General features: G+C 56.0%; 1 protein-coding gene across 1 annotated transcript; it reads left to right on the top strand.

Annotated features, from left to right (window-relative positions):
• The first annotated feature begins 40,028 nt into the window (after positions 1-40,028).
• Positions 40,029-64,369, top strand: LOC139243954 (basic leucine zipper transcriptional factor ATF-like). The gene is made up of 3 exons (XM_070870916.1): positions 40,029-40,162; positions 54,238-54,342; positions 63,262-64,369. The coding sequence occupies exons 1-3, from the start codon at positions 40,097-40,099 to the stop codon at positions 63,463-63,465; spliced, it is 375 nt and encodes a 124-aa protein (XP_070727017.1). The 5' UTR covers positions 40,029-40,096; the 3' UTR covers positions 63,466-64,369.
• The last annotated feature ends 7,720 nt before the right edge of the window (positions 64,370-72,089 follow it).

Genomic DNA, 72,089 nt, shown 5'->3' with positions numbered 1-72,089 from the left:
TCCCAGGTATCTGTTATTCTATATATAACCTCCCGCAAACCCCTCGATTAGATCCCAGCCTGCAACTCACTCACGGGTATCTGTTATTCTTTTTATAAACCTCCAAACTCCTCGATTAGATCCCAGCCTGTAACTCACTCCGGGGTATCTGTTATTCTATATATACACCCCCCAACCCCTCGATTAGATACCAGCCTGTAACTCACTCCCGGAACTTGTTATTCTATATATAAACCCCCCACAAACCCCTCGATTAGACCCCAGCCTGTAACTCACTCCCGGGTATCTGTTATTCTTTCTATAAACCCCCCGAACCCCTCGATTAGATTTCAGCCTGTAACTCACTCCCGGGTATCTTTTATTCTGTATATAAACCCCCCGAACCCCTCGATTAGATTCTAGCTTGTAACTCACTCCCGGGTATCTGTTATTCTATATATACACCCCCCGAACCCCTCGATTAGATTCTAGCCTGTAACTCACTCCCGGGTATCTGTTATTCTATATATTATCCCCCCGAACCCCTCGATTAGATTTCAGCCTGTAACTCACTCCCGGGTATCTGTTATTCTACATATAAACCCCCCGAACTCCTCGATTAGATTCCAGCCTGTAACTCACTCCCGGGTATCTGTTATTCTATATACAAACCCCCTGAACCTCTCGATTAGATTCCAGCCGGCAACTCACACCGGTGTATCTGTTATTCTATATATAAACCCCCGAACCCCTCGATTAGATTGCAACCTGTAACCCACTCCCGGGTATCTGTTATTCTATATATAAACCCCCTGAACTTCTCGATTAGATCCCAGCCTGTAACTCACTCCCGGGTATATGTTATTCTATATATAAAACCTCCGAACTCCTCGATTAGATCCCAGCCTGTAACTCGCTCACGGGTATCTGTAATTCTGTATATAAACCCCCGAACCTCTCGATTAGATTCCAGCCTGTCACTCAACTCCCGGGTATCTGTTATTCTATATATAAACCCCCCGAACCCCTCGATTAGATCCCAGTCTGCAACTCACTCCCGGGTATCTGTTATTCTATATATAAACCCCCCGAACCCCTCGATTAGATACCAGAATGTAACCCACTCCCGGGTATCTGTTATTCTATATATAAACTCCCCCAACCTCTCGATTAGATTTCAGCCTGTAACTCACTCCTGGATATCTGTCGTTCGAAATATAAACCCACCAAACCCGTTTATTAAATTCCAGCCTGTAACTCACTCCCGGGTATCTGTTATTCTATATATAAACCCCCGAACCCCTCGATTAGATTCCAGCCTGTAACTCACTCCCGGGTATCTGTTATTCTATATATAAACCCACCGAACCCCTCGATTAGATCCCAGCCTGTAACTCACTCCCGGGTATCTGTTATTATATATATAAACCCCCGAACCCCTCAATTAGATTCCAGCCTGTAACTCACTCCCGGGTATCTATTATTCGATATATAAACCCCCGAACCCCTCGATTAGATCCCAGCCTGTAACTCACTCCCGGGTATCTGTTATTCTATATATAAACCCCCCGAACCCCTCGATTAGATCCCAGCCTGTAACTCACTCCCGGGTATCTGTTATTATATATATAAACCCCCCGAACCCCTCGATTAGATCCCAGCCTGTAACTCACTCCCGGGCATCTGTTATTATATATATAAACCCCCGAACCCCTCGATTAGATTCCAGCCTGTAACTCACTCCCGGGTATCTGTTATTCTATATATAAACCCCCGAATCCCTCGATTAGATTCCAGCCTGTAACTCACTCCCGGGTATCTGTTATTATATATATAAACCCCCAGAACCCCCCGATTGAGAAGCTAGCATCCAAATTAAAAAGCAGAATCTCAAAGGTAATAATCTCTGGATTTCTACCTGAGCCTTGCACCAATTGCATAGGGACAAACAGATTAGAAAGTTAAATGTGTGGCTCAGAGAGTGTTGTGGGAGGGAGGGGATTTGCTCCATGGGGCTCTGGCACCAGTACTGGGGAAAGAGGGAGCTGTTCCTTGGGGCGGGATCCACTTGAACCGGGCTGGGACCAGGGTCCTGGCAAATCAAACAACGAGGGCAGTAGACACGGCTTTAACCTAATGAAGGGGAGGGGGAGGCGGGTGGGAGGGTTCAGGAAAGAGTAAATTTAAAAGCAGCACGAGAAATGTCAAGGCTCCATTGCAGAGTAGAGCTTGGGGCAAAAAGCAGAGTGGGTCAGGCAGAGACAGAGTAACAAAGGTCATAGGGCATCAGTGACTAAGGTGAATCAGGGAGAGATAGAAAAAAGTCAAAGCTAAAGGCACTATATCTGATCGCGCAAAGCACTCCCAACAAAATAGATGAATTAATGGCGCAGTTAGAAAGTAATCGGTTTGATCAATAGCCATTACGGAGACGTGGTTACAAAGTGACCAGGATTGGGAACTAAATATTCCAGGATACTTAACTTTTAGAAGCGATAGGCAAAATGGAAAAGGAGGAGGGGGAGCCCTGATAAAGAATGGGATAAAGACAGAGAGAAAAGGATCTTAGCTCGGAAAATCAAGAAGTAGAATCCGTTTGGGTGGAGCTAAGAAACAGCAAGGGGCAGCAAACATTGGTGGGAGTTGTTTCTAGGCCCCCAAACAGTCGTGGTAATGTAGGGCAGAGTGTAAATTAGAGGCGCATGTAACGAGGGTAATACAGTAATCATAGGGAACTTTAATCTACATATAGACTGCGCAAACCAAACTTGCAGTAATAGGGTGGAGGGCAAATTCATGGAATGTATATATGATAGTTTTCTAGATCAGTATGTTGAGGAACCAACTCGGGAGCAGGCTATTTTAGATCTAGTATTGTGCACTGAGAAAACTTTAGTTATGGGAGCTTTAGAGAAGAGTGACCATATATAATAGAATGTTATATTGAGATTGAAAGTGAATCCGAAACTAGGTCTTAAATCTAAACAAAGGAAACTACGAAGGTATGCGGGGTGAGTTGGCTGAGGTAGATTGGGAATCTACATTAAACGGTATGATGGTAGATGAAATATGGCTCGCATTTAAAGAATTAATGCATAATTTACAACAAATACACATTCCTTTAAGGCACAAAAACCCCACAGGAAAAGTGGTTCAACCGTGGCTAACGAGAGGTCAAAGATAGAATGAGATCAAAGGAAGAGGCTAATAGTGTTGCCAAAAAGAGCAGTAAGCCTGAGGATTGGGAGGATTTTAGAATTCAGCAACGGAAGACCAATAAATTGATAAACATAGAAACATAGAAAATAGGTGCAGGAGTAGGCCATTCGGCCCTTCTAGCCTGCACCACCATTCAATGAGTTCATGTCTGAACATGCAACTTCAGTACCCCATTCCTGCTTTCTCGCCATACCCCTTGATTCCCCGAGTAGTAAGGACTTCATCTAACTCCTTTTTGAATATATTTAGTGAATTGGCCTCAACAACTTTCTGTGGTAGAGAATTCCACAGGTTCACCACTCTCTGGGTGAAGAAGTTCCTCCGCATCTCGGTCCTAAATGGCTTACCCCTTATCCTTAGACTGTGACCCCTGGTTCTGGACTTCCCCAACATTGGGAACATTCTTCTTGCATCTAACCTGTCGAAACCCGTCAGAATTTTAAACGTTTCTATGAGGTCCCCTCTCATTCTTCTGAACTCCAGTGAATACAAGCCCAGTTGATCCAGTCTTTCTTGATAGGTCAGTCCCGCCATCCCGGGAATCAGTCTGGTGAACCTTCGCTGCACTCCCTCAATAGCAAGAATGTCCTTCCTCAGGTTAGGAGTCCAAAACTGTACACAATACTCCAGGTGTGGCCTCACCAAGGCCCTGTACAACTGTAGCAACACCTCCCTGCCCCTGTACTCAAATCCCCTCGCTATGAAGGCCAACATGCCATTTGCTTTCTTAACCGCCTGCTGTACCTACATGCCAAACTTCAATGACAGAAAAGGAAATGACAGAAATAAAGAAAAGGAAAATAGAATATGCGAGTAAACTAGCAAGAAACATAAAAACAGACTGTAAAAGCTTCTATATGTATGTGAAAAGGAAAAGATTAGCGACAGTAAATGTGGGTCCCTTACAGGCTGAGACAGGAGAAACTATAATGGGGAATAAGGAAATTGGAGAGACATTAAACAAATACTTTATGTCTGTCTTCACAGAAGAAGATGCAAAACACTTCCCGGAAATAGTGGGGTCTGGGGAGAATAAGAAACTGAAATATATTGGTATTAGTAAAAAAAATAGTATTAGAGAAATGAATGGGACTGAAAGCCGATAAATCCCGTGGAGCTGATGGCCTATACCCTCAGGTTTTGAAAGAGGTGGCTATAGAGATAGTGGATGCATTGGTTGTCATCTTCCAAAATTCCACAGATTCTAGAAAGGTTCCCGCAGATGGGAAGGTAGCAAATGTAACCTCACTATTTAAGGAAGGAGGGAGAGCGAGAACGGGGAACTACAGACCAGTTAGCCTGACATCAGTCGTAGGGAAAATGCTAGAATCTATTATTAAGGACGTGGTAACAGGGCACTTAGAAAATAATAATAGCATTTGGCAGCGTCAACACGGATTTATGAAAGGGAAATCATGTTTGACAAATCTGTTAGAGTTTTTGAGCCCTGTTACCACTGTGCCCAATTGGTCGAACACAGGAACACTGACAGAGCGGGCAGTGGGGAATGAGAGGGGCCCTTGTGAAGGGGTAAAAGACTGTGGGGAGTGAAGGGTTCAGGGAGGGGATTGGGTCGGGATGGGAACAGTGGGCCTTTGGGCCAATAAGTGGACCCATGTAACTTTCCCGTTGAGCAGTGGAGGGGTTAAAATCCACCCCAAAGTGAGCGAGGATCCTGGGTCAGGGAGGTAAATGGTGGAGTCATTCAAGGGGCTGTTAGTTGCTGCAATGGAGCAATTAGATGTGTGCTGAAGGGTGAGCTCGCTGGGCAAACCACCAACCCTGATCTGCAGTTACCCCTGTCAGCTTTACGCATCAAATGTATCAACAACTAGGCCACCCTCCCTTTCAATCTTCGGGATTGCCCCTGAAGTGAGCGAAGCCGCTATACTGGCTTGGATCTCCCGCCACCATAACCGTGCTGCTCTACAATGGCTGGATGTTATGGGTGTTGAGTCTACGATCACAGCCAGACCTTGCTCTGTGAGACCTTGCATTTAACTCTCTTCAATTTCTGCTGCTCTCGTTCTGCTCACTCGCACCATTGATCTCAATCCTGCTCCAGCAGCTTATTGACCTCTCCAATTCCACACCCTCCCCTCCTTCTCCCCATCTCCCCCGCTGTCCACTTCATGGTCTCAGAAAGGGCACAGTGTCTCTGAATCCAGATTGTTTCTGTATAATAGGTGTAAAGTCCTTACTCAATGGCACAAAACCCACACGAGGCACATTCTATGGACAAGGTCACTCTGTGACCTGAACCTTTATTCACAGGACCAAGAAGTGATGACCCTGCGTGGGACCTCCCTTTATATACCTGGATGACCAGGTAAGGAGTGTCTCCCACAAGTTCACCCCCTGTGGTCACGGTGTACATTGCTTAAGTATATACAGTATTGCAGTGGTGTTACATAAAGGTTACAGACATGACATCACCTCCCCCCCCACCCCCAAAGTCTTATTGGGATCATAGTCTCTCGGGTGGTCTACGCTCCCTCGTGGAGCGCCACAGTTGGGGCTCTGGTTGTTGAGCCTTGGCGTGAGTGTCTGTCACCTGTGGTGATTCCGGCCTGTCCGGGCTGGCCGCAGGGACTGTGCATGCTGCTGAATGTTCTTGTTGCTCATTCACTGGCGGTGGTGTGGGTAACATCTCATGATCTTCCTCAGGTTCCTCAGTGTCCATGCTGAACCTTTTTTTTTACTTGGTCCAGATGCCTACGGCATATCTGCCCATTGTTAAGTTTAACCACTATGACCCTGTTCCCCTCTTTGTTTATTACAGTGCCCTCAAGCCATTTGGGCCCCACGGTGTGATTGAGGACAAACACGGGGTCATTTATTTCTATACATCTCCCCCTTGAGTTACGGTCATGGTACTTGTTTTGGGTCTGGCGCTTGCCCTCAACTATGTCGGTCAGGACTGGGTGAATGAGGGACAACCAAGTTTTGAGTATTCTTTTGAGCGGGCGGGACCCCCGTGAGCGAGTGCGGGCGGGACCTATAGGCCAGCAGGAGGTGCGATAGGCGGCATTGAAGGGAGGGTCCTTGAATCCAGAGCATGCCTTGTTTAATGATTTGGACCGCACGTTCCGCCTGGCCATTGGAGGCCGGCTTGAACGGTGCTGTCCTGATATGGTTGATGCCATTGCCCGACATGAACTCCCAGAATTCATAGCTCGTGAACCATGGGCCATTATCGCTAACAAGGATGTCCGGCAAGCCGTGGGTTGCAAAGTCCGCACGTAGACTCTCCACGGTGGTGGATGTCGTGCACAAATTCAATATGATGCACTCGATCCATTTCGAGTACGCATCAACCACAATGAGAAACATTTTTCCCATGAACGGGCCCACGTAGTCTACGTGAATACGTGACCATGGCTTAGTGGGCCAGGGCCACGGGCTGAGCGGGGCCTCCCTGGGGGCATTACCCAGCTGGGCACACGTCGTGCACCTGCGAACACAGTGTTCCAGGTCTGAGTCAATTCCTGGCCACCATACATGTGACTGGGCAATGGCCTTCATCAGCACAATGCCTGGGTGCTCGCTGTGGAGTTCCCTGATGAATGCTTCCCTGCCCCTCTGGGGCATGACTACCCGGCTGCCCCATAGTAGGCAGTCGGCTTGGATAGAGAGCTCATCCATCCGTCTGTGAAACGGTCTGACCTCCTCAGGGCATGCTCCGTGTGCGGGCGCCCAATCCCCAGTCAGGACACATTTCTTAATCAGGGATAGGAGGGGATCTCTGTTTGTCCATATTTTGATCTGGCGGGCTGTGATGGGGGAGCCTGCGCTGTCAAAGGCATCGACAGCCATGACCATCTCAGCGCTTTGCTCTGCTGCCCCCTCAGTGGTGGCCAGTGGGAGCCTGCTGAGCACGTCAGCGCAATTTTCGGTGCCTGGCCGGTGCCGTATGGTGTAGTCATACGCAGCCAGCGTGAGAGCCCATCGCTGTATGTGAGCTGACGCGTTGGCATTGACAGCCTTGCTGTCGGACAACAGGGATGTTAACGGCTTGTGGTCCGTCTCTAGCTCGAACCGTCTACCGAAGAGGTACTGGTGCATCTTTTTTACACCATAGACACACGCGAGTGCCTCCTTCTCGACCATCCCATATCCCCATTCTGCTTGAGAAAGCGACCTGGAGGCATAAGCCACAGTTGGCCCTCAGCATTGCCCTGCTGCAACACGCACCCAACCCCATAGGACGATGCATCACATGTCAGAACCAATTTCTTACAGGGGTCATACAGGGTCAATAACTTACTTGAACAAAGCAGGTTCCACACCCGATTGAAAGCCTGTTCCTGACAGTCCCCCCAAAACCAATCACAACCCTTACGCAGGAGCACCTGTAGCAGCTCCAACAATGTGCTTAGGTTCGGCAGAAAGTTCCCGAAATAGTTCAACAGTCCCAGAAATGAACGCAACTCCGATGTGTAGCAGGGCCTGGGCGCTCGTCGAATCGCCTCTGTTTTGGATTCGGTGGGCCCAATCCCATCTGCAGCAACCCTCCTGCCCAGAAACTCAACCTCAGGAGCTAAAAACTCACATTTAGACTTCTTGAGTCGCAGGCCTACCCGGTCCAGTCTGCGTAGCACCTCCTCCAGGTTGTGGAGGTGTTCCTCGGTGTCTCGACCCGTGATGAGGATATCGTCCTGAAATACGATTGTTCCAGGGATGGTTTTGAGCAGGCTTTCCATGTTTCTTTGAAAAATCACGGCCGCTGATCGAATGCCAAACAGGCACCTGTTGTAAACAAACAGCCCCTTGTGCGTGGTGATGGTGGTCAGTAGTTTAGATTCGTCGGCCAGTTCCTGGGTCATATAGGCTGAAGTGAGGTCCAACTTGGTGAACAGCTTGCCGCCTGCCAGCGTGGCAAAGAGGTCCCCCGCTCTCGGGAGCGAGTATTGGTCTTGTAGGGACACCCGATTTATAGTGGCCTTGTAGTCGCCACGGATCCTGACAGAACCATCCGCTTTTAGGATGGGAATGATGGGGCTCGCCCAGTCGCTGAATTCAGCGGGCAAGGTGATGCCCTCTCTCAGCAAACGGTCCAACTCGCTCTCAATTTTCTTCCGCATCACATACAGCACCGCTCTGGCTTTGTGGTGCACTGGTCTGGCGTCCGGGGTGATGCGTATCACTACTTTGGTACCTTTGAATGTCCCGATGCCAGGTTGGACCAGTGACTCAAATTGCTGTAGGATTTGTGAGCACGAACTTTGCTCCACAGATGACATGGCGTGCACATCCCCCCATTTCCAGTTCATCTCAGCTAAACAGCTCCTTCCCAACAGTGCGGGACCATTGCCCAGGACAATCCAGAGCGGCAGTCGGTTCACCGATCCATTGTGTGTGACCGCCAACATTGCACTGCCCAGCACTGGATTTGATTTTTTTGGTATACGTTCGTAGTTGTTTCTCAATGCATTCTAGTTTGGGTCTATTGGCTTTGAGTGGCCACAGCTTTTCGAATTGTTGAACACTCATGAGTGACTGGCTGGCCCCCGTGTCCAGCTCCATGTGTACAAGGATGCCGTTTCATAAAACCTTCATCATTATTGGTGGCATTTTGGTATATGAGCTGTGAATGTTTGCCACATGAACCCGCTAAACTTCAGCGTCCATTGACTTGCCCCACAAGTCATCCTGCCTCACAGACCCCTCTTCTGGTCCATCCACCTCGTAAATTAACCTGGTTACAGGCTTCCTGCACATTCGAGCTAAATGGCCACTGGGATTGCAATTTCTGCAGACAAATTGTTGAAGCCTGCAAGTCCTGGCAGAGTGTTTGCCCCCACACCTCCAGCATGAGCTGAGATTCCCAATGTTGTGAACAAAGGAGCTATGACCCGGCATTCCTCACTGACTATCCCTTTGACTGCCCTTGAGTACCCTGTTAGTGGGTGTCAATGGCCCCATCCCGGACCGCATTATCCACTGTGATGGCGTTAATGTCCGTTCAGCTTGCCATTGTCTCTGTTGAAAACCTGCTCTGGGGTCTATTGCTGCCTGGGGTGTGTCGAACTGCCCCTGCCTGCCTGCAGGGCTCTGAGTCGCGTTTGTGATATTGACTCCCTGATCCATCGCCACGTTGGAGGCAGAGTTGCGCGCGTATCTTATTTTGGTTTCCTCCTTCCCCGCCATGAAGGTCTCAGCCATCAACGCCGCCACTTCCAAGGTCAAGTCCTTGGTCTCAATTGACTTTCGGAAAATCCTGGCATGACCGATGCCCTCAATAAAAAAATCCCTTAACATCTCCCCGCTGCAGGCGTCTGTGAACTTACAGAGGCTGGCCAAACGTCGGAGGTCCACAACGAAGTCCGGTATGCTCTGTCCTTCCCGACGTCGGGGTGTATAGAATCGGTGTCGGGCCATGTGTATGCTGCTCGCCGGTTTAAGGTGCTCACCGATCAGTTTGCCGAGCTCTTCAAAGGTTTTGTCCACCGGCTTTTCAGGCACTAGTAGGTCCTTCATGAGCGCGTACGTCTTAGGTCCACAGCTGGTCAGTAGATGCGCCCTTCGCTTGTCGGCCGCTGCGTCTCCCAGCCAGTCCTTCGTGACAAAGCTCTGCTGGAGCCTCTCAATGAAATCATCCCAGTCCTCACCAACACAGTACCATTCCTCTGTGCTACCGGTGGCCATTCTCGTGAGTCGTTGATTCCAGTTTCTCGTCGCCAAATGTAATGTCCTTACACAATACCACAAATCCACACGAGGCACATTCTATGGACAAGGTCACTCTGTGACCTTAACTTTTATTCACAGGACCAAGAAGTGATGACCCTGCGTGGGACCTCCCTTTATATACCTGGATGACCAGGTAAGGAGTGTCTCCAACAAGTTCACCCTCTGTGGTCAAGGTGTGCATTGCTTAAGTATATACAGTATTGTAGTGGTGTTACATAGAGGTTACATACATGACAATAGGGGTGCATGATTAAGTTCAGGCAAACTCACTCAGTACACACCCCAGCCCTGATCCCCGGGACCCTCAGTACATCCCCCGATCCCGCGACACACCCTCCATCCCCAGATCCCCGGGACACTCCGTACATCCCCCGATCCCCGGGACACTCGGTACATCCCCCGATCCCCGGGACACTCGGTACATCCCCCGATCCCCAGGACACTCCGTACATCCCCCGATCCCCGGGACACTCGGTACATCCCCCGATCCCCGGGACACTCCGTACATCTCCCGATCCCCGGGACCCTCTGTACATCCCCCGATCCCCGGGACACTCCCTACATCCCCCGATCCCCGGGACACTCCCTACATCCCCCGATCCCCGGGACCCACCGTACATCCCCCGATCCCCGGGACACTCCGTACATCCCCCGATCCCCGGGACCCTCTGTACATCCCCCGATCCCCGGGACACTCCCTCCATCCCCCGATCCCCGGGACACTCCCTACATCCCCCGATCCCCGGGACACTCCGTACATCCCCCGATCCCCGGGACACTCCCTCCATCCCCCGATCCCCGGGACACTCCGTACATCCCCCGATCCCCGGGACACTCCCTCCATCCCCCGATCCCCGGGACACTCGGTACATCCCCCGATCCCCGGGACACTCCGTACATCTCCCGATCCCCGGGACCCTCTGTACATCCCCCGATCCCCGGGACACTCCCTACAGCCCCTGATCCCCGGGACACTCCGTACATTCACCGATCCCCGGGACACTCCCTACATCCCCCGATCCCCGGGACACTCCCTACATCCCCTGATCCCCGGGACACTCCCTCCATCCCCCGATCCCCGGGACACTCCGTACATCCCCCGATCCCCGGGACACTCCGTACACCCCCCGATCCCCGGGACACTCCCGACATCCCCCGATCCCCGGGACCCTCTGTACATCCCCCGATCCCCGGGACACTCCCTACATCCCCCAATCCCCGGGACACTCCGTACATCCCCCGATCCCCGGGACACTCCGTACATCCCCCGATCCCCGGGACAATCCCTACATCCCCCGATCCCCGGGACCCTCCGTACATCCCCCGATCCCCGGGACACTCCCTACATCCCCCGATCCCCGGGACACTCCCTACATCCCCCGATCCCCGGGACACTCCCTACATCCCCCGATCCCCGGGACACTCGGTACATCCCCCGATCCCCGGGACACTCCCTACATCCCCCGATCCCCGGGACACTCCCTACATCCCCCGATCCCCGGTACACTCCCTACATCCCCCGATCCCCGGGACACTCGGTACATCCCCCGATCCCCGGGACACTCGGTACATCCCCCGATCCCCGGGACACTCAGTACATCCCCCAATCCCCGGGACACTCCGTACATCCCCCGATCCCCGGGATACTCCGTACATCCCCCGATCCCCGGGACACTCAGTACATCCCCTGATCCCCGGGACACTCCCTACATCCACCGATCCCCGGGACACTCCCTACATCCCCCGATCCCCGGGACCCTCCGTACATCCCCCGATCCCCGGGACACTCTGTACATCCCCCGATCCCCGGGACACTCGGTACATCCCCGATCCCCGGGACACTCCCTACATCCCCCGATCCCCGGGACACTCGGTACATCCCCCGATCCCCGGGACACTATCTCCATCCCCCGATCCCCGGGACACTCGGTACATCCCCCGATCCCCGGGACACTCCCTACATCCCCCGATCCCCGGGACACTCCCTACATCCCCCGATCCCCGGGACACTCCGTACATCCCCCGATCCCCGGGACCCTCTGTACATCCCCCGATCCCCGGGACACTCCGTACATCCCCCGATCCCCGGGACACTCGGTACATCCCCCGATCCCCGGGACACTCCCTACATCCCCCGATCCCCGGGACACTCCGTACATCCCCCGATCCCCGGGACAGTCCGTACATGCCCCGATCCCCGGGACCCTCTGTACATCCCCCGATCCCCGGGACACTCCGTACATCCCCCGATCCCCGGGACACTCCCTACATCCCCCGATCCCCGGGACCCTCTGTACATCCCCCGATCCCCGGGACACTCCGTACATCCCCCGATCCCCGGGACACTCCCTCCATCCCCCGATCCCCGGGACACTCAGTACATCCCCCGATCCCCGGGACACTCCGTACATCCCCCGATCCCCGGGACACTCGGTACATCCCCCGATCCCCGGGACACTCCGTACATCCCCCGATCCCCGGGACACTCCCTACATCCCCCGATCCCCGGGACCCTCTGTACATCCCCCGATCCCCGGGACACTCCGTACATCCCCCGATCCCCGGGACACTCCCTACATCCCCCGATCCCCGGGACACTCCCTACATCCCCCGATCCCCGGGACACTCCCTACATCCCCCGATCCCCGGGACACTCCCTACATCCCCCGATCCCTGGGACACTCGGTACATCCCCCGATCCCCGGGACATTCCCTACATCCCCCGATCTCCGGGACACTCCCTCCATCCCCCGATCCCCGGGACACATCCCCCGATCCCCGGGACCCTCCGTACATCCCCCGATCCCCGGGACCCTCCGTACATCCCCCGATCCCCGGGACACTCGGTACAGCCCCCGATCCCCGGGAAACTCCCTACATCCCCCGATCCCCGGGACACTCACTACATCCCCCGATCCCCGGGACACTCCCTACATCCCCCGATCCCCGGGACACTCCCTCCATCCCATGATCCCCGGGACACTCCCTACATCCCCCGATCCCCGGGACCCTCTGTACATCCCCCGATCCCCGGGACCCTCTGTACATCCCCCGATCCCCGGGACACTCCCTCCATCCCATAATCCCCGGGACACTTCCTACATCTCCCGATCCCCGGGACCCTCTGTACATCCCCCGATCCCCGGGACACTCCCTACATCCCCCGATCCCCGGGACACTCCGTACATCCCCCGATCCCCGGGACACTCCGTACATCCCCCGATCCCCGGGACACTCTGTACATCCCCCGATCCCCGGGACACTCGGTACATCCCCGATCCCCGGGACACTCCCTACATCCCCCGATCCCCGGGACACTCGGTACATCCCCCGATCCCCGGGACACTCAGTACATCCCCCAATCCCCGGGACACTCCGTACATCCCCCGATCCCCGGGATACTCAGTACATCCCCTGATCCCCGGGACACTCCCTACATCCCCCGATCCCCGGGACACTCCCTACATCCCCCGATCCCCGGGACACTCCGTACATCCCCCGATCCCCGGGACCCTCCGTACATCCCCCGATCCCCGGGACACTCTGTACATCCCCCGATCCCCGGGACACTCGGTACATCCCCGATCCCCGGGACACTCCCTACATCCCCCGATCCCCGGGACACTCGGTACATCCCCCGATCCCCGGGACACTCCGTACATCCCCCGATCCCCGGGACACTGCTTACATCCCCCGATCCCCGGGACACTCGGTACATCCCCCGATCCCCGGGACACTGCTTACATCCCCCGATCCCCGGGACACTCGGTACATCCCCCGATCCCCGGGACACTCCCTACATCCCCCGATCCCCGGGACACTCCCTACATCCCCCGATCCCCGGGACCCTCTGAACATCCCCCGATCCCCGGGACCCTCTGTACATCCCCCGATCCCCGGGACACTCCCTACATCCCCCGATCCCCGGGACACTCCGTACATCCCCCGATCCCCGGGACACTCGGTACATCCCCCGATCCCCGGGACACTCCGTACATCCCCCGATCCCCGGGACCCTCTGTACATCCCCCGATCCCCGGGACACTCCCTACATCCCCCGATCCCCGGGACACTCCCTACATCCCCCGATCCCCGGGACACTCCCTACATCCCCCGATCCCCGGGACACTCCCTACATCCCCCGATCCCCGGGACACTCCCTACATCCCCCGCTCCCTGGGACACTCGGTACATCCCCCGATCCCCGGGACACTCCCTACATCCCCCGATCCCCGGGACACTCCCTACATCCCCCGATCCCCGGGACACTCCCTCCATCCCCCGATCCCCGGGACACATCCCCCGATCCCCGGGACCCTCCGTACATCCCCCGATCCCCGGGACCCTCCGTACATCCCCCGATCCCCGGGACACTCGGTACATCCCCCGATCCCCGGGACACTCCCTACATCCCCCGATCCCCGGGACACTCCCTCCATCCCATGATCCCCGGGACACTCCCTACATCCCCCGATCCCCGGGACCCTCTGTACATCCCCCGATCCCCGGGACCCTCTGTACATCCCCCGATCCCCGGGACACTCCCTCCATCCCATAATCCCCGGGACACTTCCTACATCTCCCGATCCCCGGGACCCTCTGTACATCCCCCGATCCCCGGGACACTCCCTACATCCCCCGATCCCCGGGACACTCCGTACATCCCCCGATCCCCGGAACACTCGGTACATTCCCCGATCCCCGGGACACTCCCTCCATCCCCCGATCCCCGGGACACTCTGTACATCCCCCGATCCCCGGGACACTCCATTCATCCCCCGATCCCCGGGACACTCCATTCATCCCCCGATCCCCGGGACACTCCCTCCATCCCCCGATCCCCGGGACACTCTGTACATCCCCCGATCCCCGGGACACTCCCTACATCCCCCGATCCCCGGGACACTCCCTTCATCCCCCGATCCCCGGGACACTCCCTTCATCCCCCGATCCCCGGAACACTCGGTACATCTCCTGATCCCCGGGACACTCCTTTCATCCCCCGATCTCCGGGACACTCCTTTCATCCCCCGATCCCCGGGACACTCCCTACATCCCCCGATCCCCGGGACACTCCCTACATCCCCCGATCCCCGGGACCCTCTGTACATCCCCCAATCCCCGGGACACTCCATACATCCCCCGATCCCCGGGACACTCCGTACATCTCCCGATCCCCGGGACCCTCTGTACATCCCCCGATCCCCGGGACACTCCCTACATCCCCCGATCCCCGGGACACTCCCTACATCCCCCGATCCCCGGGACACTCCCTACATCCCCCGATCCCCGGGACACTCCCTACATCCCCCGATCCCCGGGACACTCCGTACATCCCCCAATCCCCGGGACACTCCGTACATCCCCCGATCCGCGGGACCCTCTGTACATCCCCCAATCCCCGGGACACTCCCTCCATCCCCCGATCCCCGGGACCCTCCGTACATCCCCCGATCCCCGGGACACTCCCTCCATCCCCCGATCCCCGGGACACTCCCTACATCCCCCGATCCCCGGGACACTCGGTACATCCCCCGATCCCCGGGACACTCCCTACATCCCCCGATCCCCGGGACACTCCGTACATCCCCCGATCCCCGGGACACTCCGTACATCCCCCGATCCCCGGGACACTCCGTACATCCCCCGATCCCCGGGACACTCCCTACAGCCCCTGATCCCCGGGACACTCCGTACATTCACCGATCCCCGGGACACTCCCTACATCCCCCGATCCCCGGGACACTCCCTACATCCCCTGATCCCCGGGACACTCCCGACATCCCCCGATCCCCGGGACCCTCTGTACATCCCCCGATCCCCGGGACACTCCCTACATCCCCCAATCCCCGGGACACTCCGTACATCCCCCGATCCCCGGGACACTCCGTACATCCCCCGATCCCCGGGACAATCCCTACATCCCCCGATCCCCGGGACCCTCCGTACATCCCCCGATCCCCGGGACACTCCCTACATCCCCCGATCCCCGGGACACTCCCTACATCCCCCGATCCCCGGTACACTCCCTACATCCCCCGATCCCCGGGACACTCCCTACATCCCCCGATCCCCGGGACACTCCCTACATCCCCCGATCCCGAGGACACTCCGTACATCCCCCGATCCCCGGGACACTCGGTACATCCCCCGATCCCCGGGACACTCGGTACATCCCCCGATCCCCGGGACACTCAGTACATCCCCCAATCCCCGGGACACTCCGTACATCCCCCGATCCCCGGGATACTCCGTACATCCCCCGATCCCCGGGACACTCCCTACATCCCCCGATCCCCGGGACCCTCCGTACATCCCCCGATCCCCGGGACACTCTGTACATCCCCCGATCCCCGGGACACTCGGTACATCCCCGATCCCCGGGACACTCCCTACATCCCCCGATCCCCGGGACACTCGGTACATCCCCCGATCCCCGGGACACTATCTCCATCCCCCGATCCCCGGGACACTCGGTACATCCCCCGATCCCCGGGACACTCGCTACATCCCCCGATCCCCGGGACACTCCCTACATCCCCCGATCCCCGGGACACTCCGTACATCCCCCGATCCCCGGGACAGTCCGTACATCCCCCGATCCCCGGGACCCTCTGTACATCCCCCGATCCCCGGGACCCTCTGTACATCCCCCGATCCCCGGGACACTCCCTACATCCCCCGATCCCCGGGACATTCCGTACATCCCCCGATCCCCGGGACACTCGGTACATCCCCCGATCCCCGGGACACTCCGTACATCCCCCGATCCCCGGGACCCTCTGTACATCCCCCGATCCCCGGGACACTCCCTCCATCCCATGATCCCCGGGACACTCCCTACATCCCCCGATCCCCGGGACACTCCCTACATCCCCCGATCCCCGGGACACTCCCTACATCCCCCGATCCCCGGAACACTCCCTACATCCCCCGATCCCCGGGACACTCCCTATATCCCCCGATCCCTGGGACACTCGGTACATCCCCCGATCCCCGGGACATTCCCTACATCCCCCGATCTCCGGGACACTCCCTCCATCCCCCGATCCCCGGGACACATCCCCCGATCCCCGGGACCCTCCGTACATCCCCCGATCCCCGGGACCCTCCGTACATCCCCCGATCCCCGGGACACTCGGGACATCCCCCGATCCCCGGGACACTCGGTACATCCCCCGATCCCCGGGACACTCCCTACATCCCCCGATCCCCGGGACACTCGGTACATCCCCGATCCCCGGGACACTCCCTACATCCCCCGATCCCCGGGACACTCGGTACATCCCCCGATCCCCGGGACACTCAGTCCATCCCCCAATCCCCGGGACACTCCGTACATCCCCCGATCCCCGGGATACTCCGTACATCCCCCGATCCCCGGGACACTCAGTACATCCCCTGATCCCCGGGACACTCCCTACATCCACCGATCCCCGGGACACTCCCTACATCCCCCGATCCCCGGGACCCTCCGTACATCCCCCGATCCCCGGGACACTCTGTACATCCCCCGATCCCCGGGACACTCGGTACATCCCTCGATCCCCGGGACACTCGGTACATCCCCCGATCCCCGGGACACTATCTCCATCCCCCGATCCCCGGGACACTCCCTACATCCCCCGATCCCCGGGACACTCTGTACATCCCCCGATCCCCGGGACACTCGGTACATCCCTCGATCCCCGGGACACTCGGTACATCCCCCGATCCCCGGGACACTATCTCCATCCCCCGATCCCCGGGACACTCCCTACATCCCCCGATCCCCGGGACACTCGGTACATCCCCCGATCCCCGGGACACTATCTCCATCCCCCGATCCCCGGGACACTCGGTACATCCCCCGATCCCCGGGACACTGCTTACATCCCCCGATCCCCGGGACACTCCCTACATCCCCCGATCCCCGGGACACTCCGTACATCCCCCGATCCCCGGGACAGTCCGTACATCCCCCGATCCCCGGGACCCTCTGTACATCCCCCGATCCCCGGGACCCTCTGTACATCCCCCGATCCCCGGGACACTCCCTACATCCCCCGATCCCCGGGACACTCCGTACATCCCCCGATCCCCGGGACACTCGGTACATCCCCCGATCCCCGGGACACTCCGTACATCCCCCGATCCCCGGGACACTCCCTACATCCCCCGATCCCCGGGACACTCCCTCCATCCCCCGATCCCCGGGACACTCCCTACATCCCCCGATCCCCGGGACACTCCCTACATCCCCCGATCCCCGGGACACTCCCTACATCCCCCGATCCCTGGGACACTCGGTACATCCCCCGATCCCCGGGACATTCCCTACATCCCCCGATCTCCGGGACACTCCCTCCATCCCCCGATCCCCGGGACACATCCCCCGATCCCCGGGACCCTCCGTACATCCCCCGATCCCCGGGACCCTCCGTACATCCCCCGATCCCCGGGACACTCGGTACATCCCCCAATCCCCGGGACACTCCCTACATCCCCCGATCCCCGGGACACTCACTACATCCCCCGATCCCCGGGACACTCCCTCCATCCCATGATCCCCGGGACACTCCCTACATCCCCCGATCCCCGGGACCCTCTGTACATCCCCCGATCCCCGGGACCCTCTGTACATCCCCCGATCCCCGGGACACTCCCTCCATCCCATAATCCCCGGGACACTTCCTACATCTCCCGATCCCCGGGACCCTCTGTACATCCCCCGATCCCCGGGACACTCCCTACATCCCCCGATCCCCAGGACACTCCGTACATCCCCCGATCCCCGGGACACTCGGTACATCCCCCGATCCCCGGGACACTCCGTACATCCCCCGATCCCCGGGACACTCCCTACATCCCTCGATCCCCGGGACACTCCCTTCATCCCCCGATCCCCGGAACACTCGGTACATCTCCTGATCCCCGGGACACTCCTTTCATCCCCCGATCCCCGGGACACTCCCTACATCCCCCGATCCCCGGGACACTCCGTACATCCCCCGATCCCCGGGACACTCCCTCCATCCCAAGATCCCCGGGACACTCGGTACATCCCTCGATCCCCGGGACACTCCCTCCATCCCACGATCCCCGGGACACTCCGTACATCCCCCGATCCCCGGGACACTCCATACATCCCCCGATCCCCGGGACACTCCGTACATCCCCCGATCCCCGGGACACTCCCTACATCCCCTGATCCCCGGGACACTCCCTCCATCCTCCGATCCCCGGGACCCACCGTACATCCCCCGATCCCCGGGACACTCTGTACATCCCCCGATCCCCGGGACCCACCGTACATCCCCCGATCCCCGGGACATTCCGTACATCCCCCGATCCCCGGGACACTCCCTACATTCCCCGATCCCCGGGACACTCCCTACATCCCCCGATCACCGGGACACTCCCTACATCCCCCGATCCCCGGGACACCCGGTACATCCCCCGATCCCCGGGACCCTCCGTACATCCCCCGATCCCCGGGACACTCGGTACATCCCCGATCCCCGGGACACTCCCTACATCCCCCGATCCCCGGGACACTCGGTACATCCCCCGATCCCCGGGACACTATCTCCATCCCCCGATCCCCGGGACACTCGGTACATCCCCCGATCCCCGGGACACTCCCGACATCCCCCGATCCCCGGGACACTCCGTACATCCCCCGATCCCCGGGACAGTCCGTACATCCCCCGATCCCCGGGACCCTCTGTACATCCCCCGATCCCCGGGACCCTCTGTACATCCCCCGATCCCCGGGACACTCCCTACATCCCCCGATCCCCGGGACACTCCGTACATCCCCCGATCCCCGGGACACTCGGTACATCCCCCGATCCCCGGGACACTCCGTACATCCCCCGATCCCCGGGACCCTCTGTACATCCCCCGATCCCCGGGACACTCCCTACATCCCCCGATCCCCGGGACACTCCCTACATCCCCCGATCCCCGGGACACTCGGTACATCCCCCGATCCCCGGGACACTCCCTACATCCCCCGATCCCCGGGACACTCCCTACATCCCCCGATCCCTGGGACACTCGGTACATCCCCCGATCCCCGGGACACTCCCTACATCCCCCGATCCCCGGGACCCTCTGTACATCCCCCGATCCCCGGGACACTCCCTACATCCCCCGATCCCCGGGACACTCCGTACATCCCCCGATCCCCGGGACACTCTGTACATCCCCCGATCCCCGGGACACTCGGTACATCCCCGATCCCCGGGACACTCCCTACATCCCCCGATCCCCGGGACACTCGGTACATCCCCCGATCCCCGGGACACTCAGTACATCCCCCAATCCCCGGGACACTCCGTACATCCCCCGATCCCCGGGATACTCCGTACATCCCCCGATCCCCGGGACAATCAGTGCATCCCCTGATCCCCGGGACACTCCCTACATCCACCGATCCCCGGGACACTCCCTACATCCCCCGATCCCCGGGACCCTCCGTACATCCCCCGATCCCCGGGACCCTCCGTACATCCCCCGATCCCCGGGACACTCTGTACATCCCCCGATCCCCGGGACACTCGGTACATCCCCGATCCCCGGGACACTCCGTACATCCCCCGATCCCCGGGACACTCCCTACATCCTCCGATCCCCGGGACACTCGGTACTTCCCCCGATCCCCGGGACACTATCTCCATCCCCCGATCCCCGGGACACTCGGTACATCCCCCGATCCCCGGGACACTGCTTACATCCCCCGATCCCCGGGACACTCGGTACATCCCCCGATCCCCGGGACACTCCCTACATCCCCCGATCCCCGGGACACTCCGTACATCCCCCGATCCCCGGGACAGTCCGTACATCCCCCGATCCCCGGGACCCTCTGTACATCCCCCGATCCCCGGGACCCTCTGTACATCCCCCGATCCCCGGGACACTCCCTACATCCCCCGATCCCCGGGACACTCCGTACATCCCCCGATCCCCGGGACACTCGGTACATCCCCCGATCCCCGGGACACTCCGTACATCCCCCGATCCCCGGGACCCTCTGTACATCCCCCGATCCCCGGGACACTCCCTACATCCCCCGATCCCCGGGACACTCCCTACATCCCCCGATCCCCGGGACACTCCCTACATCCCCCGATCCCCGGGACACTCCCTACATCCCCCGATCCCCGGGACACTCCCTACATCCCCCGATCCCTGGGACACTCGGTACATGCCCCGATCCCCGGGACATTCCCTACATCCCCCGATCTCCGGGACACTCCCTCCATCCCCCGATCCCCGGGACACATCCCCCGATCCCCGGGACCCTCCGTACATCCCCCGATCCCCGGGACCCTCCGTACATCCCCCGATCCCCGGGACACTCGGTACATCCCCCAATCCCCGGGACACTCCCTACATCCCCCGATCCCCGGGACACTCACTACATCCCCCGATCCCCGGGACACTCCCTCCATCCCATGATCCCCGGGACACTCCCTACATCCCCCGATCCCCGGGACCCTCTGTACATCCCCCGATCCCCGGGACCCTCTGTACATCCCCCGATCCCCGGGACACTCCCTCCATCCCATAATCCCCGGGACACTTCCTACATCCCCCGATCCCCGGGACACTCCCTACATCCCCCGATCCCCGGGACACTCCGTACATCCCCCGATCCCCGGGACACTCGGTACATCCCCCGATCCCCGGGACACTCTGTACATCCCCCGATCCCCGGGACACTCCATTCATCCCCCGATCCCCGGGACACTCGGTACATCCCCCGATCCCCGGGACACTCCCTTCATCCCCCGATCCCCGGGACACTCCCTTCATCCCCCGATCCCCGGAACACTCGGTACATCTCCTGATCCCCGGGACACTCCTTTCATCCCCCGATCCCCGGGACACTCCCTACATCCCCCGATCCCCGGGACACTCCCTCCATCCCACGATCCCCGGGACACTCGGTACATCCCTCGATCCCCGGGACACTCCCTCCATCCCACGATCCCCGGGACACTCCGTACATCCCCCGATCCCCGGGACACTCCGTACATCCCCCGATCCCCGGGACACTCCGTACATCCCCCGATCCCCGGGACACTCCCTACATCCCCCGATCCCCGGGACACTCCCTCCATCCTCCGATCCCCGGGACCCACCGTACATCCCCCGATCCCCGGGACACTCTGTACATCCCCCGATCCCCGGGACCCACCGTACATCCCCCGATCCCCGGGACATTCCGTACATCCCCCGATCACCGGGACACTCCCTACATCCCCCGATCCCCGGGACACCCGGTACATCCCCCGATCCCCGGGACACTCCCTACATCCCCCGATCCCCGGGACACTCCCTACATCCCCCGATCCCCGGGACACTCCCTACATCCCCAGATCCCCGGGACACTCCGTACATCCCCCGATCCCCGGGACACACCCTACATCCCCCGATCCCCGGGACACTCCGTACATCCCCCAATCCCCGGGACACTCCCTACATCCCCCGATCCCCGGGACAATCCCTACATCACCCGATCCCCGGGACACTCCCTCCATCCCATAATCCCCGGGACACTTCCTACATCTCCCGATCCCCGGGATCCTCTGTACATCCCCCGATCCCCGGGACACTCCCTACATCCCCCGATCCCCGGGACACTCCGTACATCCCCCGATCCCCGGGACACTCTGTACATCCCCCGATCACCGGGACACTCCATTCATCCCCCGATCCCCGGGACACTCGGTACATCCCCCGATCCCCGGGACACTCCCTTCATCCCCCGATCCCCGGGACACTCCCTTCATCCCCCGATCCCCGGAACACTCGGTACATCTCCTGATCCCCGGGACACTCCTTTCATCCCCCGATCCCCGGGACACTCCCTACATCCCCCGATCCCCGGGACACTCCGTACATCCCCCGATCCCCGGGACACTCCCTCCATCCCACGATCCCCGGGACACTCGGTACATCCCTCGATCCCCGGGACACTCCCTCCATCCCACGATCCCCGGGACACTCCGTACATCCCCCGATCCCCGGGACACTCCATACATCCCCCGATCCCCGGGACACTCCGTACATCCCCCGATCCCCGGGACACTCCCTACATCCCCCGATCCCCGGGACACCCGGTACATCCCCCGATCCCCGGGACACACCCTACATCCCCCGATCCCCGGGACACTCCCTACATCCCCCGATCCCCGGGACACTCCCTACATCCCCAGATCCCCGGGACACTCCGTACATCCCCCGATCCCCGGGACACACCCTACATCCCCCGATCCCCGGGACACTCCGTACATCCCCCAATCCCCGGGACACTCCCTACATCCCCCGATCCCCGGGACAATCCCTACATCACCCGATCCCCGGGACACTCCCTACATCCCTCGATCCCCGGGACCCTCTGTACATCCCCCGATTCCCGGGACACTCCGTACATCCCCCGATCCCCGGGACACTCCCTACATCCCCCGATCCCCGGGACAATCCCTACATCACCCGATCCCCGGGACACTCCCTACATCCCCCGATCCCCGGGACACTCCCTACATCCCCAGATCCCCGGGACACTCCGTACATCCCCCGATCCCCGGGACACTCCCTACATCCCCCAATCCCTGGGACACTCGGTACATCCCCCGATCCCCGGGATACTCCCTACATCCCCCGATCCCCGGGACACTCCGTACATCCCCCGATCCCCGGGACACTCTGTACATCCCCCGTTCCACGGGACACTCCCTACATCCCCCGATCCCTGGGACACTCCCAACATCCCCCGATCCCTGGGACACTCGGTACATCCCCCGATCCCCGGGATACTCCCTACATCCCCCGATCCCCGGGACACTCGGTACATCCCCCGATCCCCGGGACACTCCCTACATCCCCCGATCTCCGGGACACTCCGTACATCCCCCGATCCCCGGGACACTCCCTACATCCCCCGATCCCCGGGACCCTCCGTACATCCCCCGATCCCCGGGACACTCGGTACATCCCCCGATCCCCGGGACACTCCCTACATCTCCCGATCCCCGGGACCCTCCGTACATCCCCCGATCCCCGGGACACTCGGTACATCCCCCGATCCCCGGGACACTCCGTACATCCCCCGATCCCCGGGACACTCCCTACATCCCCCGATCCCCGGGACACTCCGTACATCCCCCGATCCCCGGGACACTCGGTACATCCCCCGATCCCCGGGACACTCCGTACATCCCCCGATCCCCGGGACACTCCCTGCATCCCCCGATACCCGGGACCCTCTGTACATCCCCCGATCCCCGGGACACTCCCTCCATCCCCCGATCCCCGGGACACTCGGTACATCCCCCGATCCCCGGGACACTCGGTACAGCCCCCGATCCCCGGGACCCTCTGTACATCCCCCGATCCCCGGGACACATCCCCCGATCCCCGGGACACTCCCTACATCCCCCGATCCCCGGGACACTCGGTACATCCCCCGATCCCCGGGACACTCCCTACATCCCCCGATCCCCGGGACACTCGGTACATCCCCCGATCCCCGGGACCCTCTGTACATCCCCCGATCCCCGGGACACTCCCTACATCTCCCGATCCCCGGGACCCTCTGTACATCCCCCGATCCCTGGGACACTCCCTACATCTCCCGATCCCCGGACCCTCTGTACATCCCCCGATCCCCGGGACACTCCCTACATCCCCCGATCCCCGGGATACTCCGTACATCCCCCGATCCCCGGGACACTCGGTACATCCCCGATCCCCGGGACACTCCCTACATCCCCCGATCCCCGGGACACTCGGTACATCCCCCGATCCCCGGGACACTCAGTACATCCCCCAATCCCCGGGACACTCCGTACATCCCCCGATCCCCGGGATACTCCGTACATCCCCCGATCCCCGGGACACTCAGTACATCCCCTGATCCCCGGGACACTCCCTACATCCACCGATCCCCGGGACACTCCCTACATCCCACGATCCCCGGGACCCTCCGTACATCCCCCGATCCCCGGGACACTCGGTACATCCCCGATCCCCGGGACACTCCCTACATCCCCCGATCCCCGGGACACTCGGTACATCCCCCGATCCCCGGGACACTATCTCCATCCCCCGATCCCCGGGACACTCGGTACATCCCCCGATCCCCGGGACACTGCTTACATCCCCCGATCCCCGGGACACTCGGTACATCCCCCGATCCCCGGGACACTCCGTACATCCCCCGATCCCCGGGACCCTCTGTACATCTCCCGATCCCCGGGACCCTCTGTACATCCCCCGATCCCCGGGACACTCCCTACATCCCCCGATCCCCGGGACACTCCGTACATCCCCCGATCCCCGGGACACTCGGTACATCCCCCGATCCCCGGGACACTCCGTACATCCCCCGATCCCCGGGACCCTCTGTACATCCCCCGATCCCCGGGACACTCCCTACATCCCCCGATCCCCGGGACACTCCCTACATCCCCCGATCCCCGGGACACTCCCTACATCCCCCGATCCCCGGGACACTCCCTACATCCCCCGATCCCTGGGACACTCGGTACATCCCCCGATCCCCGGGACACTCGGTACATCCCCCGATCCCCGGGACACTCGGTACAGCCCCCGATCCCCGGGACCCTCTCTACATCCCCCGATCCCCGGGACACATCCCCCGATCCCCGGGACACTCCCTACATCCCCCGATCCCCGGGACACTCGGTACATCCCCCGATCCCCGGGACACTCCCTACATCCCCCGATCCCCGGGACACTCGGTACATCCCCCGATCCCCGGGACACTCCCTACATCCCCCGATCCCCGGGACACTCCCTACATCCCCCGATCCCCGGGACACTCCGTACATCCCCCGATCCCCGGGACACTCGGTACATCCCCCGATCCCCGGGACACTCCGTACATCCCCCGATCCCCGGGACCCTCTGTACATCCCCCGATCCCCGGGACACTCCCTACATCCCCCGATCCCCGGGACACTCGCTACATCCCCCGATCCCCGGGACACTCCCTACATCCCCCGATCCCCGGGACACTCCCTACATCCCCCGATCCCCGGGACACTCCCTACATCCCCCGATCCCCGGGACACTCCCTACATCCCCCGATCCCTGGGACACTCGGTACATCCCCCGATCCCCGGGACACTCGGTACATCCCCCGATCCCCGGGACACTCGGTACAGCCCCCGATCCCCGGGACCCTCTGTACATCCCCCGATCCCCGGGACACATCCCCCGATCCCCGGGACACTCCCTACATCCCCCGATCCCCGGGACACTCGGTACATCCCCCGATCCCCGGGACACTCCCTACATCCCCCGATCCCCGGGACACTCGGTACATCCCCCGATCCCCGGGACCCTCTGTACATCCCCCGATCCCCGGGACACTCCCTACATCTCCCGATCCCCGGGACCCTCTGTACATCCCCCGATCCCTGGGACACTCCCTACATCTCCCGATCCCCGGACCCTCTGTACATCCCCCGATCCCCGGGACACTCCCTACATCCCCCGATCCCCGGGATACTCCGTACATCCCCCGATCCCCGGGACACTCGGTACATCCCCGATCCCCGGGACACTCCCTACATCCCCCGATCCCCGGGACACTCAGTACATCCCCCAATCCCCGGGACACTCCGTACATCCCCCGATCCCCGGGATACTCCGTACATCCCCCGATCCCCGGGACACTCAGTACATCCCCTGATCCCCGGGACACTCCCTACATCCACCGATCCCCGGGACACTCCCGACATCCCCCGATCCCCGGGACCCTCCGTACATCCCCCGATCCCCGGGACACTCGGTACATCCCCGATCCCCGGGACACTCCCTACATCCCCCGATCCCCGGGACACTCGGTACATCCCCCGATCCCCGGGACACTATCTCCATCCCCCGATCCCCGGGACACTCGGTACATCCCCCGATCCCCGGGACACTCCCTACATCCCCCGATCCCCGGGACACTCCGTACATCCCCCGATCCCCGGGACCCTCTGTACATCTCCCGATCCCCGGGACCCTCTGTACATCCCCCGATCCCCGGGACACTCCCTACATCCCCCGATCCCCGGGACACTCCGTACATCCCCCGATCCCCGGGACACTCGGTACATCCCCCGATCCCCGGGACACTCCGTACATCCCCCGATCCCCGGGACCCTCTGTACATCCCCCGATCCCCGGGACACTCCCTACATCCCCCGATCCCCGGGACACTCGCTACATCCCCCGATCCCCGGGACACTCCCTACATCCCCCGATCCCCGGGACACTCCCTACATCCCCCGATCCCCGGGACACTCCCTACATCCCCCGATCCCCGGGACACTCCCTACATCCCCCGATCCCTGGGACACTCGGTACATCCCCCGATCCCCGGGACATTCCCTACATCCCCCGATCTCCGGGACACTCCCTCCATCCCCCGATCCCCGGGACACATCCCCCGATCCCCAGGACCCTCCGTACATCCCCCGATCCCCGGGACCCTCCGTACATCCCCCGATCCCCGGGACACTCGGTACATCCCCCGATCCCCGGGACACTCCCTACATCCCCCGATCCCCGGGACACTCACTACATCCCCCGATCCCCGGGACACTCCCTCCATCCCATGATCCCCGGGACACTCCCTACATCCCCCGATCCCCGGGACCCTCTGTACATCCCCCGATCCCCGGGACCCTCTGTACATCCCCCGATCCCCGGGACACTCCCTCCATCCCATAATCCCCGGGACACTTCCTACATCTCCCGATCCCCGGGACCCTCTGTACATCCCCCGATCCCCGGGACACTCCCTACATCCCCCGATCCCCGGGACACTCCGTACATCCCCCGATCCCCGGGACACTCCGTACATCCCCCGATCCCCGGGACACTCTGTACATCCCCCGATCCCCGGGACACTCGGTACATCCCCGATCCCCGGGACACTCCCTACATCCCCCGATCCCCGGGACACTCGGTACATCCCCCGATCCCCGGGACACTCAGTACATCCCCCAATCCCCGGGACACTCCGTACATCCCCCGATCCCCGGGATACTCCGTACATCCCCCGATCCCCGGGACACTCGGTACATCCCCCGATCCCCGGGACACTGCTTACATCCCCCGATCCCCGGGACACTCGGTACATCCCCCGATCCCCGGGACACTCCCTACATCCCCCGATCCCCGGGACACTCCGTACATCCCCCGATCCCCGGGACAGTCCGTACATCCCCCGATCCCCGGGACCCTCTGTACATCCCCCGATCCCCGGGACCCTCTGTACATCCCCCGATCCCCGGGACACTCCCTACATCCCCCGATCCCCGGGACACTCCGTACATCCCCCGATCCCCGGGACACTCGGTACATCCCCCGATCCCCGGGACACTCCGTACATCCCCCGATCCCCGGGACACTCCCTACATCCCCCGATCCCCGGGACACTCCCTACATCCCTCGATCCCCGGGACACTCCCTACATCCCCCGATCCCCGGGACACTCCCTACATCCCCCGATCCCCGGGACACTCCCTACATCCCCCGATCCCCGGGACACTCCCTACATCCCCCGATCCCTGGGACACTCGGTACATCCCCCGATCCCCGGGACATTCCCTACATCCCCCGATCTCCGGGACACTCCCTCCATCCCCCGATCCCCGGGACACATCCCCCGATCCCCGGGACCCTCCGTACATCCCCCGATCCCCGGGACCCTCCGTACATCCCCCGATCCCCGGGACACTCCCTACATCCCCCGATCCCCGGGACACTCACTACATCCCCCGATCCCCGGGACACTCCCTCCATCCCATGATCCCCGGGACACTCCCTACATCCCCCGATCCCCGGGACCCTTGTACATCCCCCGATCCCCGGGACACTCCCTCCATCCCATAATCCCCGGGACACTTCCTACATCTCCCGATCCCCGGGACCCTCTGTACATCCCCCGATCCCCGGGACACTCCCTACATCCCCCGATCCCCGGGACACTCCGTACATCCCCCGATCCCCGGGACACTCGGTACATTCCCCGATCCCCGGGACACTCCCTCCATCCCCTGATCCCCGGGACACTCTGTACATCCCCCGATCCCCGGGACACTCCATTCATCCCCCGATCCCCGGGACACTCGGTACATCCCCCGATCCCCGGGACACTCCCTTCATCCCCCGATCCCCGGGACACTCCCTTCATCCCCCGATCCCCGGAACACTCGGTACATCTCCTGATCCCCGGGACACTCCTTTCATCCCCCGATCCCCGGGACACTCCCTACATCCCCCGATCCCCGGGACACTCCGTACATCCCCCGATCCCCGGGACACTCCCTCCATCCCACGATCCCCGGGACACTCGGTACATCCCTCGATCCCCGGGACACTCCCTCCATCCCACGATCCCCGGGACACTCCGTACATCCCCCGATCCCCGGGACACTCCGTACATCCCCCGATCCCCGGGACACTCCCTACATCCCCTGATCCCCGGGACACTCCCTCCATCCTCCGATCCCCGGGACCCACCGTACATCCCCCGATCCCCGGGACACTCTGTACATCCCCCGATCCCCGGGACCCACCGTACATCCCCCGATCCCCGGGACATTCCGTACATCCCCCGATCCCCGGGACACTCCCTACATCCCCCGATCCCCGGGACACTCCCTACATCCCCCGATCACCGGGACACTCCCTACATCCCCCGATCCCCGGGACACTCGGTACATCCCCCGATCCCCGGGACATTCCCTACATCCCCCGATCCCCGGGACACTCCCTACAACCCCCGATCCCCGGGACACTCCCTACATCCCCCGATCCCCGGGACACTCCCTACATCCCCAGATCCCCGGGACAATCCCTACATCCCCCGATCCCCGGGACACTCCCTCCATCCCATAATCCTCGGGACACTTCCTACATCTCCCGATCCCCGGGATCCTCTGTACATCCCCCGATCCCCGGGACACTCCCTACATCCCCCGATCCCCGGGACACTCCGTACATCCCCCGATCCCCGGGACACTCTGTACATCCCCCGATCACCGGGACACTCCATTCATCCCCCGATCCCCGGGACACTCCCTACATCCCCCGATCCCCGGGACACTCCCTACATCCCCCGATCCCCGGGACACTCCCTACATCCCCCGATCCCCGGGACACTCCATTCATCCCCCGATCCCCGGGACACTCCCTTCATCCCCCGATCCCCGGAACACTCGGTACATCTCCTGATCCCCGGGACACTCCTTTCATCCCCCGATCCCCGGGACACTCCCTACATCCCCCGATCCCCGGGACACTCCGTACATCCCCCGATCCCCGGGACACTCCCTCCATCCCACGATCCCCGGGACACTCGGTACATCCCTCGATCCCCGGGACACTCCCTCCATCCCACGATCCCCGGGACACTCCGTACATCCCCCGATCCCCGGGACACTCCATACATCCCCCGATTCCCGGGACACTCCGTACATCCCCCGATCCCCGGGACACTCCCTACATCCCCTGATCCCCGGGACACTCCCTCCATACTCCGATCCCCGGGACCCACCGTACATCCCCCGATCCCCGGGACACTCTGTACATCCCCCAATCCCCGGGACCCACCGTACATCCCCCGATCCCCGGGACACTCCGTACATCCCCCGATCCCCGGGACACTCCCTACATCCCCCGATCCCCGGGACACTCCCTACATCCCCCGATCCCCGGGACACTCCCTACATCCCCCGATCCCCGGGACACCCGGTACATCCCCCGATCCCCGGGACACTCCCTACATCCCCCGATCCCCGGGACACTCCCTACATCCCCCGATCCCCGGGACACTCCCTACATCCCCAGATCCCCGGGACACTCCGTACATCCCCCGATCCCCGGGACACACCCTACATCCCCCGATCCCCGGGACACTCCGTACATCCCCCAATCCCCGGGACACTCCCTACATCCCCCGATCCCCGGGACAATCCCTACATCACCCGATCCCCGGGACACTCCCTACATCCCCAGATCCCCGGGACACTCCGTACATCCCCCGATCCCCGGGACACACCCTACATCCCCCGATCCCCGGGACACTCCGTACATCCCCCGATCCCCGGGACAATCCCTACATCCCTCGATCCCCGGGACCCTCTGTACATCCCCCGTTCCACGGGACACTCCCTACATCCCCCAATCCCTGGGACACTCGGTACATCCCCCGATCCCCGGGATACTCCCTACATCCCCCGATCCCCGGGACACTCCGTACATCCCCCGATCCCCGGGACACTCTGTACATCCCCCGATCCCCGGGACACTCGGTACATCCCCCGATTCCCGGGACACTCTGTACATCCCCCGATCCCCGGGACACTCAGTACATCCCCCGATCCCCGGGACACTCCCTACATCCCCCGATCCCCGGGACACTCCCTACATCCCCCGATCCCCGGGACACATCCCTACATCCCCCGATCCCCGGGACACTCTCTCCATCCCATGATCCCCGGGACACTCCCTACATCCCCCGATCCCCGGGACACTCCCTACATCCCCCGATCCCCGGGACACTCCCTCCATCCTTCGATCCCCGGGACACTCCGTACATCCCCCAATCCCCGGGACACTCCCTACATCCCCCGATCCCCGGGACAATCCCTACATCCCCCGATCCCCGGGACACTCCCTACACCCCTTGATCCCCGGGACCCTCTGTACATCCCCCATTCCACGGGACACTCCCTACATCCCCCGATCCCCGGGACAATCCCTACATCACCCGATCCCCGGGACACTCCCTACATCCCCCGATCCCCGGGACACTCCGTACATCCCCCGATCCCCGGGACCCTCCGTACATCCCCCGATCCCCGGGACACTCCGTACATCCCCCGATCCCCGGGACACTCCCTCCATCCCACGATCCCCGGGACACTCGGTACATCCCTTGATCCCCGGGACACTCCCTCCATCCCACGATCCCCGGGACACTCCGTACATCCCCCGATCCCCGGGACACTCCATACATCCCCCGATCCCCGGGACACTCCGTACATCCCCCGATCCCCGGGACACTCCCTACATCCCCTGATCCCCGGGACACTCCCTCCATCCTCCGATCCCCGGGACCCACCGTACATCCCCCGATCCCCGGGACACTCTGTACATCCCCCAATCCCCGGGACCCACCGTACATCCCCCGATCCCCGGGACACTCCGTACATCCCCCGATCCCCGGGACACTCCCTACATCCCCCGATCCCCGGGACACTCCCTACATCCCCCGATCCCCGGGACACTCCCTACATCCCCCGATCCCCGGGACACCCGGTACATCCCCCGATCCCCGGGACACTCCCTACATCCCCCGATCCCCGGGACACTCCCTACATCCCCCGATCCCCGGGACACTCCCTACATCCCCAGATCCCCGGGACACTCCGTACATCCCCCGATCCCCGGGACACACCCTACATCCCCCGATCTCCGGGACACTCCGTACATCCCCCAATCCCCGGGACACTCCCTACATCCCCCGATCCCCGGGACAATCCCTACATCACCCGATCCCCGGGACACTCCCTACATCCCCAGATCCCCGGGACACTCCGTACATCCCCCGATCCCCGGGACACACCCTACATCCCCCGATCCCCGGGACACTCCGTACATCCCCCAATCCCCGGGACACTCCCTACATCCCCCGATCCCCGGGACACCCGGTACATCCCCCGATCCCCGGGACAATCCCTACATCCCTCGATCCCCGGGACCCTCTGTACATCCCCCGTTCCACGGGACACTCCCTACATCCCCCAATCCCTGGGACACTCGGTACATCCCCCGATCCCCGGGATACTCCCTACATCCCCCGATCCCCGGGACACTCCGTACATCCCCCGATCCCCGGGACACTCTGTACATCCCCCGATCCCCGGGACACTCGGTACATCCCCCGATTCCCGGGACACTCTGTACATCCCCCGATCCCCGGGACACTCAGTACATCCCCCGATCCCCGGGACACTCCCTACATCCCCCGATCCCCGGGACACTCCCTACATCCCCCGATCCCCGGGACACATCCCTACATCCCCCGATCCCCGGGACACTCTCTCCATCCCATGATCCCCGGGACACTCCCTACATCCCCCGATCCCCGGGACACTCCCTACATCCCCCGATCCCCGGGACACTCCCTCCATCCTTCGATCCCCGGGACACTCCGTACATCCCCCAATCCCCGGGACACTCCCTACATCCCCCGATCCCCGGGACACTCCCTCCATCCTTCGATCCCCGGGACCCTCTGTACATCCCCCATTCCACGGGACAATCCCTACATCACCCGATCCCCGGGACACTCCCTACATCCCCCGATCCCCGGGACACTCCGTACATCCCCCGATCCCCGGGACCCTCCGTACATCCCCCGATCCCCGGGACACTCTGTACATCCCCCGATCCCCGGGACACTCGGTACATCCCCCGATTCCCGGGACACTCTGTACATCCCCCGATCCCCGGGACACTCAGTACATCCCCCGATCCCCGGGACACTCCCTACATCCCCCGATCCCCGGGACACTCCCTACATCCCCCGATCCCCGGGACACATCCCTACATCCCCCGATCCCCGGGACACTCCCTACATCCCTTGATCCCCGGGACCCTCTGTACATCCCCCGTTCCACGGGACACTCCCTACATCCCCCGATCCCTGGGACACTCCCAACATCCCCCGATCCCTGGGACACTCGGTACATCCCCCGATCCCCGGGATACTCCCTACATCCCCCAATCCCCGGGACACTCGGTACATCCCCCGATCCCCGGGACACTCCCTACATCCCCCGATCTCCGGGACACTCCGTACATCCCCCGATCCCCGGGACACTCCCTACATCCCCCGATCCCCGGGACACTCCGTACATCCCCCGATCCCCGGGACACTCTGTACATCCCCCGCTCCCCGGGACACTCCCTACATCCCCCGATCCCCGGGACCCTCCGTACATCCCCCGATCCCCGGGACACTCGGTACATCCCCCGATCCCCGGGACACTCCCTACATCTCCCGATCCCCGGGACCCTCCGTACATCCCCCGATCCCCGGGACACTCGGTACATCCCCCGATCCCCGGGACACTCCGTACATCCCCCGATCCCCGGGACACTCCCTACATCCCCCGATCCCCGGGACACTCCGTACATCCCCCGATCCCCGGGACACTCAGTACATCCCCCGATCCCCGGGACACTCCCTACATCCCCCGATCCCCGGGACACTCGGTACATCCCCCGATCCCCGGGACACTCCGTACATCCCCCGATCCCCGGGACACTCCCTACATCCCCCGATCCCCGGGACCCTCTGTACATCCCCCGATCCCCGGGACACTCCCTCCATCCCCCGATCCCCGGGACACTCGGTACATCCCCCGATCCCCGGGACACTCCCTACATCCCCCGATCCCCGGGACCCTCTGTACATCCCCCGATCCCCGGGACACATCCCCCGATCCCCGGGACACTCCCTACATCCCCCGATCCCCGGGACACTCGGTACATCCCCCGATCCCCGGGACACTCCCTACATCCCCCGATCCCCGGGACACTCGGTACATCCCCCGATCCCCGGGACCCTCTGTACATCCCCCGATCCCCGGGACACTCCCTACATCTCCCGATCCCCGGGACCCTCTGTACATCCCCCGATCCCTGGGACACTCCCTACATCTCCCGATCCCCGGACCCTCTGTACATCCCCCGATCCCCGGGACACTCCCTACATCCCCCGATCCCCGGGACACTCCGTACATCCCCCGATCCCCGGGACACTCGGTACATTCCCCGATCCCCGGGACACTCCCTCCATCCCCCGATCTCCGGGACACTCTGTACATCCCCCGATCCCCGGGTCACTCCATTCATCCCCCGATCCACGGGACACTCCCTTCATCCCCCGATCCCCAGGACACTCCCTTCATCCCCCGATCCCCGGGACACTCGGTACATCTCCTGATCCCCGGGACACTCCCTTCATCCCCCGATCCCCGGGACACTCCCTACATCCCCCGATCCCCGCGACACTCCGTACATCCCCCGATCCCCGGGACACTCGGTACATCCCCCGATCCCCGGGACACTCCCTCCATCCCACGATCCCCGGGACACTCCGTACATCCCCCGATCCCCGGGACACTCGGTACATCCCCCGATCCCCGGGACACTCTGTACATCCCCCGATCCCCGGGCTGGGGAGTCTAGAACCAGTCTCTGGATAAGGGGTCGGCCATTTAGGACTGAGATGAGGAGGAATTTCTTGACTCAGAGGGTGTTGAATCTTTGGAATTCACTGCACCAAAGGGCTGTGGAGGCTCAGTCATTGAGTATATTCAAGTCAGAGATCGATATATTTGTCTAATCCCGGGGAATCGAGGGATGTAGGGATCGGACGGAAAGTGGAGTTGAGGTCGGGGATCAGCTGTGATCTTATTGAATGACGGAGCAGGCTGGAGGGGCCGAATGGCCAACTGCTGCTCCATATTCTTCTGTTCTTGCGTGCTTATGGAATCCTCCAGTCCTCATATCCAAGGAGGATTGGAAGATTGTGGCCAGAGCCTCCACAATTTCCACCCTTGCTTCCCTCAGCGATCTACGATGCATCCCATCCAGATCGGAGACTTCGCTACTTTAAGAAAATTAATAACCTTTATATCGGAAGGGAAGAGTCTGTTGTTATTTTGATTGAATAACTAACTAATTTGGCCCATTCCGGGTTAGTTTGCAATGACCCCATCAGGACTTGATTGTCTATCAACGAGCGACCAGACTTGCTGCTCTAATATCGTGTCCTCGTTTCTCATCACAACGAGCTCATTATTATGAGCAGGATGATGATCTGCGTTTACTGTCACTAACTGTTCGTGAATTGGAAACTCCGGCCCATGGCCCTGTGCACAGCACCCACACCTGATGAGACTTTCGCAACTCCACACCCTCACAGCAACTTTTGTTTTGACAGCTGTTGAAAAAGTCCATTTACATATTCAAAAAAAATAAAAAGCTGGAGGAGGGTGCGTTACTCTGTATCTAAGCCCCTACATCTGTCCTGGGAGTGTTTGATGGGACAGTGTTGAGGGAGATTTACTCTGTATCTAACCCCGTGCTGTACCTGCCCTGGGAGTGTTTGATGGGACAGTGCAGAGGGAGCTTTACTCTGTATCTAACCCCGTGCTGTACCTGCCCTGGGAGTGTTTGATGGGACAGTGTAGAGGGAGCTTTATTCTGTATCTAACCCTCTATACCTGCCCTTGGAGTGTTTGATGGGACAATGTAGAGGGAGCTTTACTCTGTATCTACCCCCGTGCTGTCCCTGCCCTGGGAGTGTTTGATGGGACAGTGTAGAGGGAGCTTTACTCTGTATCTAACCCCGTGCTGTACCTGCCCTGGGAGTGTTTGATGGGACAGTGTAGAGGGAGCTTTACTCTGTATCTAACCCCGTGCTGTACCTGCCCTGGGAGTGTTTGAGGGGACAGTGTAAAGGGAGCTTTACTCTGTATCTAACCCCCTGTACCTGCCCTGGGAGTGTTTGATGGGACAGTGTAGAGGGAGCTTTACTCTGTATCTAACCCCCTGTACCTGCCCTGGGAGTGTTTGATGGGACAGTGTAGAGGGAGCTTTACTCTGTATCTAACCCCCTGTACCTGCCCTGGGAGTGTTTGATGGGACAGTGTAGAGGGAGCTTTACTCTGTATCTAACCTGTCATTTCAGGAGTTAACACTACTGGAATATCTCCCAGCACACCACTCGTACGTTACACAGTATTTACAGCACAGAAACAGGCCACTTGGCCCAATCAGTCCGTGCTCCACACCAGTCTCCCCACACCCTCTCCATCTCACCCCATCACATAACCCTCCATTCCCTTCTCCCCCATGTGTTCATCCAGCCTCCCCTTAAACCCATCGATACTATTCACCTCCACCCCTCCCTGTGGCAGCGAGTTCCACATTCTCACCGCTCTCTGGGGAAAGAAGTTTCTCCTGAATTTCCTCTTGGATTTATTACTGACTGTTTTATATTGATGGCCCCGAGTTCTGGTCTCCCCCCACAAGTGGAAATACCTTCTCTACGTCTACCCTCTCAAACCCACATTTTAACCATTCTTTGGGTAAAAACATCGCTCCAAAAATTCCCTATTGGAGTTATGGTGTCATATTTGACCCTGAAATGAGCCTGTGACCATATAGCCACAGTACAACTAAGACCGCCCATTTCCACCTCCATAACATCGCCCGTCTCCACCCTTGCCTCAGCTCATCTGCTGAAACCCTCATCCGTGCCTTTGTTACCTCCAGACTTGACTATTCCAATGCACTCCTGGCCGGCCTCCCACATTCTACCAGACATAAACTAGAGGTGATCCAAAACTCAGCTGCCTCCTGTGTCCTAACTCGCAGCGAGTCCCGCTCACCCATCACCCCCTGTGCTCTCTGACCCGTGTCCTAACACGCACCGAGTCCCACTCACCCATCACCCCCTGTGCTCACTGCCCTGTGTCCTAACTCGCACCCAGTCCCGCTCACCCATCACCCCCTGTGCTCACTGCCCCGTGTCCTAACTCGCACCCAGTCCCACTCACCCATCACCCCCTGTGCTCACTGCCCTGTGTTCTAACTTGCACCCAGTCCCGCTCACCCATCACCCCCTGTGCCCCATGTCCTAACTCGCACCCAGTCCCGCTCACCCATCACCCCCTGTGCTCACTGACCTGTGTCCTAACTCACACCCAATCCCGCTCATCCATCACCCCCTGTGCTCACTGACCCGTGTCCTAACTCACACCCAGTCCCACTCACCCATCACCCCCTGTGCCCCATGTCCTAACTCGCACCCAGTCCCGCTCATCCATCACCCCCTGTGCTCACTGCCCTGTGTTCTAACTTGCACCCAGTCCCGCTCACCCATCACCCCCTGTGCCCCATGTCCTAACTCGCACCCAGTCCCGCTCACCCATCACCCCCTGTGCTCACTGACCTGTGTCCTAACTCACACCCAATCCCGCTCATCCATCACCCCCTGTGCTCACTGACCCGTGTCCTAACTCACACCCAGTCCCACTCACCCATCACCCCCTGTGCCCCATGTCCTAACTCACACCCAGTCCCACTCACCCATCACCCCCTGTGCCCCATGTCCTAACTCACACCCAATCCCGCTCATCCATCACCCCCTGTGCTCACTGACCCGTGTCCTAACTCACACCCAGTCCCGCTCACCCATCACCCCCTGTGCTCACTGACCCATGTCCTAACTCGCACCCAGTCCCGCTCACCCATCACCCCCTGTGCTCGTTGAGCTACATTGGCTCCCGGTTAAGCAACGTCTCGACTTCAAAATTCTCATCCTTGCTTACAAATCCCTCCATGGCCCTCGCCCCTCCCTATCTCTGTAATCTCCTCCAGCCCTACAATCCCTCGAGATGTCTGCGCTCCTCTAATTCTGGCCTCTTGAGCATACCTGATTATAATCGCTCCACCATCGGTGGCCGTGCCTTCTGTTGCCTGGGCCCCAAGCTCTGGAACTCCCTCCCTAAACCTCTCCACCTCTCTTTCCTCCTTTAAAACACTCCTTAAAACTGACCTCTGTGACCTAGCTTTTGGTCACCTGCCCTGATGTTTCCTGAAATGGCTCGGTGTCAAATGTTGTTTTCTAACACACCTGTGAAGCACCTTGGGATGTAAAGACGCGATATAAATATACGTTGTTGTTTTTGTAGTTTGATCATTTTAAGTTGATAAGTGTATCTCCCATTACCTGACTGGTGTGCAGTGTGCAGTGTGAGGTGTGGCAGGGGGAGAGGGGGAATGTCAAGGGCCCTGTCAATCACGGTGGAGATAAAAGGAGGGTTTTCGGAGGGCCTGGTTTGGGAGGTGGCATTGTGGGAACAGGTGCAGAAAGCAAACACAACTGCCCCATCCCCCCCAGCAGCTCCCCCCCCCCCCCTCTGCGATTCTGCTGTAACCCCCCCAGACCCATCCTTTCTTTACTTGCCCCATTACCATCTCCTTTTGCCTCACACCATCATCTCTTTTGTCTCTCTAATCTCTCCTGCCCCCCCCCCCCCCACCCTATCACAGGCCTTCCCCTTTGGTCTTTCCCCTCCCCCCTTTCCCAGCCTCTGCATTTGCTTAAAACCGGTTACATCTCGAAGCTTTTCCAATTCTGACGTAGGGTCAGCACCCCGAGATGTTAACTGTTTCTCTCCCCGCAGCCGCTGTCTGGCCCACTGAGTATTTCCAACAGTCTCTGGTTACAATTGTTGATGAGCGAATCCAGATAAACTGGAAGTGGAAGCTGATCGGTGTGAGACAGTCCCACACATCACTCACTGAACGACCCATCGACGACACAGATCTGCTGCTGAAGTCAGTGGTTCTGATCTACACACATGTTCTCATGTACAGTGGGCCCCTCGATACAACTGACCCCACCTCATGGACTTTCTGTCGTACAGCTTATACAGACAGTGCTGATAACCATAAACCCCATCCTGCTGTACACTTGGGAGTTACTGTAGCACAAAACGCAGCCGAACTGTGAGAATAGGAAATGCTTCCTGTTCCTGGTGAGGAATCAGGGTTTATAACTTCCAAACATTCAGCTCACTTTTTCTGCAAGTTGTGACATTAGTGAATACACAGGACTCCTTCCTGTGATTTCCGCATTCACTTTCACATTACACTCTCTTTTCCTTACAAACATTTAAACATTAATCGTTCTTTTAATTTTCGGAATGATTAATTATGTCAATTCTGAAACTGTAAGGGTTTGAAAGCCCCTGGTCTTTTGAAGTCTGAGCCTCTCTCTGTGCCCGTGTAATGAGCGGGTTTGGTGCCAACTTTGCCCTGTGACCCATGGCGTGCCTCTGGCTCTTTGCCGACTCTGCTCTGCCGGTGTGTGCTGCTCCCACTCACTGAGACAGGCCTTGGGTTTTTTGCTGGGTTTTTGCTGCTTCTATTCCCAGATGTGTGTGACAGAGTTTCCGCCACAACCACGTGACTTCCAGCTTAGCAGGGCACGCTGCTTACCAGAAGTGGTTGCTTGGAGACTTTAGAAAAGTGAGATGGGAGGTGCGAGCACTGAGAGGCAGAGAGAGCGTGTGACAAACAGGCTGCTCGGACAGGGATGGCTCAGGACTCTGACAGCAGTGACAGCAGCTACAACACGTACCAGCCGACCACTGGCAAACAGGTACACTTCATCTGGGGAGGGGACAGAGCAGGCATTGTGTCTAAACTGGGCAAGGCAGAGATAGTCTTCCAGGCACAGTAACTGAATGCACGCTCAGTCTGTCTAACTTAGTGTGTGAGTGGGACTATCCGAAATCTTTCAACAGTTAATGTGCAAGTCTTCTGTTTCAAACTTCTTTAAAAAATTACCATCTCGTTAAATGTAAATGCTTTTCCCTGTGAGCGACGCATTTTGCCCTCAGTCAAAGCATGCGCCTATTTTCTTGCCTTTTTCCCCCAATTCTCTGCTGCCCTTCCCTGAAGCTGTGAGCTGTCGCTGGGCTGCAGGGCAAAGTTTCTCAGCCCTCGCTCCCACAACGTGTTCTACATGTTGCGAAGTCAGTCTCGGCTGTACTGGACCACTCAACGGTGACACAGATCACCTATATAGTGCCCCGCCGGCCACTGTGGGTGTCTGTGGGGAGAGCGGGGGGCACAAGTCCCCCCTGGGTTAGCCCCAATCACTCAGCACAGACCCTGCCTGCTCACTCAGGCCCAGCCCAGCCACTGGGGGGAGCTTCTGGCTTGTCACAGTTACACAAGATCGATTGCAAATGTTCCAAAAGGAAGTGGCCACTGTGGTACAGGAGCCAGATACCATTTCCTCACTGGTGGAATTCGAACAGCAAACCACAGGGTTGGATTGCAGGCATTCTCTGGGGAAGGCCACACTTGGCATTCTCTTCAGCAAAAGAGTTGAGTTCGAGTTCTCCCTCTTACACATACTTTTAACCTTTGCATTGCCAGTTCTGATGAGGAGAGGGAAGCTAATTGTGCAGAACCTCATTGATTCCAATTGTTATTGTCTGAATAGTTTGTAGGGAGTATTGGTCTGTCATCATCATCATAGGCAGGCCCTCGGGATCGAGGAAGACTTGCTTCCACTCTAACACGAGTTCTCAGGTGACTGAACAGTCCAATACGAGAGCCACAGTCTCTTGTCACAGGTGGGACAGACAGTGGTTGAGGGAAAGGGAGGGTGGGACTGGTTTGCCGCACGCTCCTTCCGCTGCCTGCGCTTGGTTTCTGCACGCTCTCGGCGACGAAACTCGAGGTGTTCAGCGCCCTCCACTTAGGGCGGTCTTTGGCCAGGGACTCCCAGGTGTCGGTGGGGATGTTACACTTTATCAGGGAGGCTTTGAGGGTGTCCTTGAAACGTTTCCTCTGCCCACCTGGGGCTCGCTTGCCGTGTCGGAGTTCTGAGTAGAGCGCTTGCTTTGAGAGTCTTGTGTCGGGCAAGCGAACAATGTGGTTTGCACGATGGAGCTGGTCGAGTGTGGTTAGTGCTTCGATGCTGGAGATGTTGGCCTGATCAAGGATGCTAATGTTGGTGCACCTGTTCTCCCAGGGGATTTGCAGGATCTTGTGGGAGGCATCGTTGGTGGTATTTCTCCAGTGATTTGAGATGTCTACTGTACATGGTCCATGTCTCTGAGCCATACAGGAGGGCAGGTATCACTATTTGCCTGGTAGTATCACCAAAATGCATGTTTCTAAATTAACAACTGCATAACATTTAAAATATGAAAATAATTCACTGTTCTGCTCACGAGCTAGCAGGTTTAGAGATGGCCGTTGCACACCCAGCCTGTTATTTGCTGCTTATCGTGTACACCCAAGGATTTTCTTATCAGTATAAGGGGACACACTGAGCTCGGGACTGCTGAGCTGGAGAGATAATTTGACCCTCACACTCTGTAACCAGAGGCGCGGGCATGGTGCGATTCAACTGTTAACAGTATCTGCTGCTGTGCATGTTACTGCAGTACAGCGTTACACAAACCCATGTTGCTGTACTCCTTTCAACTGCTGCACAATAGGCATAAGCTCAGGAACACACCTCTTCGCTGTTTTACACTACACCTTGAGCAATTGACAAAATGCCAAGGTGGGCAACAGACCTGAGGAATTGAGGTGTAATCACAATGGATAGATGGTAAGGGCTGCGTATATTGAGGCACTTTACAGAGTTTACTCTGTATCTAACCCGTGCTGTACCTGCCCTGGGAGTGTTTGAGGGGACAGTGTAGAGGGAGCTTTACTGTGTATCTAACCTGTGCTGTACCTGCCCTGGGAGTGTTTGATGGGACAGTGTAGAGGGAGCTTTACTCTGTATCTAACCCCCTGTACCTGCCCTGGGAGTGTTTGATGGGACGGTGTAGAGGGAGCTTTCCCGTTTTGTAAGCGTGGAACTCTATCATTGTGAAGTAATGTGTGAGCAGCAGAAGACATTGCATTCTCTGAGTTGAATCGTTAAATGCGCGATATTAATGCAAGCCCATTCTTTAATACTCATTATTTAAGGATGTCCTTCATGGAGTGGAGCAGGAAGATAAATGTGCGATATGTTGCAAGTTGCAGGAAGCGTCGCTCCCTATTCCCACTCACTGTGCGTGGAGCTAATTCTGAAGCTGCTCTGTGGGCCCCTGGACCTCTCTGTTGTTGGTCTGTCGGGTTGAGTTATGACGACATGTTGCATGAAGTCGGGTTGTATTCTCTTGCCTTCAGAGCATTGAGGGAGATGTAATCGAGGTGTTGAAAATGATTGAAGGATTTGACAGGGTGGATATGGAAAAACTCTTTCCCCTGGGGGGAAATACAAGGGGACATAACCTTAACATTACAGTTACATCTTCGCAAGAAAAATCATGAAACACTTCTTCACACAAAGGTTCTCCTCCACAAGGCTGTGGATCCGGGGCACAATTCCATTCTCAACACTAATGTTAATACAGATTTTCCGGTCAGAGAACGGAGGGTATGGCACAAGGCGGGTAAATGGAGTTGAGGTCCTGATCAGCCGTCATCTGATCCTCTGGTGGAGCAGGCTCGAGGGGCTGAATGGGCTCCTCTCACCAGGCACCAGCTGAGAAAACTATTGCATAAGGCAATAACATACAATCATAGGCCCATCGTGTCCGCGCCGGCCGACTAAGAGCTACCCAGCCTAATCCCACTTTCCAGCTCTCGGTCCGTAGCCCTGTAGGTTACAGCACTTCAGGTGCACATCCAGGTACTGTTTAAATGTGGTGAGGGTTTCTGCCTCTACTGCCCTTTCAGGCCGTGAGTTCCAGACCCCCACCAACCTCTGGGTGAAGACATTTCCCCTCAAATCCCCTCTAAACCTCCCCCCAATTACTTTAAATTTAAACAACCCCCTGGTTGTTGACCCCTCTGCCCAGGCCCCTCATAATTTTAGACACCTCAATGAGGTCTCCCCTCAGCCTCCTCTGTTCCAATGAAAACAAATCCAGCCAATCCAATCTGTCCTCATAGCTTAGATTCTCCACTCCCAGCAACATCCTCGTAAATCTCCTCTGTACCCTCTCCAGTGGTATCATGTCCTTCCTGTAATGTGGTGACCAGAACTGCATGCAGTACTCCAGCTGTGGCCTAACCAGTGTTTTATACAGTTCAAGCGTAACCTCCCTGCTCTTGTATTCTATGCCTCGACTAATAAAGGCAAGCATTCCATATGCCTTCTTAACCACCTTATCTACCAGGCCTGCTACCTTCAGGGATCTATGCACCTGCACTCCAAGGTCCCTTTGTTCCTCTACACTTTTCAGTGTCCTACCATTTAATGTGTATACCCTTTCCTTGTTAGCCCTCCCCAAATGCATTACCTCACACTTCTCCGGATTAAATTTCATTTGCCACTGCTCTGCCCACCTGACCAGTTCATTGATATCTTCCTGCAGTCTGCAGCTTTCTTCTTCATTATTAACCACACGGCCGATTTTAGTATCATCTGCAAACTTCTTAATCATACCCCCAACATTCAAAGTCCAAGTCATTGATGTACACCACAAAAAGCAAGGGACCCAGTACTAAACCCTGTGGAACCCCACTGGAAACATCCTTCCAGTCACAAAAACACCCATCAACCATTACCCTTTGCTTCCTGCCTCTGAGCCAATTTTGGATCCAACTTGTCACTTTGTCCTGGATCCCAGGGGCTTTTACTTTCATGTCTACCATGTGGGACCTTATCAAAAGCTTTGCTAAAATCCATATACACTACATCAGGAGAGACTGGATCAACTGGGCCTTTATTCACTGGCGTTTAGAAGGGTGAGAGGGGATCTCATAGAAACGTATAAGATTCTGACGGGACTGGACAGGTTAGATGCAGAAAGAATGTCTCCGATGTTGGGGAACTCCAGAACCAGGGAACACAGTCTTAGGATAAGGGGCAGGCCATTTAGGACTGAGATGAGGAGAAACTTCTTCACTCAGAGAGTTGTGAACCTGTGGAATTCCCTGCCGCAGAGAGTTGTTGATGCCAGTTCATTGGATATATTCAAGAGGGAGTTAGATATGGCTCTTACGGTTAAAGGGATCAAGGGGTATGGAGAGAAAGCAGGAAAGGGGTACTGAGGGAATGATCAGCCATGATCTTATTGAATGGTGGTGCAGGCTCGAAGGGCCGAATGGCCTACTCCTGCACCTATTTTCTATGTTTCTATGTACACACTAGTCTCATCGACCCTCCTGGTTACCTCCTCACAAAATTCAATCAAGTTAGTCCAACACGACCTTCCCTTAACAAATCCATGCTGACTCTCCTTGATTAATCCGTGTCTTTCTAAGTGAAGATTTATCCTGTCCTTAAGGATTTTTTCCAATAATTTTCCCATCACCGAGGTTAGGCTGACAGGCCTGTAATTACTCGGTCTATCCCTTTCTCCCTTCTTAAACAAAGATACCACATTAGCAGTCCTCCAATCCTCCGGCACCACACCTGTAGCCAGAGAGGATTGGAACATGATCGTCAAAGCCTCTGCTATTTCCTCTTTTGCTTCGCTTAACAGCCTGGGATATATTTCATCCAGGCCTGGGGACTTATCCACTTTCAAAGCTGCTAAACCCCTTAATTCCTCCTCTCTCACTATATTTATTTCAACTAATATTCCACACTTCTCCTCCCTGATAGCAGTATCTGCATTGCCCCTCTCTTTTGTGAAAACAGACACAAAGTATTAATTAAGAACTATACACACATCTTCCGCCTCCACACGCAGATTACCCTCATGGTCTCTAATAGGCCCTACCCTTTCTTTAGTTATCCTTTTGCTCTAAAGAAATATATAGAACATCTTTGGGTTTACCTTGATTTTACTTGCCAAGAATTTTTCATGCTCTCTCTTTGCTTTCCTAATATCCTGTTTAATTTTACCCCTGGACTTTCTATATTCCTCCAGAGATTCTACAGTATTTAGCCGTCAGTATATGGCATACGCTTCTCTTGTTTTCTTTATCCTCCCCTGTAAGTCCCTAGACATCCAGGGGGCTCTAGATTTGTTATTCCCACCCCTTTTTCTTTAAGGACACATGTTTGGCCTGAGCCCTCCGGATCTCCTCCTTGAATGCCTCCCACTGTTCCGACACTGATTTACCCACAAGTAGCTGTTTCCAGTCCACTGTGGCCAAATCACTCCTCAACTTAAAGTTAGCTTTTCCCCAATTTGGGACTTTTATTCCAGGCCTATTCTTGGCCTTATCCATAACTACCTTGAACCTGACTGAATTATGATCACTAGCACCCAAGTGCTCTCCCACTGATACCCCTTCCACCTGCCCAGCTTCATTCCCCAAAACTAAATCCAGAACCGCCCCCTCCCGCGTTGGGCTTGCTACATACTGACTAAAAAAGTTCTCTTCAATGCATTTGAGGAATTCCACACTCTCTATACCCGTCACACTATATGTGTCCCAATCAATATTAGGATAGTTAAAATCCCCTACTATTACTGCCCTATGGGTTTTGGACCTCACAGAATGTGTCGACATATTTGCCCTTCTATCTCCCTCCCACTGTTTGGGGGTCTATAATACACACCCATCAGTGTGATCACCCCTTTTTTATTTTTCAGTCCGACCCATATGGCCCCATTTGATGATCCTCTAACATATCATCCCTCCTCACAGCTGTAATAGTTTCTTTAATCAAACCCCGACCCACCCCCACTTTTTACCCCCCTCTCTGTCCTGTCTAAAAAGTAATATTGAGCTGCCAAACCTGCCCCTCTTTCAGCCATGTCTCTGTAAAGCTATAATGTCATACTCCCAAGTATCTACCTGTGCTCTCAGCTCATCTGCCTTATTCGCTATACTCCTTGCATTAAAGTATATACCATTCAGCACAGGAAGACCTCCTTAATTACTACTTACTAACCCTTGTTTCCTCTGTCCTTCAAATTTATTTTCTACATTTTTGCTTTCCAATTCCAGTTTTATTCCCCTTCCTACTGAATCTATTCTCAGGTTCCCATCCCCCTGCCAAGCTAGTTTAAACTCTCCCCATCAGCATGAGCAAACCCACCCCGCGAGGATATTGGTCCGGTTCTGTTGAGGTGTAACCCATCCGGCTTGTACAGGTCTCATCTCCCCCAGAAATGGTCCAAATGCCTCAGGAATCTAAAGCCCTCCCTCCTGCAACATGTCTCCAGCCAGGCATTCATCTGCTCTATTTTCCTATCTCAGTACTCACCAGCTCGAGGCACTGGGAGGAATCCGGAGATTACTACCTTTCAGGTCCTGCTTTTTAATCTCTCTGCCTGCAGGACCTCATCCCTCTTCCTACCTCTGTCATTGGTCCCGATATGGACTATGACCTCTGGCTGTTCGCCCTCTCCCCCCAGAATGCCCTGCAGCCGCTCAGTGACATCCTTGACCCTGGCACCAGAGAGACAACATACCATCCTGGAGTCACGTCTGTGGCCCTGACTATCGAATCCCTTACCACGATAGGTCTTCCATTCTTCTTCCTCCCCCTCTGTGCAGCTGAGCCACCCGTGGTGCCGTGGACTTGGCTCTGGCTGCACTCCCCAGAGGCACCATCGCCTTCACCGGTACTCTGAAGAGAATAGCGGTTGGCGAGCGAGATGGACTCAGGGACTCCTGCACTACCTGCCTTGTGGTCCTCTTCTGCCTGGTGGTCACCCACTCCCTCTCTGCCTGTACACTCTTAAGCTGTGGGGTGACCACCTCTAGAAACGTGCTATCCACGTAACTCTCAGTTTCATGGATGTACCGCAGTGACTCCAGCCGCCGCTCAAGCTCCAAACACGGAGCTCGAGTTGGTGCAGCTGGAGACACCTCCCGCACACTGCTCGCCCCGGCTGCACGAAGTGTCCAGGATTTCCCACAGACCACAGGATGTACAGTCCACGGACTGAGCTCTCCCACAGACCACAGGATGTGCAGTCCATGGACTGAGCTGTCCCACAGACCACAGGATGTGCAGTCCACGGACTGAGCTGTCCCACAGACCACAGGATGTACAGTCCACGGACTGAGCTGTCCCACAGACCACAGGATGTACAGTCCACGGACTGAGCTGTCCCACAGGCCACAGGATGTACAGTCCACGGACTGAGCTGTCCCACAGACCACAGGATGTACAGTCCACGGACTGAGCTGTCCCACAGACCACAGGATGTGCAGTCCACGGACTGAGCTGTCCCACAGACCACAGGATGTGCAGTCCACGGACTGAGCTGTCCCACAGACCACAGGATGTACAGTCCACGGACTGAGCTGTCCCACAGGCCACAGGATGTACAGTCCACAGACTGAGCTGTCCCACAGACCACAGGATGTACAGTCCACGGACTGAGCTGTCCCACAGACCACAGGATGTACAGTCCACGGACTGAGCTGTCCCACAGACCACAGGATGTACAGTCCAGGGACTGAGCTGCCCCACAGACCACAGGATGTACAGTCCACGGACTGAGCTATCCCACAGACCACAGGATGTGCAGTCCACGGACTGAGCTGTCCCACAGACCACAGGATGTACAGTCCACGGACTGAGCTGTCCCACAGGCCACAGGATGTACAGTCCACGGACTGAGCTGTCCCACAGACCACAGGATGTACAGTCCACGGACTGAGCTGTCCCACAGACCACAGGATGTACAGTCCACGGACTGAGCTGTCCCACAGACCACAGGATGTACAGTCCACGGACTGAGCTGTTCCACAGGCCACAGGATGTACAGTCCACGGACTGAGCTGTCCCACAGACCACAGGATGTGCAGTCCACGGACTGAGCTGTCCCACAGACCACAGGATGTACAGTCCACGGACTGAGCTGTCCCACAGACCACAGGATATACAGTCCACGGACTGAGCTGTCCCACAGACCACAGGATGTACAGTCCAGGGACTGAGCTGTCCCACAGACCACAGGATGTGCAGTCCACAGACTGAGCTGTCCCACAGGCCACAGGATGTACAGTCCACGGACTGAGCTGTCCCACAGACCACAGGATGTACAGTCCACAGACTGAGCTGTCCCACAGACCACAGGATGTACAGTTCACGGACTGAGCTGTCCCACAGACCACAGGATGTACAGTCCACAGACTGAGCTGTCCCACAGACCACAGGATGTACAGTCCACGGACTGAGCTGTCCCACAGACCACAGGATGTGCAGTCCACGGACTGAGCTGTCCCACAGACCACAGGATGTACAGTCCACGGACTGAGCTGTCCCACAGGCCACAGGATGTACAGTCCACAGACTGAGCTGTCCCACAGACCACAGGATGTACAGTCCACGGACTGAGCTGTCCCACAGACCACAGGATGTACAGTCCATGGACTGATCTGTCCCACAGACCACAGGATGTACAGTCCACGGACTGAACTGTCCCACAGACCACAGGATGTACAGTCCACGGACTGAGCTTTCCCACAGGCCACAGGATGTGCAGTCCACGGACTGAGCTGTCCCACAGACCACAGGATGTGTAGTCCATGGACTGAGCTGTCCCACAGACCACAGGATGTACAGTCCATGGACTGAGCTGTCCCACAGACCACAGGATGTGCAGTCCACGGACTGAGCTGTCCCACAGACCACAGGATGTAGAGTCCACGGACTGAGCTGTCCCACAGACCACAGGATGTACAGTCCACGGACTGAGCTGTCCCACAGACCACAGGATGTGCAGTCCACGGACTGAGCTGTCCCACAGACCACAGGATGTGCAGTCCACGGACTGAGCTGTCCCACAGACCACAGGATGTACAGTCCACGGACTGAGCTGTCCCACAGACCACAGGATGTACAGTCCACGGACTGAGCTGTCCCATCGGCCACAGGATGTACAGTCCACGGATTGAGCTGTCCCACAGACCACAGGATGTACAGTCCACGGACTGAGCTGTCCCACAGACCACAGGATGTACAGTCCATGGACTGAGCTGTCCCACAGGCCACAGGATGTACAGTCCATGGACTGAGCTGTCCCACAGACCACAGGATGTGCAGTCCATGGACTGAGCTGTCCCACAGACCACAGGATGTGCAGTCCATGGACTGAGCTGTCCCACAGACCACAGGATGTACAGTCCACGGACTGAGCTGTCCCACAGGCCACAGGATGTACAGTCCACGGACTGAGCTGTCCCACAGACCACAGGATGTACAGTCCACGGACTGAGCTGTCCCACAGACCACAGGATGTACAGTCCACGGACTGAGCTGTCCCACAGACCACAGGATGTACAGTCCACGGACTGAGCTGTTCCACAGACCACAGGATGTACAGTCCATGGACTGAGCTGTCCCACAGACCACAGGATGTACAGTCCACGGACTGAGCTGTTCCACAGACCACAGGATGTACAGTCCACTGACTGAGCTGTCCCACAGACCACAGGATGTACAGTCCACGGACTGAGCTGTTCCACAGACCACAGGATGTACAGTCCAGGGACTGAGCTGTCCCACAGACCACAGGATGTACAGTCCAGGGACTGAGCTGTCCCACAGACCACAGGATGTACAGTCCACGGACTGAGCTGTCCCACAGGCCACAGGATGTACAGTCCAGGGACTGAGCTGTCCCACAGACCACAGGATGTACAGTCCACGGACTGAGCTGTCCCACAGGCCACAGGATGTGCAGTCCACGGACTGAGCTATCCCACAGACCACAGGATATGCAGTCCATGGACTTAGCTGTCCCACAGACCACAGGATGTGCAGTCCACGGACTGAGCTATCCCACAGACCACAGGATGTGCAGTCCACGGACTGAGCTGTCCCACAGATCACAGGATGTACAGTCCACGGACTGAGCTGTCCCACAGACCACAGGATGTACAGTCCACGGACTGAGCTGTCCCACAGACCACAGGATGTACAGTCCACGGACTGAGCTGTCCCACAGACCACAGGATGTGCAGTCCACGGACTGAGCTGTCCCACAGACCACAGGATGTACAGTCCACGGACTGAGCTGTCCCACAGACCACAGGATGTGCAGTCCACGGACTGAGCTGTCCCACAGACCACAGGATGTACAGTCCACAGACTGAGCTGTCCCACAGACCACAGGATGTGCAGTCCAGGGACTGAGCTGTCCCACGGACCACAGGATGTACAGTCCACGGACTGAGTTGTCCCACAGGCCACAGGATGTACAGTCCATGGACTGAGCTGTCCCACAGACCACAGGATGTACAGTCCATGGACTGAGCTGTCCCACAGACCACAGGATGTACAGTCCACGGACTGAGCTGTCCCACAGACCACAGGATGTACAGTCCATGGACTGAGCTGTCCCACAGACCACAGGATGTGCAGTCCATGGACTGAGCTGTCCCACAGACCACAGGATGTACAGTCCACAGACTGAGCTGTCCCACAGGCCACAGGATGTACAGTCCACGGACTGAGCTGTCCCACAGACCACAGGATGTACAGTCCACGGACTGAGCTGTCCCACAGACCACAGGATGTGCAGTCCACGGACTGAGCTGTCCCACAGACCACAGGATGTACAGTCCACGGACTGAGCTGTCCCACAGACCACAGGATGTGCAGTCCACGGACTGAGCTGTCCCACAGACCACAGGATGTACAGTCCAGGGACTGAGCTGTCCCACAGGCCACAGGATGTACAGTCCACGGACTGAGCTGTCCCACAGACCACAGGATGTGCAGTCCACGGACTGAGCTGTCCCACAGACCACAGGATGTACAGTCCACGGACTGAGCTGTCCCACAGACCACAGGATGTACAGTCCACGGACTGAGCTGTCCCACAGGCCACAGGATGTACAGTCCATGGACTGAGCTGTCCCACAGACCACAGGATGTGCAGTCCACGGACTGAGCTAACCCACAGGCCACAGGATGTACAGTCCACGGACAGAGCTGTCCCACAGACCACAGGATGTGCAGTCCACGGACTGAGCTGTCCCACAGACCACAGGATGTACAGTCCACGGACTGAGCTGTCCCACAGACCACAGGATGTACAGTCCACGGACTGAGCTGTCCCACAGACCACAGGATGTACAGTCCACGGACTGAGCTGTTCCACAGACCACAGGATGTACAGTCCACGGACTGAGCTGTTCCACAGGCCACAGGATATGCAGTCCACGGACTGAGCTGTCCCACAGACCACAGGATATGCAGTCCATGGACTTAGCTGTCCCACAGACCACAGGATGTGCAGTCCACGGACTGAGCTATCCCACAGACCACAGGATGTGCAGTCCACGGACTGAGCTGTCCCACAGACCACAGGATGTACAGTCCATGGACTGAGCTGTCCCACAGACCACAGGATGTACAGTCCATGGACTGAGCTGTCCCACAGACCACAGGATGTACAGTCCATGGACTGAGCTGTCCCACAGACCACAGGATGTACAGTCCACGGACTGAGCTGTCCCACAGACCACAGGATGTACAGTCCACGGACTGAGCTGTCCCACAGACCACAGGATGTACAGTCCACGGACTAAGCTGTCCCACAGGCCACAGGATGTACAGTCCATGGACTGAGCTGTCCCACAGACCACAGGATGTACAGTCCACGGACTGACCTGTCCCACAGACCACAGAATGTGCAGTCCACGGACTGAGCTGTCCCACAGACCACAGGATGTACAGTCCACGGACTGAGCTGTCCCACAGACCACAGGATGTGCAGTCCACGGACTGAGCTGTCCCACAGGCCACAGGATGTACAGTCCATGGACTGAGCTGTCCCACAGACCACAGGATGTGCAGTCCACGGACTGAGCTGTCCCACAGACCACAGGATGTATAGTCCAGGGACTGAGCTATCCTGCCATCCCTCTAGTTACACTCAGAACTATCGAACAGAAATAAACTTTAAACCTTAGCAAAACACACCCAGCAACTACTCAGCAATCAGCTGATTTAATTAATTAGGTGTTTTAGATTAGAAATATCCTTTATCAATTTTATTGCGGCTCCATTATTTAAAGACTAAATACTAACTTAACAGAAAAAACTCACTTACCCAATACTCACTTCCCTTGTGCTGCCGTCACTTTTAAACTCTGACGTCCCTTTCGAATGTTGCCTGTCGAGCCGTGCCTTTTATCCGTTCCGTCTCGCCTCAGCTCTCGCTGCTGCTCCCACACAGGGCCACTGCCTCCGTCGGGCCTGCTTGTAAATGTGATCCAGACTTTATCAATTGTTGGCACCTTCAGACATCTCTGGCTTTGGTCTGGTCACTGGGATCCGCTGAGCTTTGGTTGGACTCTGATTGTCGGAGGTAGTTGTTGAGAGAATGGGAGACCGGGGGGGTGGAGCTGAAGTTGCCCCCCGCTGGAAACGGGGTGCACCCACCCTGTTTCTGGTGATTTTACCGGCGCAGTGGATGCAGTGGCCTCTTGAGCTAAATTCCGCTCTTTGGCTTTTTTGCTGGCGGACCGGAATGGGTCATAACGGGGCCGGAGTGCGGTGGTGAGTGAACGTTCGGTCACTGGAGGGCCGGAGGTTTGGGGGCGGCCGGAGTGTCCACCGCTGTCACTCGCCAGCGTAGCGCTGATGACGTCACCACGCTCTGCCCTTCACTTAAAGGGAGATCGGCGCGATTGTTTAACTTCGGCCCACTGGGCACCAGGGAGGGTTTTGGCTGGGCCAGCGGCCTGGCACTGAGAGGAGGGGTGAGGCTGCCTGTTGGCGGTCCGGCCGAACCCGGGGGCAGGAGTGTCGGCCCGACATGGCACTCAGCCGACAAAATAAATACATGGCGGCCGCCGCAGTGCGCCCTCCCCATTAACAGGAGCCGCACCGCCATTTTACAACAACTCCAAGCTCAGCGCACTGACAGAAAAAGCTCCCCTTGGCTCCGCACGGCGGGAGCAAGATTTTCTCGGCGGAATTTCGCTGTCGGTGGGGAACATCGGCGGTGTGCGCTGTGGTGGTGCACTTGGGACGGATCGGCAGCAGCGGATCGGAGCGATGCGGGGGTGGGGGGGGGAGGTGTGCGGGTCACTGTACGGGTACCGCAGGAGCGCAATTTCCAAAATGGCAGCGGTTCCACTCCGCAGTGTGGCCAGTGATCTCTGGCGGTAACGGGCCCGAAGGGAAGCGGCAATGCTGGCCCCGGGTCAGTTGGATAAAGATGACAATAACAAGCACTTGCATTGATCTAGAGCCTTTCATGTCGAAGGAAGGGCCCAAGGTGTCTGCCAAATGACAGCGACACTGGGGTGCGCGGTTTGAAACGTGCTTTCCATCCTGCTGGTCACACCACTGGCAACAGCCAGATGTTGACCTACTTAAACATGGTAATAATGTGGTGGAAATTTCCAACTGATCTTTTAATTTTGAAATTTAAATTATTTAAAGAGCGCTGTGAATCATGTCTGGGGACGTGCAGAGCAGGTGTATGATGGCCAGTGCTCGCATGGTTAATCAGCTCCGTCACATTGCTGCTGATTCACATAACGGCACTGTGCTAAATTTAAACTGCTCACAGCATCAGGATAGATCAGCATTTACTCTGCGAGGGGGCAGAGACAATGTAATTAAATAGGCAGCAAGCGATCAGATCCACTGACTGTAGCAACACTGTGTAACTGGAATACAATATATTATATACATCTTCCAAACACTACTGTACACCCAGTATACCGTTCGGGACACTACCCGATGCTGCACACAATTTGAATCTATTCAGTGTGGCACACATTCTGTATCTGCGTTTGCCTAAAAAACTCAAACCTACTCTCACATTCTAGGAAAACTTTGACGACACAAAGAAGTTGAATCGAAGGGAGAAGAATCGGCTGGCAGCTCAGAAGAGTCGGCAAAGACAGACTCTAAAAGCAGACACGCTGCACCAGGTAAGGGGATGGAGTGAGGGTTAGATGGACCCGGACAGCAGGCCAGCATAACGTCACCCAGCAGCAGCGAGGAGCACAGTGACACATGCTCACATCAGCAGCTGCTTTAGGATCAGGATTGAGGGAGACAGAGCTGGGGGAATGGATCACATCGTATTTACAACCCAGAGACAGCCCATTGGGACCAGCAACCACTGCATTTATAGAGCACCTTTAACACGGTGAAACACCCCAAGGTCACACCCAGCCACATAAGAAGAAATTAGCGCAGGTGACCAAAATGCTTGATCAAAGATGAAGGTTTTAAGGAGCATCTTAAAGGAGAAAAAAGAGATAGAGAGGTGGAGAGGTTTAGGGAGGGAGTTCCAGAGCTTGGGGCCCAGGCAACAGAAGGCACGGCCACCGATGGTGGAGCGATTATAATCAGGGATGCTCAGGAGGGCAGAATTAGAGGAGTGCAAAGATCTTGGGGTGGGGGGGAGCAGGGGTGGGGCAGGAGGAGGTTACAGAGATAGGGAGGGGCGAGGGCCATGGAGGGATTTGAAAACAAGGATGAGAATTTTAAATTGAGGCGTTGCTTAACCGGTATTTACAGCCCAGAAACAGGCCACTTGGCCCAATCAGTCCGTGCTCCACACCAGTCTCCCCACACCCTCTCCATCTCACCCCATCACATAACCCTCCATTCCCTTCTCCCCCATGTGTTCATCCAGCCTCCCCTTAAACCCATCGATACTATTCACCTTAACCCCTCTCTGTGGCAGCGAGTTCCACATTGTCACCACTCTCTGGGGAAAGAAGTTTCTCCTGAATTCCCTCTTGGATTTTTTAGTGACTATCTTATATTGATGGCCCTTAGTTCTGGTCTTCCCTGTCCAACTCCTTCACAATCATGTAGACCTCTATCAGGCCACCCCTCAGTCTTCCCTTTTCTAGAGTAAAGAGCCCCAGCCAGTTCAATCTTTCCCGATGGGTATAACTTCCCAGTTCTGGTATCATCCTTGTAAATCTTATCTGCATCCTCTCCAGTGCCTCTATATCCTTTTTATAATATGGTGACCAGAACTGTACGCAGTACTCCAAGTGTGGTCTAACCAAGGTTCAATACAGGTTTAGCATAACTTCTCTGCTTTTCAAATTTATCCCTCTAGAAATGAACCCCAGAGCTGGTTTTGCTTTTTATGACCTTATTAACCTGCGTCGCTATGTTTAGTGATTTGTGTATCGGAGTTTGGGGCTTTTTTATTCATCTAACTAAAATGCACCACCTCACTCTGATCTACATTGAAGCTCATTTGCCAATTAAACACCCATTCTGCAAAGTTATTCATGGTCTCCTTACCTAAGGAAGGATATACTTACCATGCAGGGAGTGTAACGAAGGTTCACCAGACTGTTCCTGGGATGGGGGGATTGTCCTATGAGGAGAGATTGAGCAGACTAGGCCGATATTCTCTAGAGTTTAGAAGAATGAGAGGTGATCTCATTGAAAGATACAAAATGCTTACAGGGCTTGACAGGGTAGATGCAGGGAGGATGTTTTCCCCGGGCTGGGGAGTCTAGAACCAGGGGTCACAGTCTCAGGATAAGGGCTTGGCCGTTTAGGACTGAGATGAGGAGGAATTTCTTCACTCAGAGGGTGGTGAATTTTTGGAATTCTCTGCCCCAGGGGGCTGTGGAGGCTCAGTCATTGAGTATATTCAAGGCAGAGATCGATAGATTTTTGGGAACTAAGGGAATCAAGGGATCGGGCGGGAAAGTGGAGTTGAGGTAGAAGATCAGCCAGGATCTCATTGAATGGTGGAGCAGGCTCGAGGGGCCGAATGGCCGACTCCTGCTCCTAATTCTCATGTTCCTGTATTTTATTGCAGTTCTCCTCTGTACTAACTGCACTCCCAATTTGGTGTCATCCACAAATTTTGAAATTGTACTTCCAATTCCTGAGACCAAATTGTTTATATAAATGGTGAACAGCCATGGTCCCAGCACCAATCCTTGTTGAATGCCACCGTCCACCCTTTGTCTATCTGAGCATCTATCGCTACTCTCTGTTTTCTATTTTGTAGCCAGCGAGCTATCCACTCTGCTGCTTGTCCCCTGGCTCCACAGTCTCTGTCCTTGGTCATGTGATACCTTATCGAAGGCATTTTGAAAATACAAATATATTACATCTACTGCATTAGCTTTTTTCTATCCTTTCTGTTACTGTCTCAAATAATTCAATACAGTTGGTCAAGCATGAATTTCCCTCATGAAATCCACGCTGACTACACTTTATTATAGTGCAGTACTGAGGGAGCGCTGCACTGTCGGAGGGGCAGTACTGAGAGAGTGCCACACTGTCGGAGGGGCAGTACTGAGGGAGCGCCGCACTGTCGGGGGGGGCAGTACTGAGGGAGTGCTGCACTGTCGGAGGGGCAGTACTGAGGGAGCGCTGCACAGTCGGAGGGGCAGTACTGAGGGAGCGCTGCACAGTCGGAGGGGCAGTACTGAGGGAGTGCTGCACTGTCGGAGGGACAGTACTGAGGGAGTGCTGCACTGTCGGAGAGGCAGTACTGAGGGAGCGCCGCACTGTCGGAGGAGCAGTACTGAGGGAGTGCCGCACTGTCGGAGGAGCAGTACTGAGGGAGCGCTGCACTGTCGGAGGGGCAGTACTGAAGGAGTGCCGCACTGTCGGAGGGGCAGTACTGAAGGAGTGCCGCACTGTCGGAGGGGCAGTACTGAGGGAGCGCTGCACTGTCGGAGGGGCAGTACTGAAGGAGTGCCGCACTGTCGGAGGGGCAGTACTGAGGGAGTGCCGCACTGTCGGAGGGGCAGCACTGAGGGAGCGCCGCACTGTCGGAGGGCAGTACTGAGGGAGCGCTGCACTGTCGGAGGGGCAGTACTGAGGGAGTGCCACACTGTCGGAGGGGCAGTACTGAGGGAGCGCCGCACTGTCGGAGGGCAGTACTGAGGGAGCGCTGCACTGTCGGAGGGGCAGTAACTGACAGGCCTGTATTTATTGGGTTTCTCTCTCCCACCCTTAAAACATTCGCAAATTTTCAATCTGTCGGCTCAATTCCCGAATCAGGAGAGCGAGAGGGCGGCTGGTGGAGGGGCGAAAGTGGATGTTGTTATAGAGGTAAAACTCACTGGTGTTTGTGACGGAGAGAATGATCAGCTGAGGGTCAGATTGGATCCACGGTTGGAGATAGTGAGGTTGAGAATGGCCAGGGCGGGGGATGGAATCGACAGTACGGGCTGAAGGTGATGGCTTTGATGTTCCCAATGATTGGTGGAAGAAATTGTGGCTCCTGCAAAGCTGGGTGTGGGATAGGCAGCCTGACAACAGCAGACAGTGGTGTGGGACAGGGGGTAGACTGAGGGATGGAGAGGCAGGACTGGCATTGGAAGCTCAGTCTGTGCCTGCACACAAAGGCGATGTATGTCGATGAGGAACAGGAGACCCAAGGATAGGTCCTGGGTGGGCTCTGGAGGTGATAGTTGGCAGAACATATGAAATAGGAGCAGGAGTAGGCCATTCGGCCCCTCGAGCCTGCACCACCATTCAGCTCCACTTCCCTGCCCGCTCCCCATAACCCTTTACAGGAAGAGAAGCCATTGCTGATATACCCTGGTTGTGTTTGGCTAGGTAAGAATGGAACCAAAAGATTGAAGTCCCACTGAGCTGAACAATCAGGAAAGAGCGTTGGAGGAGAAGGCCCAATTGTGTCATCCCATATCACCAGAATGTGCGCTCACCCTGGATCACTGTGTACTGCTCTGTGTGACATACCCATCCATCCCTTACCGCACTGACCTCACTCACACCCAGTCACTCAGCATCACACCGATTGCAGCCCTGTCCTGGGTGCCTCCCTTCTCCCGAAGGATCTGGAGATTTCAGGAGCAGCAAAATCTTTCTGTGCTGTGCCTGCCCTTTGCAGGGATAAAGTGCCTGGTTCTCAGTAGCCACAGAGGGGCTGCTTGTTGCGTGTGTGAGGTACAGACGTGTCCAAATGCACAGCGTGAAGCGTGTTCCTCAGAGAACGGCAGCACACTGTCATGGTTGAGTCAGACATGTCTGTGGTTAGCATGTGTGAAACTGTCAGAGGAAGCAGTGAATCTGGTCTGCAAGCAGGTAATGACTGCACACTTCCTGCATTTTGCTGCCTAGCTGGGCTACGTTAACTGTCCTATATTCTGAAATGAATGAATCAGATGGCCACTTGCCAGTAAGACATTTTGGCCTTTACAAAGAAACCCGCACCTGCCTCACTGTCGCTCTCTGTCCCCAAATTCTCACGGCATTAAAGAGAATATTTAATTTCAATTTAGGACATGCAATAATGTCTGCGACCCACGGCTGTGACGTTTGAGTCATTGAACAGCCAGTTGCAGGGGCAGGAACCCTGGGTGCACAATATCGTTCCTGTGTCGTTGCTTCTGTCAGTCACACCACACATGTCACTGACTAGTTTGCATCAGTGAGAGTGTAGGCGGGCAAAGTGTAGCCGTTTCCATCAAAAAATGTCAGGAATTTCCATTCTGGTGTGATCTGTCAGCGGTGACAGTGAGGAAGGAGAGAGAGCGCTGCCTTTTTCATTGAATGAAGCTCGACCTTTAGGGGGGGGGAACTTTCTGTGAAATGCACCAGCTGCTCAGCTAAAGTAACTGCTGTTGTTTCAGATTCTGGAGTTTCTCACCCAGAGGGTGAAATGCTCTCGCTAGCACTCTGCCTCAGTTTCATGTGTTTTACACTCAAAACAACATAACAACATAAGAACATAAGAAATAGGGGCAGGAGTAGGCCATACGGCCCCTCGAGCCTGCTCCGCCATTTAATATGATCATAGCTGATCCGATCTTGGACTCAGGTCCACTTCCCTGCCCGCTCCCCATAACCCCTTATCCCCTTAGCGTTCAAGAAACTGTATTTCTGTCTTAAATTTATTCAATGTCCCAGCCTCCACAGCTCTCTGAGGCAGCGAATTCCACAGATTTACAACCTTCTGAGAGAAGAAATTCCCCCTCATCTCAGTTTTAAATGGGTGGCCCCTTATTCTAAGATCATGCCCCCTAGTTCTAGTCTCCCCCATCAGTGGGAACATCCTCTCTGCATCCACCTTGACAAGCCTCCTCATAATCTGATACATTTCGTTAAGAACATAAGAACATAAGAATTAGGAACAGGAGTAGGCCATCTAGCCCCTCGAGCCTGCTCCGCCATTCAACAAGATCATGGCTGATCTGGCCGTGGACTCAGCTCCACTTACCCGCCCTCTCGCCGTAACCCTTAATTCCCTTATTGGTTAAAAATCTATCTATCTGTGACTTGAATACATTCAATGAGCTAGCCTCAACTGCTTCCTTGGGCAGAGAATTCCACAGATTCACAACCCTCTGGGAGAAGAAATTCCTTCTCAACTCAGTTTTAAATTGGCTTCCCCGTATTTTGAGGCTGTGCCCCCTAGTTCTAGTCTCCCCGACCAGTGGAAACAACCTCTCTGCCTCCATCTTGTCTACCCCTTTCATTATTTTAAATGTTTCAATAAGATCACCCCTCATCCTTCTGAACTCCAACGAGTAAAGATCCAGTCAACTCAATCTATCATCATAAGGTAACCCCCTCATCTCCGGAATCAGCCGAGTGAATCGTCTCTGTACCCCTTCCAAAGCCAGTTTATCCTTCCTTAAGTAAGGTGACCAAAACTGCACGCAGTACTCCAGGTGCGGCCTCACCAATACCCTGTACAGTTGCAGCAGGACCTCCCTGCTTTTGTACTCCATCCCTCTCGCAATGAAGGCCAACATTCCATTCGCCCTCCTGATTACCTGCTGCACCTGCAAACTAACTTTTTGGGATTCATGCACAAGGACCCCCAGGTCCCTCTGCAACGCAGCATGTTGTAATTTCTCCCCATTCAAATAATATTCCCTTTTACTGTTTTTTTTCCCCAAGGTGGATGACCTCACACTTTCCGACATTGTATTCCATCTGCCAAACCTTAGCCCATTTGCTTAACCTATCTATATCTCTTTGCAGCCTCTCTGTGTCCTCTACACAACCCGCTTTCCCACTAATCTTTGTGTCATCTGCAAATTTTGTTACACTACACTCTGTCCCCTCTTCCAGGTCATCTATGTATATTGTAAACAGTTGTGGTCCCAGCACTGATCCCTGTGGCACACCACTAACCACCGATTTCCAACCCGAAAAGGACCCATTTATCCCAACTCTCTGCTTTCTGTTCGCCAGCCAATTCTTTATCCATGCTAATACATTTCCTCTGACTCCTCGTACCTTTATCTTCTGCAGTAACCTTTTGTGTGGCACCTTATCGAATGCCTTTTGAAAATCTAAATTCACCACATCCATCGGTACACCTCTATCCACCATGCTCATTATATCCTCAAAGAATTCCAGTAAGTTAGTTAAACATGATTTCCCCTTCATGAATCCATGCTGCGTCTGCTTGATTGCACTATTCATATCTAGATGTCCCGCTATTTCTTCCTTAATGATAGTTTCAAGCATTTTCCCTACTACAGATGTTAAACTAACCGGCCTATAGTTACCTGCCTTTTGTCTGCCCCCATTTTTAAACAGAGGCGTTACATTAGCTGCTTTCCAATCCGCTGGTACCTCCCCAGAGTCCAGAGAATTTTGGTCGATTATAACGAATGCATCTGCTATAACTTCCGCCATCTCTTTTAATACCCTGGGATGCATTTCATCCGGACCAGGGGACTTGTCTACATTGAGTCCCATTAGCCTGTCCAGCACTACCCCCCTAGTGATAGTGATTGTCTCAAGGTCCTCCCTTCCCACATTCCTGTGACCAGCAATTTTTGGCATGGTTTTTGTGTCTTCCACTGTGAAGACTGAAGCAAAATAATTGTTTAAGGTCTCAGCCATTTTCACATTTCCCATTATTAAATCCCCCTTCTCATCTTCTAAGGGACCAACATTTACTTTAGTCACTCTTTTCCGTTTTATATATCTGTAAAAACTTTTACTATCTGTTTTTATGTTTTGCGCAAGTTTACCTTCGTAATCTATCTTTTCTTTCTTTATTGCTCTCCCTCTCATTACTATCACCTCTCATTCTTCTGAATTCCAATGAGTAGAGGCCCAACCTCCTCAACCTTTCCTCATAAGTCAACCCCCTCATCTCGGAATCAACTGAGTGAACCTTCTCTGAACTACCTCCAAAGCAAGTATATCCTTTTGTAAATGTGGAAACCAAAACTGCACGCAGTATTCCAGGTGTGGCCTCACCAATACCCTGTATAACTGTAGCAAGACTGCCCTGCTTTTATACTCCATCCCCTTTACAATAAAGGCCAAGATACCATTGGCCTTCCTGATTACTTGCTGTACCTGCATACTATCCTTCTGTGTACCCCCAGGTCCCGCTGTACTGCGGCACTTTGCAATCTTTCGCCATTTAAATAATAACTTGCTCTTTGATTTTTTTTTGCCAAAGTGCATGACCTCACACTTTCCAACATTATACTACATCTGCCAAATTTTTGCCCACTCAGTTAGCCTGTCTATATCCTTTTGCAGATTTTGTGTGTCCTCCTCACACATTGCTTTTCCTCCCATCTTTGTATCATCAGTAAACTTAGCTACATTACACTCAGTCCCTTCTTCCAAGTCGTTAGTATAGATTGTAAATAGTTGGTGTCCCAGCACTGATCCCTGCGGCACCCCACTAGTTACTGGTTGCCAACCAGAGAATGAACAATTTATCCTGACTCTCTGTTTTCTGTTACTTAGCCAATCCTCTATCCATGCTAATATATTACCCCCAACCCCGTGAACTTTTATCTTGTGCAGTAACCTTTTATGTGGCACCTTATCGAATGCCTTCTGGAAATCCAAATACACCACATCCACTGGTTCCCCCTTATCCACCCTGTTCATTACATCCTCAAAGAACTCCATGATTTCCCTTTCATAAATCCATGCTGACTCTGCTTGACTGCATTATGCTTTTCCAAATGTCCTGCTTCTGCTTCCTTTAATAATGGACTCCAGCATTTTCCCAACAACAGACGTTAGGCTAACTGGTCTATAGTTTCCTGCTTTCTGTCTGTCTCCTTTTTTAAATAGGGGTGTTACATTTGCGGTTTTCCAATCCACTGGGACCTCCCCAGAATCCAGGGAATTTTGGTAGATTACAACCAATGCATCCACTATCTCTGCAGCCACTTCTCTTAAGACCCAAGGATGTAAGCCTTCAGGTCCAGGGGACTTGTCTACTTTCATAGTCTAGGCACCGGGAGTAATCCGGAGATTACTACCTTTGATGTCCTGCTTTTTAATCTCTTTACTAGCTCCCTAAACTCTGCCTGCAGGACCTCACCCCTCTTCCTACCTCTGTCATTGGTCCCGATATGGACTATGACCTCTGGCTGTTCACCCTCTCCCCCCAGAATGCCCTGCAGCCGCTCAGTGACATCCTTGACCCTGGCACCAGAGAGACAACATACCATCCTGGAGTCACGTCTGTGGCCGCAGAAACGTCTGTCTGTTCCCCTGACTATCGAATCCCTTACCACGATAGGTCTTCCATTCTTCTTCCTCCCCCTCTGTGCAGCTGAGCCACCCGTGGTGCCGTGGACTTGGCTCTGGCTGCACTCCCCAGAGGCACCATCGCCCTCACCCATACTCTGAAGAGAATAGCGGTTGGCGAGCGAGATGGACTCAGGGGTCTCCTGCACTACCTCCCTGGTGGTCCTCTTCTGTCCAGGGGTCACCCACTCCCTCTCTGCCGGAACACTCTGAAGCTGTGGGGTGACCGCCTCTAATTGCTACTTTCTCCATTCCTGTATCCGGTGCAGAAATAATGTCACATACCGTGTGTCCTGAGCAATGTCAGCACTTGCGGAAAGCCCTCTCCAATATCTCTGTCTGTATTGTCTTTGCAGGAAAGTGAGCATTTGGAGAAAGAGAACGCAGCCCTGAGGAAGGACATCAGAGAGCTGAACGAGGAGCTGAAATATTTCAGCTCGGTGCTGAAAAGCCACGAGAGCCTTTGTTCTGTGCTCAGCTCCCTGACCGAGGAGATGGTATACCCGAATCATTCCTTCCACCATACGCACACCAACACAGCAGCCCACCTCCACCTGTGAGCCAGCGAGGCGGCTCAGAGCGAGGAAGCTTGGAACTGAGGCTGGAGAAGGGTGGCTGTGGGGAATCGCTGGCTGGCCATGGGCAAGGCCACACAGACTGAGCTGGCAAAGTCAACCTTTCCTTCCCCACTGGAGCAATGCCTGGCCGCGCCCTGCCCTGAAGTGTGTCTGAATTGTTAACCCAACTCCTTATTCTGACAGTGCTCAAGCAGCACTCACACAAAGTTTATTTGTCAATACTAATGACTTGTTAACGATGGAGCAGTACCCCCCGCCCAAGGCAGACACAGACACACAGGTACAGGAGGGATCTGTCATCAGACTGAGCAGGACACAGTCAGCGTGACTTTGCCATGTCAGTGGAACCGTGTACACCGTATACTGAGAGTAATCCATGAACCCACAGCAGACACACAGAGGAGTGTTCCCCAGACTGACTTCACAGCCCGCATGGTGAGAAGTGCTGAAGGTGGGAGATGGCGGTACTTACTGAGGAAGATGATCAGCCTTACTCCCCAAGGAAGAACCTGAATTTTCACAGGACCATTCCAATCCTGCGATCCAGGGACTATGGAGATAGCAAGGAGTCTGGTAGTGGGGGTCCCGTTCCCCTCCAGTGCACCATCCCGGCAAACTACCGGGAGGGCTGTGACGGAAACTCCCTCCGACCCTGGCTACAGGGGACACTGAAAGCTGCTCTACAGACTGAGTGGGAGACTCGGGTAATGTTCCATCAGCCAGCACCTCACTGCAAACACAAACCTACTCCTCCCATTCTGAGGTGCCAGGTAGCACCAAGTGCACAGTCTACATTCATTATTATCAGCACACAATGCCTTGCTTAGCAACAAACAGATTTATGGACAGATTTTCCCGTAATTAGTGGCACAAGATCACAGCCCAGCCTGGCTGAGGGGTGGGGGGGGGGGGGGGGGAGTTAGGATGGGGGGCGTTTGGATTGGGGTGGTGGGGGGGGGGTTGGATGGAGGGAGGGCCTTGAACCTTGCTCCTGTTCCCACACCATGTTTACTTGACCGGGTTCAATGACACACTTGTATCCTGGTAACACCAGCGAGTCACACACACCATTTCACTGGGGGCACGACTAGAACATAAGAACATAAGAAATAGGAGCAGGAGTAGGCCATACGGCCCCTCGAGCCTGCTCCGCCATTTAATAAGATCATGGCTAATCTAATCATGGACTCAGCTCCATTTCCCTGCCCACTCCCCATAACCCCTTATCCCCTTATCGGTTAAGAAACTGTCTATTTCTGTCTTAAATTTATTCAATGTCCCAGCCTCCACAGCTCTCTGAGGCAGCGAATTCCACAGATTTACAACCCTCTGAGAGAAGAAATTTCTCCTCATCTCAGTTTTAAATGGACGGCCCCTTATTCTAAGACCATGCCCCCTAGTACTAGTCTCCCCCATCAGTGGAAACATCCTCTCTGCATCCACCTTGTCGAGCCCCCTCATAATCTTATACGTTGCGATAAGATCACCTCTCATTCTTCTGAATTCCAATGAGTAGAGGCCCAACCTACTCAACCTTTCCTCATAAGTCAACTGAGAGCCTCACAGCCCCAGGCCCACCAGTGAAAGCTGGGAGCAGCCGGGCCTAAGGCTGGGGAGGCTCAACAAGTGATGTAGGCCAGGAGGGTGAGGTGTGTAGTCCACAGACCCCTCCAGGGTAACTCCCTGTCCCCCCCCCAACCCCCCCAACTCATGTTACCCTGCCCAGGTCCTGCCCCCCCATCCCCCCTCCCCACACTTATCCTGCCCCCCCACCCCCAATTACCCTGCCACCAGCTCTTCGTCTGGGTCCCTGGTGCCGATCTGACCCCCCCATGAACTTTAACCCCACCCACCGTGGGTGACATCGCTTCCACGGGCTCTGGGCAGGGGTCCGTGTCCGGGCCTGAGTTTAAATCTCCACAGCCTCATACTCCAGGGGCAGCTCCCTCCCACATCGCTCCCTCCCGCCCCCGGTAATTAAAATCGGGCCTACAACAATCTTTCCTCAGGATTGATCCACTGCTCCACGTGGTGCTTTATCAGTGACACTGGGCACAGAGGACTGAGACCCTCTCCCAATCTCAGTGACCCTGCGTTATCTCTCCTCCCCCAAGGCACTCATTTGTTGGGATATAGCCCACGTGTCAGCCTCCGGTACCGTTCCCACGCTGTTACTATTGGTGTGTGAGTGTTGGCAGGCTTTGCCTCCACGGCAGTATCAGGCCATGTCTCCACACAGTCACTGGGTGGCGATGTCCCCCTCCCTAAGTTCTGAGGCAACTTGTGTCATGTCACTGATATCGGCAAGCTCCGCACAGACTGAGGATGTGTGACTTCTTTAAACATTTCTGGGATGTGGGAGTTATGCTTGTGAGGTCTGGGGGTCACGCACCTCACCCGGCATTTATTGGCCATCCCTAATTGCCCCTTGAGAAGGTGGTGGTGAGCTGCCTTCTTGAACCGCTGCAGTCCGTGTGGTGAAGGTGCTCCCACAGTGCTGTTAGGGAGGGAGTTCCAGGATTGTGACCCAGTGACGATGATATCCTGAGAGTAGCTGGCCAATGTGAGGCTGTCATGAACAAGGTGATTGGGTTACTCGAGGCTGTTTGACTACGTGGGTTAGACTGACATTGTACGTATTAGTAGTGAGGGCAGATCTGGTCACCCTGCCTGAAAAAGTATATAGATACATTAAAACGCTCAGAGAACAGTGAGCAGGACAATCCCTGGCCCCCGGGCAAAGCTATGAAGAATGGATCGTTCAGTTATGTGCTTAAAAAGTAGACACTAAGCCAGTGATGCCCACCTCCAATGCTAACTGGGGATATTCAGTCTCCATCTCTCAATGCTGAACTGCTTAAAGTCCCATTCCTGATAAGGTGAATAAGACTATTGCAACAGCTCAGCCTGACTTTGTAAGATAAACAAGGTGGGTCATGTTGCTCTGCTGTCAAATCTGGTTGTAGATCTAAAGGAAATATGTTGTAGGTAAGTAAACCTCTCAACTAACCCCAAATAAGTGGGAACCTCTGTGAGAGCCAGACCCTTTACGTGCTAGCACACACCCTGACTTTTGAGAGACTATGGTCTGGATTTCTACAATCCGTTTTACCTGCAGCACCTGGTAAACATCGACAATCTCTCGACCTCGGCTTTAAAGATTTAACTGGAGTAAAGCTGCATCTCCCGCTGCCCCACTCTTGTGCAGTGTGCAGATTATACTCACGCTGCAGAGGTGAGGGGGCCAGATATATTCGCTGTTAAAGTATGCTGGTGTCCCTTTGGTTCATTTGGGCCTTTGCAGGATTGTGGCCGTGCACAAGAGGCAGTGTTGTTCGTGGAGAGGACTGAGAAAGTGATGCTGAGTGACTGGCTGTGTCTGAGGGAGTGACAGTGTCTGAAACATTGGTGCATATACTTTGGGTGCATTGCCAATATCAATAGGAAACCTGCCAGGCAGTTTTAAATCTCAGTCCAGGTTAACTTCCCCATTGAACGGCCCGTCACTGGATGTCACTGCGAACTGTCGCATCAGATCACAGCCCAAAGCAAGCTGGACTTTTCTAGGCCAGGTGTCAGTGATGCAAGAACCTTTTTACCCCACACGTCCCCGAATCTCGAGCTGAACTGCGGCAAATGGGCCGCAGGAGTTTGACTGGACCCTCGCTCTGACCTGTTCCTCCGAGCAAAAGTTTTGAATAATTTATAAACATTGATAAATGAGTGGAATTATGGGCCATGGGAGAGATTGGGGCCAACATTCACTTACACTGACTGGAGTTTCACTGAGTTAACCTTTGGCAATGACGTTCCTTATTCTTATTCATTTCATTCCCCTTAAAGGAATTCACTGTGGAAAAGCTTTTGGAGTTTGGAATTTTAAATTAAAAAAAATGCAATCTATCTTGAGATAATGTTTTGGGAGGGTGAAGTTAAAAGTAAACCATGCACTGAACCCAGACGGCTGGCCTGGATTCGCTACATTTAAATGTTTCTCTGACTGACTTGTTGTGCTGCTTGTCCGACATTCCGTACTGGATGAGCAGAAATTTTGTCCAATTAAATATTGGGAAGACTGAAGCCATTGTCTTCAGTCACCGCTACGAACTGCGTTCCCTAGTCACCGACTCCATCCCTCTCCCTGGCCATTGAGGCTGAACCAGATCGTTTGCTACCTGTGTCCTATTTGACCCTGAGCTGAGCTTCTGACCCCATACCCTCTCCATTACCATGATGGCCGACCTCCACCTCCTTAACATCGCCCGTCTCCACCCCGCCTCCGCTCAAAAGCTGCTCCAGACTCGACTGTTCCAACGCACCCCTGGCCGGCCTCCCACCTTGCACCCTCCGGAAACTTCAACTCATTCAAAACCCCTGCTGAGGAGGTGTGCGAGTCGCTCTGTGCCAGTGTGCGAGTCGCTCTGTGCCAGTGTGCGAGTCGCTCTGTGCCAGTGTGTGTGAGTCGCTCTGTGCCAGTGTGTGTGAGTCGCTCTGTGCCAGTGAGTGAGTCGCTCTGTGCCAGTGTGTGTGTCGCTCTGTGCCAGTGTGTGTGTCGCTCTGTGCCAGTGTGTGTGTGTCGCTCTGTGCCAGTGTGTGTGAGTCACTCTGTGCCAGTGAGTGAGTCGCTCTGTGCCAGTGTGTGTGTGTCACTCTGTGCCAGTGTGTGTGAGTCACTCTGTGCCAGTGAGTGTGTCACTCTGTGCCAGTGTGTGTGTCACTCTGTGCCAGTGTGTGTGAGTCGCTCTGTGCCAGTGTGTGTGAGCCGCTCTGTGCCAGTGTGTGAGTCGGTGCCAGCGTGTGTGAGTCGCTCTGTGCCGGTGAGTGAGTCGCTCTGTGCCAGTGTGAGTGTGTCGCTCTGTGCCAGTGTGTGAGTTGGCGCCAGTGTGAGTGAGTCGCTCTGTGCCAGTGTGTGTGTCACTCTGTGCCAGTGTGAGTCACTCTGTGCCAGTGTGTGTGTCACTCTGTGCCAGTGTGTGTGTCGGTGCCAGTGTGTGAGAGTCGCTCTGTGCCAGTGAGTGAGTCGCTCTGTGCCAGTGTGAGTGAGTCACTCTGTGCCAGTGTGTGAGTCGGTGCCAGTGTGAGTGAGTCGCTCTGTGCCAGTGTGTGAGTCACTCTGTGCCAGTGTGTGTGTCGCTCTGTGCCAGTGTGTGTGTCACTCTGTGCCAGTGTGTGTGAGTCACTCTGTGCCAGTGTGTGTGTCGCTCTGTGCCAGTGTGTGAGTCGGTGCCAGTGTGAGTGAGTCGCTCTGTGCCAGTGTGAGTCGGTGCCAGTGTGAGTGAGTCGCTCTGTGCCAGTGTGTGAGTCACTCTGTGCCAGTGTGTGTGTCACTCTGTGCCAGTGTGTGTGTCGCTCTGTGCCAGTGTGTGAGTCGCTCTGTGTTAGTGTGTGTGAGCTGTGAGCTGCTCTATGTGCCACCATCTGATCGCTGAACAGTGACAGCCTTGCTGCTCATTTCTGTCTATCCGGGATGGACAGCGACTCAATAATCAAACGACTGTCCATTGCAAGTGTGAAAGATGATAAACTGAGTTGCAGGAATGCACGCCCTACAAAAAAGCCTTTAAAAGAAATCTTTTAAGAATGGGTAGTTGCACAAGTGTGTTTTGGAGCATGAGTTAATGGAGACTGGTCTAATTACAGTGACTTGTTCCTCATTCTGTTGTGGGCAATGCTATTTGCTTCTTCCGGCAGATAGTACTTGCATCCTGTTTGTGGTCATTGCAGGATCCTGGTGCAATGAAGGGAGATTCTGAGCCGAATTCCAATGTACAAAGCACCCTGTAATTAATACTTCACGACTGTACTGAGGATTGGCAAACCAAAATGTTAGCAACGTCAATTGCAGCTTTGAGTGTTAATTTACAGACCTGGCCATGTAAGGTACAGGAGCCTAGTGGTTATGATACTGGGCTAAGAAGCCAAGGGTTGTGAGTTCGGACCCCAGCACAGTGAGTAATGGAATTCGATTCAATCATTCATCAGACAAGGTGACGATGGAAGCAGTTGCCAGATTGCTGATCACTGGTGATTGAGGGACAGGAGCCAGCCATCCTGTACGTGACTCCCTCCCACGCTGTGTGACTGACTTCTCATTGCCCTCAAATACTGCGCCCCCAGTGCCACCCACATCCCAACAAGTAAAGCAGCCGATCGAATCATTCCCAGACAGCACAGTGCCGAGGGTCAGGGGCAGTGGCCAAGCCATCGACTGTCTCCATGAATGTATATCTGCAATCATAATTCACAACACCAAGCCGACCGATACTCACTGTGTACGTACTGCCAGTACTGGACGTACGGGGCATCGGGATACCAAGCCTCAGCACCAAGGCAAGCTTTGCACTCTGCCTTCACCTCTGAATAAAGTAAGAGGGTTAAAATGTAGGAATTCAGTAATGTTTTATATTTTCCTAATTTTATAATAAAATGCTAAAATATGACTTTGTTTGTGGATGATTTGAGTCACGGCTGGAGCTGGCTGAAACTGGGCTGTTCGAATCGTGCGACTGAGGCAACCTGGAAAGTTCAGATCGAGCAGACTGGGCAGAGCTGAAGATCTCCGGCTTCAGCTCATCAACCATGGGGAGCAGTGTGTACACCCGGCAAAGAAACATAGAAACAGGGAAAATAGGTGCAGGAGCAGGCCATTCGGCCCTTCGAGCCTGCACCGCCATTCAATGAGTTCATGGCTGAACATGAAACTTCAGTACCCCATTCCTGCTTTCTCACCATACCCCTTGATCCCCCGAGTAGTAAGGACTTCATCTAACTCCTTTTTGAATATATTTAGTGAATTGGCCTCAACAACTTTCTGTGGTAGAGAATTCCACAGGTTCACCACTCTCTGGGTGAAGAAGTTCCTCCGCATCTCGGTCCTAAATGGCTTACCCCTTATCCTTAGACTGTGACCTCTGGTTCTGGACTTCCCCAACATCGGGAACATTCTTCCTGCATCTAACCTGTCTAAACCCATCAGAATTTTAAACGTTTCTATGAGGTCCCCTCTCATTCTTCTGAACTCCAGTGAATACAAGCCCAGTTGATCCAGTCTTTCTTGATAGGTCAGTCCCGCCATCCCGGGAATCAGTCTGGTGAACCTTCGCTGCACTCCCTCAATAGCAAGAATGTCCTTCCTCACGTTAGGAGACCAAAACTGTACACAATACTCCAGGTGTGGCCTCACCAAGGCCCTGTACAACTGTAGCAACACCTCCCTAGCCCTGTACTCAAATCCCCTCGCTATGAAGGCCAACATGCCATTTGTTTTCTTAACCGCATGCTGTACCTGCATGCCAACCTTCAATGACTGATGTACCATGACACCCAGGTCTCGTTGCACCTCCCCTTTTCCTAATCTGTCACCATTCAGATAATAGTCTGTCTCTCTGTTTTTACCACCAAAGTGGATAACCTCACATTTATCCACATTATACTTCATCTGCCATGCATTTGCCCACTTACCTAACCTATCCAAGTCACTCTGCAGCCTCATAGCATCCTCCTCGCAGCTCACACTGCCACCCAACTTAGTGTCATCCGCAAATTTGGAGATACTACATTTAATCCCCTCGTCTAAATGTAAACAGCTGGGGCCCCAGCACAGAACCTTGCGGTACCCCACTAGTCACTGCCTGCCATTCTGAAAAGTCCCCATTTACTCCTACTCTTTGCTTCCTGTCTGACAACCAGTTCTCAATCCATGTCAGCACACTACTCCCAATCCCATGTGCTTTAACTTTGCACATTAATCTCTTGTGTGGGACCTTGTCGAAAGCCTTCTGAAAGTCCAAATATACCACATCAACTGGTTCTCCCTTGTCCACTCTACTGGAAACATCCTCAAAAAATTCCAGAAGATTTGTCAAGCATGATTTCCCTTTCACAAATCCATGCTGACTTGGACCTATCATGTCACCTCTTTCCAAATGCGCTGCTATGACATCCTTAATAATTGATTCCATCATTTTACCCACTGCCGATGTCAGGCTGACCAGTCTATAATTCCCTGTTTTCTCTCTCCCTCCTTTTTTAAAAAGTTGGGTTACATTGGCTACCCTCCACTCCATAGGAACTGATCCAGAGTCAATGGAATGTTGGAAAATGACTGTCAATGCATCCGCTATTTCCAAGGCCACCTCCTTAAGTACTCTGGGATGCAGTCCATCAGGCCCTGGGGATTTATCGGCCTTCAATCCCATCAATTTCCCCAACACAATTTCCCGACTAATAAGGATTTCCCTCAGTTCCTCTTCCTTACTAGACCCTCTGACCCCTTTTATATCCGGAAGGTTGTTTGTGTCCTCCTTAGTGAATACCGAACCAAAGTACTTGTTCAATTGATCTGCCATTTCTTTGTTCCCCGTTATGACTTCCCCTGATTCTGACTGCAGGGGACCTACGTTTGTCTTTACTAACCTTTTTCTCTTTACATATCTATAGAAACTTTTGCAATCCGTCTTAATGTTCCCTGCAAGCTTCTTCTCGTACTCTATTTTCCCTGCCCTAATCAAACCCTTTGTCCTCCTCTGCTGAGTTCTAAATTTCTCCCAGTCCCCGGGTTCGCTGCTATTTCTGGCCAATTTGTATGCCACTTCCTTGGCTTTAAT

Source organism: Pristiophorus japonicus, unplaced genomic scaffold, assembly GCF_044704955.1.
Source record: "Pristiophorus japonicus isolate sPriJap1 unplaced genomic scaffold, sPriJap1.hap1 HAP1_SCAFFOLD_193, whole genome shotgun sequence".
Lineage (NCBI taxonomy): Eukaryota > Metazoa > Chordata > Chondrichthyes > Pristiophoridae > Pristiophorus > Pristiophorus japonicus.
The sequence above is the reverse complement of the archived record's forward strand: the minus strand, read 5'-3'. Positions and strand labels throughout refer to the sequence as shown.

Bases quoted from the DNA above. Each gene is read 5' to 3' on its own strand.
- LOC139243954 (XM_070870916.1), top strand. From the start codon at position 40,097: ATGGCTCAGGACTCTGACAGCAGTGACAGCAGCTACAACACGTACCAG. The intron at 40,163-54,237 runs GTACACTTCATC...CTCACATTCTAG, and splicing joins AGCCGACCACTGGCAAACAG to GAAAACTTTGACGACACAAA. The intron at 54,343-63,261 runs GTAAGGGGATGG...TTGTCTTTGCAG, and splicing joins AAGCAGACACGCTGCACCAG to GAAAGTGAGCATTTGGAGAA.